General features: G+C 34.7%; 3 protein-coding genes across 5 annotated transcripts; 1 reads left to right on the top strand and 2 right to left on the bottom strand.

Moving 5' to 3' along the window:
* Positions 1-4722: 4722 nt before the first annotated feature.
* LOC141706380 (kinesin-like protein KIN-14J) lies at positions 4723-10231 on the bottom strand. Of its 3 annotated transcripts, XM_074509150.1 has the most exons (8): positions 10073-10231; positions 9712-9950; positions 9515-9613; positions 8544-8701; positions 8341-8451; positions 8080-8176; positions 5580-5672; positions 4723-5007 (listed from the first exon to the last, which is right to left on the bottom strand). In XM_074509150.1, exons 4-7 carry the CDS (start codon positions 8697-8699, stop codon positions 5665-5667), a joined length of 372 nt encoding a protein of 123 aa, XP_074365251.1. In that variant the 5' UTR covers positions 8700-8701; positions 9515-9613; positions 9712-9950; positions 10073-10231; the 3' UTR covers positions 4723-5007; positions 5580-5664. The 3 variants fall into 3 exon arrangements, 1 of the variants encoding a protein (XP_074365251.1); XR_012568803.1 differs by lacking the exons at positions 4723-5007; positions 5580-5672 and having other exon boundaries at positions 7418-8176; positions 9712-9784; positions 9887-9950; XR_012568804.1 differs by lacking the exons at positions 4723-5007; positions 5580-5672 and having other exon boundaries at positions 7419-8176; positions 9712-9784; positions 9933-9950.
* Positions 10232-23846: 13615 nt separating this feature from the next.
* On the bottom strand, positions 23847-52079 carry LOC141703251 (uncharacterized). Its single transcript, XM_074506822.1, has 13 exons — positions 51943-52079; positions 51811-51858; positions 50783-50849; positions 50493-50582; positions 49125-49301; positions 44986-45198; positions 28384-28531; positions 28145-28295; positions 27919-28044; positions 27717-27797; positions 24582-24771; positions 24223-24493; positions 23847-24100 (listed from the first exon to the last, which is right to left on the bottom strand). Exons 1-13 carry the CDS (start codon positions 52077-52079, stop codon positions 23847-23849), a joined length of 1953 nt encoding a protein of 650 aa, XP_074362923.1.
* Positions 52080-64113: 12034 nt separating this feature from the next.
* Positions 64114-66093, top strand: LOC141703233 (uncharacterized). The gene is made up of 3 exons (XM_074506811.1): positions 64114-64212; positions 64686-64821; positions 65312-66093. The coding sequence occupies exons 1-3, from the start codon at positions 64114-64116 to the stop codon at positions 66091-66093; spliced, it is 1017 nt and encodes a 338-aa protein (XP_074362912.1).
* The last annotated feature ends 5996 nt before the right edge of the window (positions 66094-72089 follow it).

The raw sequence follows: 72089 nt of genomic DNA, 5'->3' as shown, positions 1-72089 counted from the left end.
TAAAGGCCGAAAAAAGGCTATGACGACTCTTTTTCGGGGTTGCAATTTTAGGCATTGCCATAGAGTTTTTTGCAACCCCTGTGACACCCTATTGCAATCCTTGTTTATCCGTTATAGAAACGTGCTATTGCAACTTTAATAGGGTTGCAATAGGTCTTGAAAAGTGTTACAGTAGGGTTTGGGCTACCAGTACAATATTTGTGGGCCATATGTGGGGCCCTTTATCATCTATGGCAACACACCTATTACAACACCTTTAATGTTGCAAAAAAGAATTTATCTGCATAATTTAGCACCCTATTGCAAAGTACTAATAGGCTATTGCAACACCTGAGATGTAAAAAAATGAATTATACTTTTCAAATACTTGATTTCCCATAATTTCGACGAGGAATCCATTCGATAGGGATCCTAGTCGAATTATGGTCCCAAAACCCTGGTCGAAGCTACTTTCGGTCAGGTTGGTTCGATCAGAATTCTGAGCGAATTTGGTCAAGAACAATTTAAATATGACCGAATTGCTCCTTTTTTGCCTTGCTCATGGAGTAATTCGACCAGGATCATTCGACCAGGAATCCTGACCAAATTTGGTCAAGATTTAACGTTGACTTTGGGCTTTCTGATCAAATTAAGGGTCTTTAATTCTTGATCGAAAGTTTATTCGACCGGTACCTTTCGATCACGATCTTGGCATTAGTTTAGGTCAGAATTTCTTGTTTTTAACAGAATCTTGACCGAATTATTGGCCTAAAATCCCTGATCATGGGTTATTTCGACTAGGATCATTCGATCAGAACTCCTAACCGAAATTAGGTCATGATTTTTTTGGTTTTTGACCATAATTTTTTAGGTCGAGATTTTTCATTAAATTTTTACATCTTCAATCACGATGCGTATATGGGCTTTGTTAAGGGGCTTTCCTTTTGGCCCATCTCTACCTGGGATTTCCTTTTGGCCCATTATTTAAATGGGCTTTTCTTTTGGCCCACTATTCCAGAATATTCTGGAAACTATAAATATATATTTATTATTATTATATTTTATTTATCCAGGAAATTTCTGGAACTTTGTTGATTTTGGGCTGGGCTTTTAACCTGTTATGACTCGCTGGTCTGCCCTTTTTACTGGCCCAATGACCAGTTGGGAGTCCTATATAAGAGTGGGGGGAGTGAAGTGATTTCTCACACTTCACTTTTTCATTTCTAAACTCTCCTTTCAAAATCTCCTTCCCCATCCTTAAAGCTTTTTCCGGGAAAGTCAGCCTTCTTCCTCCTTCCTCCACTTCAAACTCTACTCCAACCTCCATTAATGGCTGGAAAAGGTTCAGAAATGGCAACGAAGATTGCTCCAGCTTCTAAGATAGGTAACGACATTGAAATTCGCTTTTCTTATATGTCGTTGATAGATATGATTAATACTAAGGGGGATGAATACCCATTCGAAACTCATTTAGACTCCTTTGATTATTGTAATAAGTGGTATAATTCAAATGCTATTAACAAACTCAACGAAATCTATAACGTTCGTCCCCCCCCCTCTTAGAATAGTTCCTGCAGAAAGTGGTGACCGTACATGCCATTGAAAGCCCGATAATTTGTTTGTTTATACAGACGCCCTTACTGCGGAGCTTAGGTTTCCTTTCCATGAGTTTATTTACACTTTGTTAGCTTCCTCCCAATACCTGGAAAAATATTCTTTATTTCATGTTTTTGTGTCTTATGAGTGGTTTCCCTCTTTCAGTTGTTGTGTTTAGGAAAATTTTCCAGTGCTATAACAGTGCCCAAAACTCTTATGGTTGAGTTTATTTTATACAAAGGCCCAAGTGTAAACAAATTTTTTAACAGTGCTTCAATTCCTGATAATAACCAACACTGAAGAGACAGTTTTGTTGGGATTAATTGGGGGAATGGAGGCCGGGGCACACTTTTTAGATCCCCCTTGGGGAAGGTCAGTGATGGTAGCCCCAAATCAATTCACCAAACTCCCGAAGAGAATGCCATATATAATGATCTTATAAATAATAATGGCGAAACTCCCAGCTGGACTCTCTTAGAGGAGTTTTCTTTGATCCAAGTGGGCTTTCCTTAGTCTCGTTGTAGGGTATTTTTTCTTCCCTTCTTATTTTTATTTTCTTCATGCATTATTGACACCAATTATTTTTGTTTTTCCCTTGTATTTGTAGCCGCCAAGGAAATCAATAATAAGAACTTTCCTGTCATTGAGAAAACAACAAGAATGAAAAAGGCCCGGCTTACGGGGTTGGATCCCTGTGGTAAGCCAACAGAGCCTAGCTTTCTGAAGAAGCATAAAGAGCCCATAGTGGAGGCGTCTTCTGGGGGAACTGAAACCCCAGATGCTCCTGCTACTATAGCTACTAGTGTTTTCTAGTCTCTCTGGGGATTCCATCGAGGGGATTCCGTGGTTGGTTCCAGGAAGCACGCATGAGATTGGTCTTATCACTATGTGACCCCTAAGGACTTCACTGATATTGTGGCTGGTCTAGACTTGGAGAGGGTAAAGCTTATGGGTGCCCAATCTCTAGCCTCGGTAAGGGACTTCCCGTTTTAACCATTTTTTATATATATTTTTAACATTCCTTTGTTCCTATGGCTACTTTATCCCCTTTCCTTACGTCCTTTTATTTTTCTTCTTCCTTTCAGTCTAATGCTTATTTCCAAGCAGCTGTGAGACAAGCTGAGTCTTGGAGGAAAGCCTCAGATAACGCGGCTAACGCCCTCAGAAGGAAACAGAGGAAGTATATTGCGCTGGAGTAGAAGATGAAGCACAAGGCATAAGAGTTAGGGGATGCCAATGCTGAGCTAGTTACTCTGAATGCTGAGAATGATAGAATCATTGATGCTTACTTGGACACGGATGAGTTTGCTCAGTCCATGAGAGGTTAGGAAGAACTTGGTGTTCCCTGGATTTTTCAGGACTGGATGGGACACAACCATCGGGACCGTGAACGAGACTTGTCCTGATGTTAACCCGATGGATTACATGTGCCCCGATGATGACACCTTACTACAGAGGTTCCGTACCTGCGTAGTCGTCTTAGATGATATCCCTCAGGACTAGCTTCTTCCTCCCCCTAAGTCCTTTTATCGACCTGCAGAGGATGTTGTCGGCCCTTCTTCTAGTGAGACCGCTACTATAGAGACTTCTGATGAGACAGAAGGAGGCGATGACATGGATGCCGATGGCACCTCTGCTCCTAAGAGTTTTTATTGGCCCTGCGTGGCTTTGTTATTTATGATTAGAACTTGTAATAGTCTCTTTATTTATCGAAACTACATTTTTATATCCGAATTTATGCACTTAGTTTTATTTATTATAACTTTGTGTGTTGTAGGAACTCAATACCACATATTGGAAATTTTATAAATTCCATAATCTCTTGGGATTGATCCCTTACACAAGTCTTGCTAAAACTAAAACTTGAAAATAATAGTCTTATAAAACATAAAATTCTAAGCAATCAAAGCTTTAAGGTGCTTTTCAACCTATTTGCCACTTTGACAAATGAAGATCTTTCCAATCAGACTAATACAAAATAGACTTTCGGGTTTTGAGTGTGCCAAGTTCTTCAGACTTCAAAACGGTCCATAGTTTCTTGCTTCTAGAATCCTCTTCCTTGAACACTTTTAATCTTGTATGGTCCTTCCTAATTTGGGCGAGTTTCCCTTCTACCCCACACCGGAAGCTTCCACCTTCCTTAGAACCAAGTCACCTTTTTTAAAAAACCTTTCTTTCACCCTTAATTTATAGTAGAAAGAAGCCTTTTTTGATGTTCCCCAATCCTTGCATGTGCTTTTTCCTGTACTTCATCTATCAACTTCAAGGTTAAACTTTGTCCCTCTTCATTCTCTTCAGCATTATACGCTTGGATTCTTGGAGATGAATGTGATATCTCCACTGAAACGACCGCTTCTGCCCCATATGCTAACATAAACGGTGTTGCTCCCGTAGTAACTCTACATGTGGTCCTGTAGACCCAAGTATTGGAAGTATTCCATCTACCCAACTACTCCTGGACTTCTCAATCATCTTCTTTAGTCCATCTAGAATAATTCGGTTTTCAACCTCTGCTTGCCCATTGGCTTGGAGATGTGCTCCAGAAGTGAACCGCAACTGAATCTCATTCTCCTTATAATACTTCTTAAACTCATCATTATTGAATTGTGCTCCATTATCATTCACCAAGATTCGGGGGATCCCATATCTGCACATGACATCACTACGCCATAGATTGGATTCCGCAACCCCAAGAAACCGTTACTAAAGGCCAAAAAAGCGTTGCTAAAGGCCGAAAAAAGGCTATGGTGACTCTTTTTCGGGGTTGCAATTTTAGGCATTGCCATAGAGTTTTTTGCAACCCCGGTGACACCCTATTGCAATCCTTGTTTATCCGTTACAGAAACGTGCTATTACAACTTTAATAGGGTTGCAATAGGTCTTGAAAAGTGTTACAGTAGGGTTTGGGCTACCCGTACAATATTTGTGGGCCATATGTGGGGCCCTTTATCATTTATGGCAACACACCTATTACAACACCTTTAATGTTGCAAAAAAGAATTTATCTGCATAATTTAGCACCCTATTGCAAAGTACTAATAGGCTATTGCAACACCTGAGCTGTAAAAAAATGAATTATACTTTTTAAATACTTGATTTCCCATAAATTCAACAACATTCATAACCAATTCAATTCATCCAACGAGTCTTAACTACACATCCAACCATTATATTCTGTCCAAGCAATAATTACAATCCATCACACCAAAATATAACTTAAGAAATACAAGTACTCTTGCTAAAAACTAAACGTGCAAGATAACGCAAAAGGATACAAGTCTTTGAAAATAACATAGAAGAGAGATAACAAATGGTCCAAGTGCTACGACCACTGATAAGAGGAGTACCATCAGCTCCTCCTGTGTCACCTGAAATTGTCCCACAAATCTGAGTCATGTCAATGTTCAACCCGGGGTTTGTTTCAAGTAATTTCTACAGGACCTGTGTTATATTAAGCAAACATCTTCTAAGACATAAAAATAGACTATCGTAATTAAAGCTTATGCTCTGCCCTTGTTTTTTATGGGCTCTTACCAGAGGTTTTAAACGTGTGATCAAGGATAAGAAGTACACACAGGACCATCACGTCAAACATGGTCATCTTTCTAACATACATTTCAGGTTTGGTACATGTTTAGTCTCTTTTTGAACGTTGAATAATAAAGTTTAGAGAACCTGAGAATATAGAGCATACTCAACTGTCAACACCTAAGGTATCTCAGCAGAGATTAGAATGGAGTTGGTAAGGTTTTTAAGGTGTTGATAATCACAAGTCTCATCCTGGTTTTGCACAACTCATGTGCTTATGTTGTTCATTACCAAGGTAACATCTAACTTCTACTAGCTAGAGCTTACTCCTCTTAGTTGTAGATACCAAAAAGATTGACGTAATATATCTTAGCTCATAAATATCAGTAATATTTGGTTAGTAGGCTTGTCAACAACCACAGTAAGTGATTTATTGCTAAAGAGTGCATAAAAACTTCACAATTAGTTGAAGTTACATGTGCCTCTTCATTAGTACCGCTTGTAAGGGCTTCAAGAACTCTAATTCTTGACTGATATCTTTCCTCACGAGCCCTGAACAGGTTATTTTGCTGCCGTGCAGAATTCAATATAGTAATTAGACTCGAGCATTGAATATGAATTACAAATTTACAACTGACAGGCTCTGTTACATTACAATTCTTAAGTGGTCCATAATACAAACTTAATAACATTACAGTTCTTATGTGCTCTGCTTGAGTGGACATACGACGCTCTATCTCTTGGATGACTTTCCTTAATAGGCATGCCACTCGCTCATGAAACAAAACTGATATTAGAAAAAACACGAATGAGATATAAAACTAATTTTTGAAGACTTCTGATTTAAACACCTAAAAGAACAAAATAAAAACCAGCAAGTCACAAATCACAATGGTTTTCTGCAACGATATATAGTCTTCAGTAAAACCATTATCATTTCAAATATTAATAAACAAGCTTAGGTATTGACAAAGTCACAACAAAAAAATACAGGTGTTATTTGTTAACCATGACTTCCATGTACTGCATAATTTTATGTTCATACAGAAAATTTTATTCAATTTATTAGTTTTCCTGAATGGATTGTTTGTCGAGGGAGGCTCCCAACATTCACCAGACTCGCTCGCTTTGGGCTTCAGGTTTCTCCTTTTTGTAATTTTTGTGTAGGAGGAATTGAAACTAGTGACCACCTTTTTGTTCACTGTACTTAAAGTAGATCAATTCTCTCCAGGTTGGCCTTCTCTCTTAGGCTCCCTATCACTGTCATTTCCTGGAATGATTTGATCATGGACTCAAACATAATTTCTCATAAGGGGCGTAGTACTTTGGGGCTTCTTGCTTTGCAGGTGTTCTGCTATCATATTTGGCGAGAGAGGAATGCTAGACTGCATGACAAAGGGGTCCGAGACCCGTCTTTGGTTTTTAAGGGAATTATGCTAGATATTGAAACTCTATTGCTATCTTCAAAGTGGTTCAAGAACCTAGATTGTATAGGGATTTTTTGTAGTTGGTTTTTGTAGGCCCTTGTGCTTTCTATTCTCAATCTTTTATGCTAAGATTGATCATAGATAGTCTTCTCTAGGTCTACTAGAGCAAGGGTTAATCCCTCTTTCTTGTTAATATATATTTAATTTAGCAAAAAAAAAATTTACTTTCTGAGTTTTGTGTTTATATATATACTAGAGTTTAAGCCAATATATTTTGAACGATCCATCACAACACTCTCATTTTTCAAATTATTATTATTACTATTCTTAATCTCCGATCATTATTATATTCCTTATATTTACGAGAATCTAATAGGACGACGTTATTGGTCTTGTAGGCAGTTTACATAGCGGACGGCTGCAAAAATGATTTATGTTAACATATCAAAGGAGGACGAATAACGATCAATTTTATCGGTTAATAAATTTCACAAAAGGAAGAATTTTGCGAAACATGCCATAAAAGGGAGAACTTAGCGAAACATTAATATGTTCGAACAAATATAATTGATAGAAAGCAAACTAACTAAGAAAAGGGAGTGAAGCGAGGATGTGTAAGAGAATGCTTTGTACGCTTCTGGTTACATTATACACAGCGGGTAGATGATATATTTGCGGCTTGCCATCTTAAGAATTATAACACTTTTCGTTTCATCGATACCCATCGATATCAAAGACTTGTTGAGGAAACCCATCCATCTTCTCTATTTTAGCACACACATGAAAAGGCAGTTGTCATCATGATAGAGATTTCAATATTTGAAAACTTTAATTCACTATAGATGTATCTCTTTTCTTTACGTATTTAACCTTGCAATCCATCAAAGTTATCAAAATCTGAAATGGTCAAGTTCTTGCATGAAGACTTCTATGGAAATTTTGTAAATTTCTATTCATTTGCCAATATTGTATACATGTACTAGATTTTTCTATGGTGAAAGGTAAATATTTTTAAATACTTGATTTTTTTTGGATTCTTAAATTCTTAAATTTCCAATGTACAATTTGTATATGCATCTGTCACTTACGATGTTGTCGTGCAATACGTTGTCCGTCTATATGGGTGTGGTTTAGTTTGGTACCTACCAACCCTTTTTAATGGTACTGACTTTACAATTTAATTAATATTTAATAAATTGTAAATTTTATATTATTTCTAGTTTTAATATAAATAATAAATACTAAAATTAAATTAATATATAATTATAACCATATTGTTTTAGATAAAAATTTAGGATATGTTTATTGCTAGTGTTCGTGAGCTTCGAGGCTCGATTTGACTGCAGTTGTGCTTCATGACTCGATCTGCCTTAACAAGACACCTACGTACCTTTTTGTATGCCTTAACAAATTAGTTTTTCAACATAACCACAGCTGGATTGGTAGAAACAACTACACAAACACATACACATGTTTTTGTGTGAGAGAGAGAGAGTACGTGACATGATGGGATTAAGATCAGCATGTTGATATTGTGAGTTCGATACACCTTTCCGTTTTTGCTCTTCCAATATTGTAGGTATATAATTTTCTCCGCATGGAGAAAAGTCACTGAGTCCATACGGATCTACTATAGGCTTCGATCCCTGGATGTTTGGGGAACCATAAGTAAGAAAAAATTGGGACATAAATTAACGATAACAAAGATAGAGAGGGAGAATAACAAAATAAAACATTAGCCTATAGGCATCACGTTTAAATTTGTAATATAGGAAATAATACCAAGTTAATATAATGCAGATAATTTTACCTTTTGAAGATCATGCACTTGAAATCTAGGAAACGCCATCTGGTCAATAGCAACAAGAAACCTTCCAACATTTTCTACGCCCAATTTTGAAGGATGATCAGAACCTCTTAACTAACGACAAAATAAAAGTAGGGAGAGAACAATGAGAACCTCAATTATAAGAACAATACATGCAAAAAGGTAAAGTGAAATCATCTAACTACCTCGCTAACTGAACCAGGTCTCAATTTATTCAATAACCTACATAAAACACTACCATCAAACAACAATGCTCTCAATTCGTCATCAGAAGAATGTACGGGCAATTTCACATTAGAAAGTGTTGTATTAATCCACTCTATCAATGCTGCTCTCTGCATTTCTGCAAAATCAATTTGGAAAAAGACATCTAACTTATAAAAACAGAAAATCAGAGAACAATATAAGGCAAATCAGTATTCCATATTTCATTCTCACCGTATTTAGGTGATGTAGATTCCAATACATTATTCTGATTCATTTTATGAATTCGCAGCTAGGATTCAATCATGCTATTACAGTACACATGCAGATAAATGATATTTTCAAGTAGAACAGCTATTGTATTATGCCTGAACAATTATAGGGACGAAAACGACAGTGTTGCTCGTGCTTCAGCTTGCTATAATACAGATAAATATCATGACAGCCAAGACTTTGGTATCTGCAGGGAAGTTCCAGTGATTCAGCTACTACCACCAATGCCAGACACCTACATTATCTAACACCCCGTATGTTTCAACATTTACAGCAAAGTTGGTATCTACAGGGACGTTCCCATGATTCACCTACTTTCAGCTCATTTATTATAACACTTCATTTGTTTTTCCTTTAGTATCAGATAATATAGTTTCTAGTTTCTGATATAGCTATTCAAGATCAACAATAATTTGAGACTATTCTCCTTTCTGCTCAGAATAAAAGTACGATTTATATGACAAATGAATATCTAACTCAAAAAATATCACCAGGAGGAAAATTCGATATATTCAAAAATTCGATAAAGAACTAGAGCACCCTTTTAATATTTGTAACACAACTCGAACCTAAATACAGTAGACATGTTTATGTCATGATAAGAAGAAATGTAGTAAAACATTAATAATAAAAGTAGCAGTGGTTTATGTGAGGATGAAACTAATCATACCAACTCAACTTCATTTGTACTCAAAGAGGATATTGCTGCTGCAAAATGTACGTCAGCAGAGAAAGAATTGTGGATCTTAATGATGAGACTATCTGAAACTTCCATTTCCTGCATAAATTATGAACAGACCAGGTCACTCAAGAGTATCAACACAACTACAAAATACGAAAAACAGTTAATAATAGTAGTAGTTTTTATAAGCTTACCCTCATCAGTGAACTCGACAAATTCAAAGCGAAGAGGGGAATTTGGATCACCACAGATAAGATAATCGACAACCTTGTATATAAAAAAAACATTTTGGGGATTTAATTAGGAATAATCCCCAAAATCAAATGCTTTAAGTCTTGAAAAATATAATCGAAATTTTTTGGCTATTACTCGATCAATTGGGTATTAGTTATTACTCAATCAATTACGAACTCACCACTACCATCTTGAAAATCTGTAAAAAAAGAAAAATAACAAAGTGAAGGAGAGGGAGAGAACGAAATACACAGAGCGAGATAGATAGATAGAGGGAGAGAGATACACAATAATTACACACATATCAAGTGAGGATTGTACCTTAAAATCAAAATCAAACTGAAAGTTCAAACCCCAATTGAACCCTTGAATCCCAACTCACCTCGGACCATAATTTAGATGGAGAGACAAAGGTAGAAGACCTAATTTGGATAGAAAGAGAGAAGAAGATAAGAGTCATAGTGGGGTGTACTGATTCCCCCTTTTTTTTTGGCTCTCAATGAAAATTTCATTTGCCGCCTTATACAAGACTTAGTCGCCCAGCCCCAAACCCAAAATTCAACCACAAGGTCTAATATATTTAATTTTGCATAATTTAAATGATATTTTCAATATTTTAGTCTATAATATTTTTTAAATTTCACACATTATCTTTATTATAATTAATTTATTATAATATATTTTCATAAATTAAAATATGTTACATCCTTTGATTTTTTAATTAAAAAATTATTTTTGGAGAATTTATTCAATATTTTAAAATAATTATTGAAATTTATTTAATTAGTTTTAAACAAGTAAAAGAAATTTAATATTTATTAAATATTAAAAAAATAGTTATTTTGCGTATATTTAATTTCTACAAAAGTCCATAAATTAATTTATTAAAATCACTTTTAAAAAAATAATAATTCTGAGTTACATTAAAGAATATATTTCAAATATTATATCATTTCTATGTTAATTATTAATTAGTTAAATTAAAAAATCATCTGTAATCGTCTATGTCATTTTGGTAACACATTTTGACTATACCGCAACATCAAAAAATAGGGGTTGCGATAGAGATGGGTTTAGAAGGCTATTATTACACTTTTGTTTGCAACCCTAGTGTGAACGGTTACGGAATCCAATCTATGGCGTAATGCATTTTCCCACAAAAATTGAGCAACTTGCTTAGTTGTAATCTAGGCCAAAGCCTTAGCTTCAATCCACTTAGTAAAGTAATCATTTGCTACAATCAAGAACTTTCTTTGAGCAGTAGCCATCAGAAAAGACCTTAGAATATCCATTCCCCACATAGCAAAAAGAATTGGAGAATTGATGGAAGTTAACATCTGGGGGGGTTGTCGAACGACCGGCGCATGTTTCTGACATCGATCACACTTCTTCACAATCTTTGGAATCAGCCATCATTTCTGGCCAATAGAGGCCTAAACTAGTTATCTTATGTGATAGATCTCTGCTCCCCAAGTGTTGCCCACAAATACCTTCGTATACTTCTTCGAGAGCTAAACACACCTCATCAGGTCTGAGACATCTTAAGTAAGGAACCACATAAGATCTTTTGTACGAAATTCCATCAATCAAGGAATATCTCAATGCTCACACAACCAACTTTCGTGCTTTAGTTGCATCATTCAGGGCTTTTATTGCCGTTCATGGCTTGTACTTGATGTCGAATTCTCCCAATTCTATGGCCCATTTAATTTGTCTCACACTAGCTTTCGGAATGTGCATAATGTTTCTCAAAGGCTGATTTGTTAGTACATCGATCTTATGAGCTTGGAAGTAAGGACACAACTTACTTGAAGCCATCACCAAGGCTAAATCAAATTTTTCAATAGTCAAATAATTCAACTCTGCTCCATGCAGAATCTTACGGATATAGTATATGGGTTTCCGGATTTTAAGTTCTTCTTTAACCAACACGGCGCTCAAGGCATTTTCTGAGATGACAAAATATAAGTACAAAGTTTCATTCAAGACAGGTTTAGCCAAGAACGGGGCTTGAACTATGTAGTTCTTTAATCCTTCAAAAGGCTCTTGAATTTCCTCGGTCCATATGAAATCTTTTACTTTCTTCAAGGCTTTGATGAATGGAAAGCAGTTGTCTCTAGATTTGGAGATAAATCGTCCCAAGGCAGCAACCCTTCCAGTGAGTTTTTGAACATCTTTAATAGACCGCGGAGGATCCATGTCCAAGATGGTCTTTATCTTGCCAGGATTTGGTTCAATCCCCTCTTGGAGACCATCAATCCCAAAAATTTTCTAGATCCCATATTGAAAGCACACTTTGCAAGGTTTAACATCATTTGTGATATCTCAGAACCTCAAAAGCTTCCCTCAAATGGGTTATGTGATCATTCTTCACAAGACTCTTGACTAACATGTCATCTACATATACTTCCATAGTTTTTCCAATAAGATCTTTAAAAATTTTATTTACCAACCTTTAATAGGTAGCTCATGCATTCTTGAGACCAAACGCCATATCAAGATAACAAAAATTATCAAAGTCAGTGATGAGTGATACCTTTAGGATGTCATCCTTATACATCTTGATCTGATTGTATCCATTGAATTCATCCATAAAGCTTATAATTTCATGACCAGCGGTCGCATCTATCAATACATCTATCCTTGATAACGGGAAATAATCCTTCGGGCATGCATCATTCAGATCAGTGAAATCCGCACACATTGTCCATTTTCCATTAGCCTTCTTCATCATTACAGGATTTGCTAACCACTCTGGAAATTGTATCTCTTCAATGAAACCAGCCTCCACGAGCTTCTCCACTTCTTGCTTGATTGTTTCCTGTCTGTCCGGGAAAAAAATTCTTTTCTTTTGCTTCATGATCTTTCGATTTGGATCCACATTCAGTTTGTGAGTGATTAGTTCCGGTTCTATGCTAGGCATATAAGCTGCTGACCATGCGAATACATGACTATTTTCTTGTAAAATCATCACCAGCTTCCCTCTAAGGGGCTTCTCTAGTGACGCTCCAATTAAAATCAGTTTCTGAGAATCCTCGGGAGCCAAACGGAACAGAATCAAGTCTTCTGATGGCTTCCCTCTTTTCTCGTCATTCTCACACATATCCAGGTCTTTGATAGGAAAAACTTGCCCCCCAAAACAACTCATTGCCATCTTTTGATTTACTGTTTCATCCCCAATCCCGTTCTGGGTGGGAAACTTCATCACTGAATGGTAAGAAGAGGGTACTTCCTTGAAAGCATGTATTCCCATTCTACCCATGATTGCATTGTCTGCGTTGATCCAACTTTTACCATTACAAAGTCCAACATCTGTGTTTCTTGTCTTGGTTCCTGACCTATAGTCGGAGGCCACTTAATTATTCCCTCAACAGGGCACTCGACTCCAGCAAAATTATATATTGGCATATTAGTTAGGGTTAATTGAGAATCATTGTAACCCATCATTATAAAGGTATCATGGAGTAAGATCTTCACCGAGGCTTCATTGTCTACAAGGACTCTCTTCACCGGGCTGTTCCATATTATTGGTGTTATAACCGGAGGATCGTTATGAGGAAATTTGACACCCTCTAAATCAATATCATCGAATGTCATTGTTACTCCTGTCCTAGCCCTCTTCGGGGCTTCTCCGACAATATGCATAACTTCTCTAGTATATGCCTTCCTCGAGTTTTTAGATGAACTAGCAGTAGTCGGTCCTCCAAAGATTGTATTTATCACTGGCCCCTCGGGGTCGTGGTACTCCAAAGATTGCGTTTATCATCGGTCCCCTGGGTTGGGGATTTCGCCCCTGATCATCCTGATCCATTTTGAGATCCTCAAAGTTCCTTCTTCCATTATTTTTCCTATCCCCTCCATCTCTAGTATACTTGCTCGGCCTTCTTTTTCAAATGAAAAATTCAATTTCATCTTTTAGTTGTCTACACTCATCAGTGTCATGGTCAGCATCCTTGTGAAATCTACAATATTTGCTCTTATCTAGCTTGGTAGGATCAGCCTTCAGGGGCTGAGGCCAACGAACATCCCTATCCCTTTTGATTTCCATTAAGATCTGACTTCTAGGAGCATTCAGTTTAGCATATTCAGTGAACCTTTATCCAGCGCACTCTTTTTCGGGGTTAAATCAGCGTTTGGCTTATTTCTAGGATACTTGTCCTTGGAATTATATTCTAGATCAGTCTTTCGCTTCATGCCACCAGCGGGCTTGTTATTAACTACCATCTTCTGCATGCTTTCCTCCACTTTGATATACTTCTCGGCCCTATCTTGGAGCTGCAACATGCTTTCAGGGGGGCGCTTGGTTAATGACATCTTGAAGAACTCGTCCCTAGTTCCTTGCTGCATTGTTATTATAGCTACCTACACAATGCTCATGAGAGATGCCGAACTCTTGTCATGCACTCTTCCACTGATGAATTTCTTAATGAAAGCTTGACTTAAGACTCTAAATGATCCAATTAAATTCGGAGGAAAACGGCTATACCACCTTGGAGCCATTCCCGACAGGGTTTGAGGAAAGGCCTGACACTTAATTGTGTCTTTCACGGGCTGTAGCAACAGTGAATTAGATAATGTTCTGACATGATTTGAGGTATCCCCAATGCCATCATAAGCTTTCATGGTGGGAATCTTAAACTTTCTTGATATGTTGGAATTCATTATCTCTTCATTGAATGGTGGAGTTGGATCATCAGGATCTCATAGGGGCATGAGATTACTTGAATCAGCCTTAGAGCAACATCCCTTCTTGGTATTAGACCATCCAGGTCTATAATTTGAGGAGGATCCGTCCTCCTCGGAGGTAGTAGGGGTCTTGGGGTCAAGTGCGCCTCCGGGCCGCGCTTCATCCTTTAAATCTCAGCTTCGTGAGCCCTGATTTTCACTTATACTTCTTGGGAATTCATTCATCGTGTGCTCCTAGGGCGTTGGTTAGCATTAGACATTGATTATTTGCCAGCATGCCTCCTTCTCAGAGCCACAACATCATCCGAAGATTTAGAATCTCTTTCAATGTAAGGTCCAGAGAATTCTTGGTCTTCCGGAATAGAATCCAAACCTCGTAGTTGTGGGTCGTCTGCTCTTGTGCTTCACTCCAATTAGCATGCCCACTTCCTCCAAACCCGGGGTATAGGGGCATCCCGTAAATGGGGTTAGTTGTTACAGTAGTTGAATACTCATACCCAACGATTTGAGGATTCACTGGTGTATGAACCTGCTGAAATTGAGAACTCGTCCCTTGAGGAGCTGGAGGATTCATCCCATGTGGCTCATGATTAGTTGCCCCTATCAGGATTCCTCCTTGGGTGGAGGCGTAGCAAGAGTGTGGGGGTATTTCCACCATTAACGAAATCATTTGGTTGTCCCAGCTCGTGTTCCTACGGGGGCGTCATTTCCGCTCCGTTTGTTCACCATGGTTGCTGTTATGCTTTCTCACAAACAGCGCTAAATGTTATGGATAAAAACTTAGGGTGTATTTATTGCAAGGGTTCGTGAGCTTCGAATCTCGATTTGATTGCTCTTGTGCTTCATGACTCTATCTGCCTTAACAAGATGCCTACGTACCTTGATGTATGCCAATGATTAAGTCAAAAACATAGTTCTGATTTGTGGGGTGAGGCCCTTATATAGGCATGAGATGCCTTGAAATTAGATTAGGATTAGGAGACTTGGTGGAAAAATCTCAAATAATACCAAAATCTAACTTGTTATCAATGCTCTTTACTGCCATTTCACATTTGTGAGGACACTGTAGATTATAATTACAAATCAAAATAGACATTACCGGCTAAAACAATTTAATAACATGCAACATTATCATAGAAATGAATCAAGTATACATTGTAATTGTATACCTTTTGTCCCGGTGGACCACGAGGAGGAATAATAACAACAAAATATGAACCCTCTTTTTCCTCATAATTCATCAATTCATCATCAAATCTTTTGCAACTTTCCTTCTGTTGTTTTGTTCTTGTTCTTTCACCCCAGGATATTTTGCTTTTTCAGACATTGGTGAATGTAGATTTTCCCCAGCAACCAAAGCTTTCAACTCAGCAATTTGCAACTCAAGATTATGAAACTGCTCTTTTGTAATGTGCTTTCTTGGCAGTTTTGGTAAATCAAAGTACAATGTTGGAGGTATGAAGTTTCCAACTCTTCGAACCCTTCCCGCATGCTCTTGAGTTTCCAATACAGTGGTGAGTACATCATTAGTTCCATCCGACTTGAATTCACCATTTTTTTGCTTTTCGAGTAAGGAATCCTGTTAAAACTATTAGAGTAATTACGTATAATTTGGAAAATTATAGAAGAAAAAAATTATAATAAGTCTTACAATTTGTTGAATTATTCCTGCCAGTTCTGGGTCAAGAGTCCCATCCTTTGTTATACGGGCATTTTTCCACATAATTGCCCTATCTGGCCTTTCATCAGGCTCCAACCTCCCTGAGCGTATCTACAAAAAAATTAAGACACATTCATAAAAATAAAAATGTGAATACTACAAGAAAAATGATCTGAATCTTACTTCTTCTTTTTCTTCCAATCCGACGTATCGTTTTCTTGACAGTCGGTGTGGATATTTTCGTTGTCCCACTCTTTCACTCTATTTTTTATTCTCTTCCTGTATACAAATAAATCTTGTTAATTACTGTAATTTTTACAAGTAAATCTACTCCAAAAAAACAAAAAAAATCGTCTCCACGCTTTCTTGCCGACAAAAGCATATTACTTTGGTGGCTTCTGTAGCTTCTTCTTTTTTCCAACATAAGGCATCACATGTTCCGCTGTCAATTTACCCTTAAAATTTCTCCATTTTGCGCCTTTCAACTGTAGAAACCTCTTCCGACTTTCAGGAATCAGTTCGTAAGTATCTTGAAGCACAAGTTTAGCAAGTTCAGACAGTACAAATATTTTTATATAAAAACCATGAGATTAATGTCAATTGCGATTGTAACTGACGTACCTCAAGATCATTCCATATTTCCTCTGTGAACTCAGGGTCAACCTTTGGCCAAGTCGAAATGTTAATTGGCACCATTCTCCTTGCCAGCATACCTATGTAGAACTGTAGTTTGTGTCATTCATCTCCAACTGGAACTGCAACTCAATTAAAACACCTCGGGCTGCTCCAGATGTCCTGCTTTTGGTAGATTGTGTACTACTTTCAGTGGGTTGTGGAGCTGTCTGCTGGGGAACAATGCTGTCCGCTGGAGCAACCGGCCAGGATCTGGTACACATGGTGCATCTTCCGGTACTGGGGAGTCATTTATGTGCTTCTCATCCAATTATTCTTTACACTGTTTTTTAGATTTTTTTTCCTTTCTTTACCAGATTTCCGGTATTAACCAAATAGAGTAAGAATAAGAGATAAGATTACCAATGAATACGCAGAATGTATACAATCAATATAAATTGAATAATGCTATTAACAATGAAAAATACGATAATGCTGTAGGCAAACAAAAAGATTCAGTTTTATATTTATTCCCATAAAACTACTTAACAATCTACAATCAAAATTCATAAAAACTTATCGATAATCTCAAGTCAACATCAATAATTATATCAGATATTTAATTAGATAATCACAAAAATTTATATTTATTACCATAAAACTACTTAAAACCACTTAGCAAAAAAAAACTCCAAGTATTTATATCATATATTTCTACATAAAAAGTTGACAAATATACTCCAAGTTTTTTCGATAACATCCATAATTCTACAATACATCACTTAAATATATATAAATTTGAGAAGCCTATTTTTAAACAAAACTGTAAATCAAGTGAATGTGATTTTTAAGCCTTGGATCGCTTCTTCAGCCAGATTTCCTCGCCATCCTTGCTTTTATTGCCAACTATGCGGATGTTAGAGCAGAATGGAGGGTTTTCTAGAATTGTATCTCCAAGATCATCATCATTGTATATCTCGTGATAGTCTCTGGTTGTTGAGGTCAATACGACTGACCAGTTAGAATCAACAGGATCTTCGACATAGAAAACTTGTTTCACTTGATCAACAGACACATATTTGTCATTCTTGTGGCCTTGTCGACTAAGGTCCACAAGTGTGAATCCAAGTTCATCAGCCTTGATGCCTCGGTCACATTCTTCCCATTTGCACAAGAACAATGGGACTTTAAATAAGTTGTAATCCATTTCCCATATTTCTTCAATCCTCCCATAAAATGTCATATCACTCTCTACGTGATTTAAATCCTTAGCACTACAAACTTGGACAGTCTTAACAACTAAAGAGACTCCACTATTTTGAACCACCCCAGCATCGTCTCGCTCATTTGTGAAGTATCGGATCCCGTCAACTAGATAGCCATCAAAAGTCAAAATAGTCACGATGGTTTTCCTGGTAGCCAGTTATAGTTTCAGAAATACCTTCGACTTTGTCATTCAATTCAGTTATATCTTTGTTCCCAAACCAATCATCAAATAGCCTATTATGCTCCCCAATCATCCACTGAATAGTGTTTTTTTCCTTCATAATTTTTTTTAAGCAACTCCTTATGCATCCTTTGAAAATGCATAATTTTTTTGGTTACAAACTAAAATAATGCTTATTACAAAATTAATCAAGAAAAGGAAAAGAAAAGTGACTTACTTAATATATGGAAACACTTCACTGTTTTTTAAGAAGACGTGTAAATGCACCTCATCTTGTTCTTCCTCTTCAACATATTATACTGTTGCAACCGATAATGGACCAAAAAGTTTGCCTTGGTCCTTCGAAAGACCGGCAGTTGTGAAACTATTTCTAGAAAACTCTGTGCAAAATTCTACAGATTCTTGTTTCAAGTATGCTTCGGCTATACAACCTTCTGGAAAATAACGGTTTCACATGTAAATTTCAACACTTTATTAAAACGCTCAAATGGATACATCCATCTATAGGAAAATGGTCCATATAAACGCAATTCCCTGACCAGGTGGACTATTAGATGTATCATTATATCAAAAAAAGGCAAAAATATATTTTTGAGCTCACATAAGGTTAATACCACACCGGGTTGCAGTTTATATACGTCAACAGTCTTGTTGCACAAAGTGTTAAAAAAGAAGCAGAGTCTTATTATGCTAACTCTAACATTCTTCGGAAGTACATAACGAATTACAACCGGGAGAAATTGTTGAAGAAATACATGGAAATCATGGGACTTCATCCCAAATATCTTTAAATCCTCCATGAATACACAATTTTTGATGTTTAACGAATGTCCATATGGCAACTTCATTGATGGGATGGATTTCAACACTTTTCTTTTTTCAGCTTTTGTTAGAGTAAAACTGGAAGGAGGCATATAAGTTCTTTTTTCTCCTACTTCTGGAGCTAAATCAGTTATAACCCCCATGTCCGTCATATCAAGCTGAGATGCCTCACTATCTTGAACTTTAAATTTAGTAACGTCCCAATTAGACTATCGCACACATTTTTCTCAACATGCATAATATTGAGGCAGTGACGAACGTGATGGAATTTCAAGTATTCCAACTCAAAAAATACCGACTTCTTCTTCCAAGCATAGTCCATCTTCTTTGACTTCTTTACTTCCTTTCCACAAGAAAGTTTAATGTTTTCTTGTTGTGCTAACACCTCTTATCCGTAAAGGGGTTGCATTGGCAGTCCAAACTCTTGTTCACCATTAAAGGCTGCCTTCTTCCTCTTGTATGGATGATTCCTAGGCAAATACCGACGATGACCTTGGTAACATATTTTCCTACTATAAGGTAAATAGTTACCAACGATATCATCACTTCACACTAGATAACCCAAATAACCCTTGTTGACAGAGCCATACAAATTACTATATGCCGGGAAATCATTAATCGTCCATAACAAAGTTGCCCTTAAAGTGAAAAATGCTTTTGTGAAGGCATCATATACATTCGGTTCACCTTCTTCCTAAAGCGTTTTCAAATCATCAACTAACGGTTGTAAGAACACATCAAGGTTGTTACCTGGTTCATGTGGACCGGAGACCAATATAGTTAACTTCATAAATTTCTTCTTCATACATAACAACGGAGGAAGATTATATATTACCAATACTACCGGCTAACAAGAATACCGAGTTGGTCATCCCATTATTATTTGGGTTAATACCATCAGCTGACAAAGCTAGTCGAAGATTTCTTGGCTCACTTCCGAAGGTAGGCCACCTGTAATCGATATTCCGCCAAGAAGGAGAGTAGGCAAGGTGGCGCATCTGGCTATCATGAATTCTTTGGTTGGAATGCCATGTCAAGAACTCAGCTGTCAAAGAAGATTTAAACATCTAATTAAATCTTGGGATGATCAGAAATTACCACATAACTTTTGCTGGGATTTTAGACCTTTCTCTACTATCCTTACCCACTTTCCAGCGAGATAGCTTGCATTTTGGACACTCCGAATCAGTCTCATTTATACCCCTGTATAGAAAACATTCATTGGGACACGCGTGGAATTTTTTTTACTCGAGGCCTAAATTCGAAAGAGTTTTCTTTGCTTCATATGTGTTAACAAGTAATGCATTATCCGGAGGTAGGAATGAGCCAACTGTAGAGAGAAGATCGCTAAATGCGCTATGACTAACACCAAATCCCGCTTTCCAGTTATGCAATTTTAACACCAAATCTAGTTTTATGGAGTCGCTGCACTCAAATATAGGTTGTTGAGCATCGGTCACAAACCTCTTAAATTTATGCGAGTCTTTATATTAGTTATCACCCCCTGATTTACCCTCTGGATTACAATATACTGCTTCACAAACCACAGCAGCGTATGAAGCACCAGCAATTGCCGCTTCTGATACAGCAGCCACTTCTAATGCAGCTTCAAAGGCTGATTTAAATGCATCTGCATTCTGCTCCTCTTCATGAGGGGGTCGTGTGCTACCAACAGACGACCTACTAGTCCTGGATCTGTGCCAAATCCAATCAATATACCCAAGATTGAAACTATTCTCGTAGAGATGACCCCTTACTACTTTGACCGGAAATTTCATGAAATTAACACATTTACAGCAGGGGCAAGGTATTTTTTAGGATTTTTAGAATTTTTTCGGCAATAATCAAAAAAATTTCAAGGCCGACTTCATATTCCGACGAATTCCTCTCTTTTGAAATCCAGTCTTTCTCCATATTCGCAGGATAACCTATTTCCTACCTAATTTTCATATCAAATATTTAAAAAACAAGCAACATATAATTAGTAATATATATGTGTTACTATGTATAATTATCGGCAAAGCAGAGCACGACACTGATTGATTAAAATGATTTAACGAAATGAAACACAGAATAAAGCAGAGCACGACACTAGACAATAAACATACCAAATTAATATAATTTGTAATGAGAAGAATCAACAGCTACCCGACACCGATGCTCGTAAATTATTAGCTTCCATGGCCCAAGAAAACTCTATTCACATGCTAAGTATCATTTCTGAAACAGGAATTAGAACTTTAAGTGTAAAAGTTCTGTATGTACTTATGTAATAAATGGATGATGAGAGGAAAGTCACCTTTCAATTGCTCTAACTTTTCTTAACCACTCCCTCTATTAATTCTTTGTACTAAAAAAATGTTATTTTAGCTACTTTGTTGTTTTATTACAACTATAAACAACTTATTTTTCTTAGACTTTTAAGTGGAACTTAAATAACCCGTCTTAATTTCCAAGAGTAGGTGAAGCTAAATTTTTGCTTATAATTCGTTATTTGTAGGCTCCAACCTCATCACCTTATAATTTCTTGATCTGACCTACCTACAGCTATCTTGTTAATTATTCGGTCTCTCCAGCTAGAAGATATTCATATTCCCTATGTCTGTTTCATCCGATCATAACGCAACAGTCTGCCGTTTCATTCATTTTCAGAATATAAATTGTATAAATCTAAGCTAGAATCATATAACAGAACCTACAAGTTCTGCTTGTTTGAACATAAAGTCATTAGAGGTTGATAAATTCATTAAAGTACATATATACATGTCATGAAGTACATTCCCAAACAAACCACTTCTGCTTTTCTAACTCCCCCCATTCAACCCCCTTCTCCTCTACCAGGTAATTATTTTCTTTATAAGCACCATATGTATGTGTTACTGAAGTGTTGTTTTATAATTTTTTTATTCCAAGTATGAACAAAAATCAAAGTTAATTATCTTGAAATCAAAAATCAAGACGGGGCATGCATTTTAATATTTACATTATACTACAAATAGATGAAAGATATTTACTATATAATATAAATTCTACACAGAATCATCTTCTTGTCATTTTATATATCTTTACATAAAAATTATATGTAAACTATATGCTGTAATGGCATATATAGAACAAAAAGCGGATTTCGTCTATCATCCAAGTATTTAACTCAAAATAACATGCATTTCCTAGAGAAAACAGAGAAAAGTCAAGCAACTCATTTAAACAAAAATCCTATAATTTAAACAAAATAAAATAAAATTAGGGTTTTCTATATGACAAGAAAACTCATTTCCATACAATATGTAACAAGAAACTCAAACAAGCAGATGCAAATGCTTAAACTAATTAAAAATTAAAAAATTAGGGTTTCAAATTGAAACCCCCAATTCTGAAATTAGGGTTTAAAACTTACTTAATAAAAATTTTAACCTCCAACTTAACTTCAATCTCCGACTTAAACTCCAAACTTAAACTCCGAGTTGAACTCTAACTTCGACTTCAACTTCGACTTCAACTTAATGCAATGAAACCCCCAAATCTAGGAGAAAATGAGAGCAACCTTGATGAGAGAAACCTAGATGAGAGCAACCCCCAAATCTATGAGAAAATGAGAGAACAGAGAGGGAAATAAGAGCATACACAGGGAAATGAGAGCACAATGAGCAACATGTTCTTGGTGAAATGAGAGTTTTTTGATGAGAGATGAGAGAATACGTTTTTTGTTTTTTGTTTTTTGTTTTTTGTTTTTGATTTTAATTTTAATTTTTTTTAATAAAAAAGAGGGGGAAGATGTGTGTGAAAAAAGGGGGAGAATTTTATCAAGTCAAAAAACAACAGGAAAACACATGGAGGGAATGAATTATTCGGTTAAGGGGGAAACGGGGGAAGATGGGTTGATTAATTTTTTTTAAAACAGACATATAATATCGCTTGGGCTAAAATATTGATGTTTATAATAACAAAAGACATCGGTTTCCCAAAATCAATGTACAAAAGACCTTTTACATAGGCTCCAGAAGCAACCAATATCAAAGAGGCAGTGTCTATTCTACTTTTTCTAGTAGTGGATATAATATAAAACAAAAAAGAAGAAATATGGTATTTAGGTGAATTACACATAAGACTATTTCACTTTTATAATTATGTAGAACTTAACTTCCTCACTTAAAACTACAAGTTTTAAGATAACTAAATATATGTGTTTGGTTTATTGATATGCATCTAGAGGTTATGTTGTTAATTTTTGTATGTAATTAATATTTTTATATTAAATAGCTACTTAACTTGTAATAATCACTGTGGAGTTTGGTAACACCTTTTTAACTGGAAAAGGTATGGAACTTGAAGTTAGTTTACGCGGTATGAAATACAGCAAACCTAACATAGAGTAAATCTAAAAGTATAACTCATTTTTAATATAAGGAATTTTAAGTTACTTAGTTGAAAGAAATGAGGCATAGAGCTAGTTAAATTTTACATAAAAATATAGGTACATATTTCTACCAATATAAATATAAGAATCATAATGCAATGGAAAGTGCTTATGTTTCAAAAAGTTTATCTATATATTTGCTCAATTTGTAGGGAAAATATTGATAAGCATTAGAATATTAATAAGAACAGGTGGATTCAAGATTTTAGGAAGTAAGAGTACTAGCCCGTTTGACATGCCACGCTGCTGCAAGTTTAAAACACCGAGTACCGGCCTAATATCATCTTACCCATGATAATTGAGTTTTAGCAACAATTACATTTTCCATTATGTATTTGTAATTAAGTAAATATAGTACACCAATTGTAGTCTTTAAGCTAATGAGAGCTCCTTTAGTTGCACATGTCTAGATTTGGCCATGTAGTTTTCAAAGCAATGAGATCGAGCTGCTTTAGTTCGACCAAACATGGACCAAGCCAAGCCGTTGACCAGTGTATATCTCACCGCGTTCTTCATCATAAAAGATAGAAGTGATGTCTTTTAGTGCATCTTCAAGAGTGCTCTTGATTTCAGTACCTTTGATTGGCTTGCTTAAGTTGCACCTTCTACCACTGCACTTGCATTCTTTTATCACCCTGGTGTTACGAGCATTGATCTTGGCAAGGCATTTACGGGTCAAGATACTGCTGATCTTTATTGAACCAGCTGCACAAAGACACATGAAATGCAATATATATAATTCATATGTTAAGAATTAATCCACAGTGTGTGCGCGTGCGAACGTGGTCTATTAATATTTAGCATCAGGTATTAAAAAGGATGTTTACCATTTTGTCCCAACCATAGGTCATCTAAATGAGCCTTGCAGAAAAACATAATAAGATCCTGGCGAGCTGTGACATAAATGTTCTTAAAGTTTCTACCAGGAGACCCGAGAATGTGATCCTTAAATAAAGTCACAACCTCCCCACGTAAGTTCATGACAGTTACTGTTTCATTCCTTAATGTCAGGAATAATCGGGTGTTGTGAAGAAAAATGAACTTTGATGGCGCCATGGATTTAGTTCTATTCACCTCTATCAGCTCAGAGGTCAGAACCTGTAAACAAAAATTTCAACTATTACAAGTTACAAAGGGAAATAAAGAAGAGAACATGCATATTATTATAAAGGAAATAAGTACATACATCAAGAATTTGAAGATTCTCATTCTCCTGCTTGACCAACACCTTTTCATGGAACAGTTCAATAAAATTCACTCTTGTGTGATGTAGGGGATAACTGAAGGATTTAAGAACACATCCATCCTCTATTGAATGAAACTTAAGAGGGGCATGTCTTCCGGCATTGGTATAAATCAACATCATTAATCCCCGGCTATTTGTCAAGAAGATGTGTCAAAATATTATTGATGGCACTTACCCCACAATATTATTTAAAAAAGTGTAAACATTTATATTCTAAGAAATATCTCTTGAAAATAGGTGTTAGACAACTGCAAGGTGTTGTTATAAAGTTCATCCAAGGTGTTGTTAAACAAGCTGTTTGATAAGGTGAGAATATTTAGGGCAGGGCAGTACATTTAAACCAAGTTAATATCTTCGACCTGAACAATTTATTAATTTTATTGAGTTTATTACTATATTTTTATATAAATTAATGGTATCTATCACTTGTGTACTGTCTAGAAAAAGATCAAGGACTTTGAGTTACAGGTTCAAGGTCATGCATTTTAAAGGGCTTGAACAGCAGAGTGGCTGTCTTAGACACAAGCCATCCAAAGCTAGTCAATTAGGCTCTACATATATACTCAAAGCTAGATAGATAAACAATGTCAGTGAAAAAGACCTAGCTACCTAACCTCTCCTTTTATTTTTTTAGCCCACTTACTCACATAAACATGACAATTCACATAATCTATGGTTTTCAGTGAAAAAAACCTAGATAACCTCTTTTTCTAGTTTTTCTCACACATACAAACTTAGAAATGAAGATTTACATAATCAAATTGATTTGAGATCAGATTAATTTTCGATTATCATATAATTATATCAAGTTCATATTATATTTAATTTGGTTAAGTTCACGTTTAATTTGGAAACAAAATTATCACAAAAAATTCGGATTAAGTTAATTTTATACAAAAACATCATCTTAAATATAAAAATTTATGATGAATATATAATTTATTAACTTAAATATTGTGTAATTAATATGAAATATAAGTTATGACTTTTTGAAATTATAACAACTAAACTAAAATTCAATTTTATTCAATTTTTAAATTTCAGATATAGATACATATTCGATTTCATACTTTGAGTTATATTCTGTTCAAACAATTTATTATTTGGTTTTGATCGATTGCTGATTACAACTAGATATAATATTATTTTAGATTATTTTCTGTTAAATTTTTGATTTAGATAATTTTTAGATTGTGGATCAGATTGAATTTTGGATCAGTATCGTATAATCTATATTGAATATAAATTCAGATCTCAGTTTTATGAATTTCCATCACGTTCTTCGAATCTGGATACAATTTGTTAGGCCTATATATACACGCCAACATGATTTTCCGTGCGAATTGAGGTGTGGCCTGTATTCAAGTTTTTCGGTCATGCGAGATTTCTTGTTTATGTTTTATCCTCGAAGGGAATTCGCACTATCCTAGCACAACGTGTAGGTGGAGCAAATTTCTCTTGAATAACAACAGTGTCCCTTGTATGATAACCCTATCTTATATTTTAGAGATATATAAGTAACCTTTATTTCTTATTGGGGTATAACATTGCTTTTATTGATTATACAAGTTGTTGCTTTCATGATTAAATTCTTTAATTAATTTTAATTGCATATTCCTAACTTGTTATTTGAATTTAATTTATTTCCATGTAGTTGTGTGTGACATTTTTTCAGTTTTACCAAGGTATACACTAGTATACTTGGATATAAGGGATATATATTTGAAGTACGGAGACGTTGTATTTTTGACTCATTTTAATAAAAAATGTGAAATGATATATATTTAGGGGTTACTTATGGGTTACTTAGTGACACCCCTTAATTAAATCAGAACAAATAACTTACTAAAAATCACTAAAATTAAAATCAATCACCAAAAAATTAAACATATATAATGACCATCCACCACCACTATCAATACTATCAATGATATGAACGTCGATCTCACCTACCCATCCGTTAGCATGCTACCGTCACCACCCTTTTCACCATTATCAAACCACCATAACTAGCAACCACCGCCACGAAAATTACCAAATTTAATTAAGCTATACGACATCACAAGTTGTTGATTCACTAAAATAAATGTCAATCACAACTTCTTTTATTCAAATTATAAAATTTTATATGCAAATCACTAAATTTTGAATACAAATCACCAAATTTTTGAAACAAAATCGATAATGGCATTCAAATATGAATATAAGTAGTTCTGTTAAGAGGCTATTTTATCATACTATAGTGATGAAACCGGATCATAAAATAACAATAATAGTATATTTATGTCCTTGATGAATATAAGACATATATGGTGTATATATAAAATAATGATGACGTATTAGGAACTCTTGAAAAATGTCGATTTTGAATGACGTTTTGCTGCAGTTTGTGGTGTTGGGCGATGATTGTGAAGAAAGAACATAAATAAGTTTACACATATATATTATATATATGATGAGATGAAATGAAGGTTATAGGTGATGTAAAAATAAATGTTTAGATTTGATGTTGATGTGCATAATACTAATTCTAGACATGACAAATGTGCATTGAGAATATATATACCTAAGTTACACAAAAATTTTACTTAAAAATCATTTAACATTAATGAAATAGTTTAAAATGGTTATGTAGTATAATCACATTTATCCAAAATTATTCTACGATGGTTATATTTTAAAATTATTCTTGTAGTGTAGTTAGGCTCGAAAAATTTAACGAACATTTTTGTTGTTCGAGCTCGAGCTCTTAACGAGCTGAGCCGGACCGAACTTTTAAGGAGTCGAGTTCAAACTAATAAAATAATATAATTGTTGGAATGTTGTTTTATTAGTAAATATTTTATTGTAACCCTACCTAGGGCACAAATAGTAATTTTAATTTTTTTTTGAAGTATTTATTTGACTTTTTAATATTAGATAATGATATAATGTAAATAATACATGATGTTGTAGTTATTAAAAAAATGATACAATGATTGTATTATAGTTAATTTAAATAAATTTAAATAAATATTCTAAGGGATTATCATGTATCTTTAATAATATAGTTAGTTACTCATAAAAAAACCTTACCTGGTCTTTATGCCTTGCACATCTGTACCAGAAATGGAGTACAACATGCTGTAGTTTCTCAGTTCAAAGACCTTGTAGATTCTGATCTCGATAAGGGAAATCAAAAAAAAATTCATATCAGAATTAAGGATCATTCTATGTTTAGAATTATAGTCTTAATTTTCCTTTTTTAAGAATAAACAAAAATAAGTTGTATTCTTGCCTATGTAGGGCACAAAAAGTGACTGCTTTAGCATTTAAATTATCAATCTGGAGAGAACTGCACCATTTCAGTAACTCTGATTCAAAAACAAGGAAGCCAGCATCTGGGTGACCATTTTGAATGTATCTGACACCATTTGATGGGATTGCATGAGTAAAGAAATTACTGAGGAAGTAAAAAACTAAAAATACATGGAAACTTCTGAGAGTACAAGTAATATACGCACTCAATTCTTGTGGTCCTGCATTTCAAGGAGATGTAATTATCTGATTTGAAAGCTGAGGCAGTGATGACCGAATCATTGAACTTATTGTAAAATATTCTCCCAATATATTCTTCTGAACTCAAATTCAGAATACATATCCTTTTATTGGTTTCTGAAGCCATGCCATGCATAAAAAGTTTAAAATGAACAGGTCTTTTTTAACATGTATCTCATGATGATCATCTAAGAAAAAAGATTACCTCGGCTAAATGCAACACAAACACCAGACATCAAAAGAGCAAAGACAACGCCATGAGCAGATACTATATCATTAACCTCTTTTTGCCATTCAGGAGACGGTAGCTCCGTTGCAGACTGCCCTTGTGGATCATGGGTATCATACTCCTCCTGATTGAAAATTACATCAACTAACAAGGTCAACTAACATCGGACATAAAGTCCATATCATCTGAGGCTCATATTTAAATACATACACATAAATTGTCACCTTCATTAAGAATATATAGCTACAGTAAGAGCATCTACAATAGAGGCACCTTGAGAGGTGCCAATCATGTTCAACACATCATAAATAATAATTAAAAAAATCTATTTCATATATGTCGTATTTGGGACACTTTTAAGTCGAATCGATGTCGTATTTGGCACACTTTTAAGTCGAATCGTTGACCTGCACCCTATATAAGATTTCGTAGATGGTCCCCAAAAGAGTGCCTAATGTTGTTGCAAATTCACTTGGCACTTGATGGACAACTTTTTCACTCAAATTAGGAAATCACTCAAGATAGTCAAGCCACATAGGAGTGATGGTCACTAATGGTGCTCTATCCGTAGATTCTTAGTCATAAATTCATTGTTGATTAACAAAACGTGATAGGATACTTGACAACAATTATTCCACGGTACTAGGTTTGCCAAGTAATTAGTACATATATATAGATATATAGATATAGATATATATGTATGTGTGTGGGGGGCATTTTGGTCTCACAAACTGTCGTCACCAATGCCACATCATCTTTTTGGATCCCAAGTGCGGACGTCAGCGTTGACACATCAGCATAGTGGGTCCTAGATGTTGACCTCAGCTGTGCAACGTGAACATAATCTTCCCCAGCTATATATCATATGTGACTGTTAGAATAATCTTAAACTTAGTTGTTATTAATTATTTGTTTTGTTTAGTTATTTGTTTGTATGAAGTTTGTTTTACCTCTGTAGCTTTAGGTGTTTAAATTCAAGCAAGTTGTATGTATTTTTGTTTTCTTATCAGTAGTGAAATCAAAGGTAATACAATGTAGTCCTAAAGAGCATTTTGGTCTAGTACATATCAACTTTCCTTCATGTTTATTCTGCAGTAATCATTCTAGTATTTATTTTCAACATGATGGAATAAATACTCCTAGGACATGATGGAAAATAATACTAGAATGATTACTTCAGAATAAACATGATGGAAAGTTGATATGTACAAGACCAAACTGCTCTCTAGGACTACATTGTATTACCTTTGATTTCACTACTGATAAGAAAATAAAAATACATACAACTTGCTTGAATTTAAACACCTAAAGCTACAGAGGTGGCACTTAAAAACAAGGAACTACTCCTACTTCTACTCCATCAGCCTTGTTCAATAAAGCTACAGAGGTGGCACTTAAAAACAAGGAACTACTCCTACTTCTACTCCATCAGCCTTGTTCAATAGTGTTGCACATTGCAACACTACAACTGAGCTGCAACACAAGATTTGTGTCTATTGTAACATCATTTTTATAGTATTGCACTTACTTAAACAATTTGGGCAATTATAACAGAAAGTTATCATTGCATTATAAAAATATAGCATATGGCCATGTATGGCGTAGTCTATAATCATAAACCATCGTGCAAGTTACAACTAGAAATCCATGTACCGATTCATGCGTTGCAACTAAAATTCATGAGGCCCGATTTTTGATCAATAGCAAAATTCATAGTAGGATGAAATTAATTTTGATTTTATGATCAACTATCGCTTCCTTAAATCCTTGATATTCTCCTTAAACAGGTATGCACCCATAAATATTCTAGTTCAAATTGAATGGATTTGTGACTAATATCAAAACTTTGGGAGACAATCGAGGAAAAATACGTGGTGAAGACCTCCTTCATTCAGTACCAGCATAAATGGAGAAGAAATTTAGAAATATTTTAGAAACATTGTAAGTCTTAGTCAATTACTACAAAATGGGAACATGGGTGTTAAATGTCAGCTATTTGTAGGTATATGATAGAGTAGGAAGGTTACTTATGAAGGTAAAAAAGACGATAAACTAGTAGACCTTATAAGATTTTGCTTGAAACTAGCAAAATGTTCATATGATCATACGGTTTATACTAAATGTCAAGGGAGATGTTGATCTGATGATTACGGGTAACAATGTAAGTAACATTAACAAATTCAAGAGGCATATGAACTAGAATTTTGAAACGGATTACCTTGGAATATTATCGTACTAATTGGGTTTTAAAATGGACATATAAAAGATATTTATAGAGTTAAAGCAAGCAACATAAATAAAAAATTCTTCTCGATAAGGCTTTACTTAGTGAATGCAATATTATCAAATATCCAATGAAAATTAATATTCGACTGAGCAAACGTGGGGGAAGGCGGTAAAGTTTATTATTTTTAAGAGCTTGATAGTCTTAGGTATTTTGTTCATCCCAAATATAATATAGCGTTCCATGTTAGTATCGTTAGTAGGTACATAGAGCGTCCCACGACTCTTCACATGAATCTACTAAAGTGAGTTTTAAGATACATGAAGGGAAATGTCGATTGTGGTTTGTGCTACGCAAAGGGGACCGGAAATTACTTACTTTTAAGATACTAAGATAGTGACTTAACATGTAACACTGAGGATTAAAAGAGCCTTCGTGAAATGGCATTTTTTTTGAAAGATAGTCTGATCACTTGGGTATCTCAGAAATGTTAATGTGTGTCTTTGAGTTTGTGCGAAGCTGAGTTTATGGCCGCTACAGGTGTTGTCTGTCATAAGGTGTAGCTTAGTAATTTACTTGGTTGGATTACAAATAAGAAGCATCATCCAGTGGTAATTAATATAGAAAATAAATCGTTGATATACTTGACCAAAAATCATGTTTTCCATTGGAGGAGTAAGCATATCGATATTCAATATATCTTTATGTGATATTGTATGGAACATGGAAAAATTATAATGAGACATATTAGTTTAGGATACAGCGTGCAGATATTCTAAGCAAAGCCACGTGGCTACTGTAAAGTTGAGAGAATGAGAGATTTGCTTAACATTAAAAATCTGCAGTCTAGAGTTTAGATTACGGGGTGGTATGTTGAAAATATAATTTAAGCTTAGGTTCAATTAATAATTGTTATTGTTAAAATATTCACTAGAGCACATGAGAATAAGTCTTAGCATAGTTAAGTTTTTTAGGACTTAGTTTTAGTAAGTGGTATCATTATATGAGTCTAATGCTTATTTCTAGCTAGCTACTATTTCCATTATAGAGTAATTTGTATTCAGTTTTTCGTTAAAGAAGTAACACAATATTTTGCATTACTATATCTTCTCTCATGTATATACAATTTTCCTATTAACTTTATTTCGTGGATTGAAGCTTGCATTACAACACCCTTTTACTCCGTGAAAATCAATGGCGCTCTCTCCGGGTTTTTCAAGGGTGCTAAGGGCCTTCGTCAAGGTGACCCCTTATCTCCATATCTTTTTACTCTAGGAATGAACGTTTTAACCTTGCTTCTCCAATCCAATAATCCATTGTTTCGATTTCACTGGAAATGCAAAGGTTTATAACTTAACCATCTTCTTTTTGCGGACGATGTTCTGTTCTTTTCTTACAGGGACAAAAATTCTTTAAACCACCTGATGCATTGTTTAGAGAAATTTTCACGTGCTAGTGGTCTTAGCCCTAATGCTCACAAAAGCTCAGTTTTCTTTAGCAATTGCAAGGAAGATGTTGTTTGTTGGTTTGATGATGCCTTTAGAATTCCTCATCGTTGTCTACTGGTCTCGTTCTTGGGTGTTACTCTTATTTCTTCGAAACTTTGCATTGATGATTGCCTTCCCATTATCGACAAATTAACTACTAGAATGAATCTCTGGACTACATTGTTTCTCTCTCTAGCAGGACGTGTTCAGTTGATCAGAGCTATTCTTTATTCTATAGAAGCGTATTGGACTAACCACTTCATTCTTTCGAGAGCTATGCATAAGCACATCCTGCAGTTGATGACAAGGTTTTTATGGAAAGGGGACCACTCAAAAGTTAGAGGAGCCAAGGTCTGTTGGAGTGACATCTGCCTCCCCAAGGATGAGGGAGGTTTAGGGCTCCGTAACCCTGAGGAGTGGAATTATTCCCATTTACTCCTACACTTGTGTAGAGTAGTAAACAAGTATTACTCTCTTTAGGTGTCTTGGGTGTACTCAACTCATCTCAAATCAACAAATTTTGGGTCATGGAGATTCCGACTGATTGCTCATGGATTTGGAGGAAGGTGCTGAAACACATGCCTACTACTCTTCAGTTTCTTCGGTTTAACCTAGGGGATGGAAGAGCCACCTCTTTATGTTTTGACCCATGGTGGCATCGTTTGGCCAAAATAAAACACGATTCGATTTACCTACAAGTTAACTTAAGGAAAAAAGCCACGGTCAATGATCTCATTCATACTGGAAGGTGGTGCCTTCCTAGTCTTAACGCTCGACTGAGACATCTTAGTGCCAACTTGGTACAATGGCTTGCTCACTTGGATAACCCGGACTTCAACCTTTCGAAAGTTGATACTTTAAGTTGGCAGTTGAGGCCCCTAAAGCACCTCAGGATCCGGCACATCTGGGACTCGATCAGAACTTGAGCTACAAAAGAACAGTGGAGCTCCTCCCTTTGGCACCGTCTTAGTGTCCCACGCTATGTTCATCATGAATGGATTGTTTGTCGAGGGAGGCTCCCAAAATTCACCAGACTCGCTCGCTTTGGGCTTCAGGTTTCTCCTTTTTGTAATCTTTGTGTAGGAGGGATTGAAACTAGTGATCACCTTTTTGTTCACTGTATTTACAGTAGATCAATTCTCTCGAGGTTGACCTTCTCTCTTAGGCTCCCTATCACTGGCATTTCCTGGAATGATTTGGCGAGAGAGGAATGCTAGACTGCATGACAAAGGGGTCCGAGACCCGTCTTTGGTTCTTAAGGGAATTATGCTAGATATTGAAACTCTATTGCTATCTTCAAAGTAGTTCAAGAACCTAGATTGTATAGGGATTTTTTGTAGTTGGTTTTTGTATGCCCTTGTGCTTTCTATTCTCAATCTTTTATGCTAAGGTTGATCATAGATAGTCTTCTCTAGGTCTACTAGAGCAAGGGTTAATCCCTCTTTCTTGTTAATATATGTTTAATTTAGCAAAAAAAAATTACTTTCTGAGTTTTGTGTTTATATATATACCAGAGTTTAAGCCAATATATTTTGAATGATCCATCACAACCCTCTCATTTTTCAAATTATTATTATTACTATTCTTAATCTCCGATCATTATTATATTCCTTATATTTACGAGAATCTAATAGGACTTATATACTTCAGTTTGTTTATTAGACAAAAACTAATAATTCTATAAGACAAAGACGTTATTGGTCTTGTAGGCAGTTTACATAGCGGATGGCTGCAAAAATGATTTATGTTAACATATCAAAGGAAGACGAACACTGATCAATTTTATCGGTTAATAAATTCCACAAATGGAAGAATTTTGCGAAACATGCCATAAAATGGAGAACTTAGCGAAACATTAATATGTTCGAACAAAAATAATTGATAGAAAGCAAACTAACTAAGAAAAGGGAGTGAAGCGAGGATGTGTAAGAGAATGCTTTGTACGCTTCTGGTTACATTATACACAGCGGTTATATGATATATTTGCGGCTTGCCATCTTAAGAATTATAACACTTTTCGTTTCATCGATACCCATCGATATCAAAGACTTGTTGAGGAAACCCATCCATCTTCTCTATTTTAGCACACGCATGAAAAGGCAGTTGTCATCATGATAGAGATTTCAATATTTGAAAACTTTAATTCACTATAGATGTATCTCTTTTCTTTACGTATTTAACCTTGCAATCCATCAAAGTTATCAAAATCTGAAATGGTCAAGTTCTTGCATGAAGACTTCTATGGAAATTTGTAAATTTCTATTCATTTGCCAATATTGTATACATGTGCTAGATTTTTCTATGGTGAAAGGTAAATATTTTTAAATTCTTGATTTTTTCTGGATTCTTAAATTCTTAAATTTCCAATGTACAATTTGTATATGCATCTGTCACTTACGATGTTGTCGTGCAATACGTTGTCCGTCTATATGGGTGTGGTTTAGTTTGGTACCTACCAACCCTTTTTAATTGTACTGAGTATACAATTTAATTAATATTTAATAAATTTTAAATTTTATATTATTTCTAGTTTTAATATAAATAATAAATACTAAAATTAAATTAATATATAATTATAACCATATTGTTTTAGATAAAAATTTAGGATGTATTTATTGCTAGTGTTCGTGAGCTTCGAGGCTCGATTTGACTGCAATTGTGCTTCATGACTCGATCTGCCTTAACAAGATACCTACATACCTTTTTGTATGCCAAGGATCAAGTAACAACGTAGTTCTAATTTATGGGGTGAGACCCCTTATATAGGCATGAGATGCCTTGAAATTAGATTAGGGTTAGGAGACTCGGTGAACAAGTCTCAAATTTAGAGTGGACTTTGGAGTCCTATGATGCATCAAATTAAATCCTTATCCTATGAGATTTCTTGAAGGCATATCTCCAAGAAGTTGTGTCCTTATTTAGGCTTTAGTTATCAGCTGATTTTTCCCATATTAATTAATTATTAAATTAATTAATATTCAGGGTATTTGGGCATTCATAAATGGGCCTTGTAAGCAGCCCAAGTCAGGTGTAATTAATTATGTATTAATGACATAATCGAGGTTTATTTTATCCCCTATCATTTGCCCTCCAACTTCTGGGAAATCGTATTGGATTTTACTGAATTTAAGTTCATTTAATTTTGAAGAATTTTCTAGAAATTTTCCTTAATTTCCTGAAAATATTTATAATTTTCAAGAATTTTCTATTTCCTTTTTTCTTTCTTTTTTTAATATAAAATTTCGACGAGGAATCCATTCGATCGGGATCCTAGTCGAATTATGGTCCCAAAAGCCCTGGTCGAAGCTACTTTTGGTCAGGTTGTTTCGATCAGAATCCTGACCGAATTCGGTCAGGAACAATTCAAATATGACCGAATTATGCTCCCTTTTTGCCTTGCTCATGGAGTAATTCGACCAGGATCATTCGACCAGGAATCCTAACCGAATTTGGTCAGGATTTAACGTTGACTTTGGTCTTTCTGATCAAATTAAGGGTCTTTAATTCTTGATCGAAAGTTTATTCGACCGGTACCTTTCGATCAGGATCCTGACATTAGTTTAGATCAGAATTTCTTGTTTTTAACATAATCTTGACTGAATTATTGGCCTAAAATTCCTGATCGTAGGTTATTTCGACTAGGATCATTCGATCAGAACTCCTGACCGAAATTAGGTCATGATTTTTTTGATTTTTGACCATAATTTTTTAGGTCGAGATTTTTGATTAAATTTTTACATCTTCAATCAGGATGCGCCTATGGGCTTTGTTGGTGGGCTTTCCTTTTGGCCCATCTCTACCTGGGATTTCCTTTTGGCCCATTATTTATCTGGGCTTTTCTTTTGGCCCACTATTCTAAAATATTCTGGAAACTATAAATATATATTTATTATTATTATATTTGATTTATCCAGGAAATTTCTGGAACTTTCTTGATTTTGGGCTGTGCTTTTAACCTGTTATGACCGGCTGGTCTGCCCTTTTTACTGGCCCAATGACCTGTTTGGAGTCCTATATAAGAGTGGGGGGAGTGAAGTGGTTTTTCACACTTTACTTTTTTATTTCTAAACTCTCCTTTCAAAATCTCCTTCCCCATCCTTAAAGCTTTTTCCGGGGAAATCAGCCTTTTCCGGCCACCTTCTTCCTCCTTCCTCTACTTCAAGCTCTACTCTAACCTCCATTAATGGCTGGAAAAGGTTCAGAAAGGGCAACGAAGATTGCTCCAGCTTCTAAGATAGGTAACGACATTGAAATTCGCTCTTCTTATATGTCATTGATAGATATGATTAATACTTGGGGGGATGAATATCCATTCGAAACTCATTTAGACTTATTTGATTATTGTAATAAGTGGTATAATTCAAATGCTATTAACAAACTCAACGAAATCAATAACGTTCGTCCCCCTCTTAGAATAGTTCCTACAGAAAGTGGTGACCGTACATGCCATTGAAAGCCCGATACTTTGTTTGTTTATACAGACGCCCTTACTGCGGAGCTTAGGTTTCCTTTCCACGAGTTTATTTACACTTTGTTAGCTGATTTACAAATTAATCCTTGTCAGCTTCCTCCCAATGCCTGGAAAAATATTCTTTATTTCATGGTTTTGTGTCTTAGGAGTGGTTTCCCTCTTTCAGTAGCTGTGTTTAGGAAAATTTTCCAGTGCTATAACAATGCCCAAAACTCTTGTGGTTGAGTTTATATTATGCAAAGGCCCAAGTGTAAATAAATTTTTAATAGTGTTTCAATTCCTGATAATAAACAACACTGAAGAGACAGTTTTGTCGGGATTAAGTGGGAGAATGGAGACCGGGGCACACTTTTTAGATCCCCCTCGGGGAAGGTCAGTGATGGTAGCCCCAAATCCATTCACCTAACTCCCGAAGAGAATGCTATATACAATGATCTTATAAATAATAATGGCGAAACTCCCAGCTGGACTCTCTTGGAGGAGTTTTCTTTGATCCAAGTGGGCTTGCCTCAGTCTCGTTGTACGATATTTTTTCTTCCCTTCTTATTTTTATTTTCTTCATGCATTATCGACACCAATTATTTTTGTTTTTCCCTTGTTTTTGCAGCCGCCAAGGAAATCAATAATAAGAACTTTCATGTCATTGAGAAAACAACAAGAATGAAAAAGGCCCGACTTACGGGGTTGGATCCCTATGGTAAGCCAACGGAGCCTAGCTTTCTGAAGAAGCATAAAGAGCCCATAGTGGAGGCGTCTTCTAGGGGGAACTGAAACCCCAGATGCTCCTGCTACTATAGCTACTAGTGTTTTCCAGTCTCTCCGAGGATTCCATCGAGGGGATTCCGTGGTTGGTTCCATGAAGCACGTATTAGATTGGTCTTATCACTATGTGACCCCTAAGGACTTCACTGATATTGTGGCTAGTCCAAACTTAGAGAGGGTAAAGCTTATGGGTGCCCAATCTCTAGCCTCGGTAAGGGTCTTCCCCTTTTAACCATTTTTTATATATATATTTAACATTCCTTTGTTCCTATTGCTACTTTATCCCCTTTCCTTACGTCCTTTTATTTTTCTTCTTCCTTTCAGTCTAATGCTTATTTCCAAGCAACTGTGAGACAAGCCGACACTTGGAAGAAAGCCTCGGATAACGCGACTAACGCCCTCAGAAGTAAACAGAGGAAGTATATTGCGCCGGAGAAGAAGATAAAGCGCAAGGCATAAGAGTTAGGGGATGCCAATGCTGAGCTAGTTACTCTGAAGGCTGAGAAGGACAGAATCATTGATGCTTAGTTGGACACGGATGAGTTTGCTCAGTCCATGAGAGGTTAGGAAGAACATGGTATTCCCTGGATTTTTCAGGATTGGATGGGACACGGCCCTCGGGACCGTGAATGAGACTTGTCCTGATGTTAACCCGACGGATTACATGTGCCCCGATGATGACACCTTACTACAGAGGTTCCGTACCTGCATAGTCGTCTTAGATGATATCCCTCAGGACTAGCTTCTTCCTCCCCTGAGTCCTTTTCTCGACCCGTAGAGGACGATGTCGGCCCTTCTTCTAGTGAGACCTCTACTGTAGAGACTTCTGATGAGAGAGAAGGAGGCGATGACATGGATGCCGATGGCACCTCTGCTCCTAATAGTTTTTATTGGCCCTGCGTGGATTTGTTATTTATGATCAGAACTTGTAATAGTCTCTTTATTTATCGAACACTACATTTTTATATCCGAATTTATGCACTTAATTTTATTTATTATAACTTTATGTGTTGTAGGAACTCAATACCACATATTGGAAATTTTATAAATTCCATAGTCTCTTGGGATTCATCCCTTATACAAGTCTTGCTAAAACTAAAACATGAAAATAATAGTCTTATAAAACATAAAATCCTAAGCAATCAAACCTTTAAGGTGCTTTTCAACCTATTTGCCACTTTGACAAATGAAGATCTTTCCAATCAGACTAATACAAAATAGACTTTCGGGTTTTGAGTGTGCCAAGTTCTTCGGACTTCAAAACGGTCCATAGTTTCTTGCTTCTAGGATCCTCTTCCTTGAACACTTTTGATCTTGTATGGTCCTTCCCAATTTGGGAGAGTTTTCCCTTCTACCCCACACCGGAAGCTTCCACCTTCCTTAGAACCAAGTCACCTTGTTTAAAAAACCTTTCTTTCACCCTTAATTTATAGTAGAAAGAAGCCTTTTTTGGTGTTCCCCAATCCTTGCATGTGCTTTATCCCGCACTTCCTCTATCAACTCCAGGGCTAAACTTTGTCCCTCTTCATTCTCTTCAGCATTATACGCTTGGATTCTTGGAGATGAATGTGATATCTCCACTTAAACGACCGCTTTTGCCCCATATGCTAACATAAACGGTGTTGCTCCTGTAGTAACTCTACATGTGGTCCTGTAGACCCAAAGTATTGGAAGTATTCCATCCACCCAACTACTCCTGGACTTTTTAATCCTCTTCTTAATCCATCTAGAATAATTAGGTTTGCAACCTCTGCTTGCCCATTGGCTTGGAGATGTGCTCCAGACGTGAACCGTAACTCAATCTCATTCTCCTTATAATACTTCTTAAACTCATCATTATTGAATTGTGCTCCATTATCAGTCACCAATATTCGGGGGATCCCATATCTGCACATGACATTTTCCCACAGGAATTGAGCAACTTGCTTAGTTGTAATCTTGGCCAAAGGCTTAGCTTCAATCCACTTAGTAAAGTAATCATTTGCTACAATCAAGAAGTTTCTTTGAGCAGTAGCCATCGGAAATGACCCGAGAATATCCATTCCCCATATAGCAAAAAGAATTGGAGAATTGATGGAAGTTAACATTTGGGGGGGCTGTCGAACAACCGGCGCATGTTTCTGACAGCGATCACACTTCTTCACAATCTTTGGAATCAGCCATCATTTCTGGCCAATAAAGGCCTAAACGGGTTATCTTATGTGCTAGATCTCTGCTCCCCAAGTGTTGCCCACAAATACCTTCGTGTACTTCTTCGAGAGCTAAACACACCTTATCAGGTGTGAGACATCTTAAGTAAGGAACCCCATAAGATCTTTTGTATGAAATTCCATCAATCAAGGAATATCTCAATGCTCGCAGAACCAACTTTCATGCTTTAGTTAAATCATTCGGGGCTTTTATTGCCGTTCACGGCTTGTACTTGATGTCGAATTCTCCCAATTCTATGGCCCATTTAATCTGTCTCACACTAGCTTTGGGAATGTGAATAATGTTTCTCAAAGGCTGATTTGTTAGTACCTCGATCTAATGAGCTTGGAAGTAAGGACGCAACTTCCTTGAAGCCATCACCAAGGCTAAATCAAATTTTTCAATAGTCAAATAATTCAACTCTGCTCCATGCGGAATCTTACGGACATAGTATATGGGTTTCTGGATTTTTAGTTCTTCTTTATCCAACACGGCGCTCAAGGCATTTTCTGAGACGACAAAATATAAGTACAAAGTTTCATACAAGACTGGTTTAGCTAAGAACGGGGCTTGAACTATGTAGTTCTTTAATCCTTTAAATGGCTCTTGAATTTCCTCGGTCCATATGAAATCTTTTACTTTCTTCAAGGCTTTGAAGAATGGCAAGCAGTTGTCTCTAGATTTGGAGATAAATCGTCCTAAGGCAGCAACCCTTCCAGTGAGTTTTTGAACATCTTTAATAGACCGTGAAGGATCCATGTCCGAGATGGTCTTTATCTTGTCAGGATTTGGTTCAATCCCCTCTTGGAGACCATCAATCCCAAAATTTTTCTAGATCCCACATTGAAAGCACACTTTGCAAGGTTTAACATCATTAGTGATATCTCAGAACCTCAAAAGCTTCCCCCAAATGGGTTATGTGATCATTCTTCACAAGACTCTTGACTAACATGTCATCTACATATAATTTCATAGTTTTTCCAATAAGATCTTTAAAAATTTTATATACCAACCTTTAATAGGTAGCTCATGCATTCTTGAGACCAAACGCCATATCAAGATAACAAAAATTATCAAAGTCAGTGATGAATGATACCTTTGGGATATCATCCTTATACATCTTGATCTGATTGTATCCATTGAATTCATCCATAAAGCTTATAATTTCATGACCAGCGGTCGCATCTATCAATATATCTATCCTTGGCAACGGGAAACAATACTTCGGGCATGCATCATTCAGATCAGTGAAATCCACAAACATTCTCCAATTTCTATTAGCCTTCTTCACCATTACATGATTTTCTAACCACTCTGGAAATTGTATCTCTTCAATGAAACCAGCCTCCACGAGCTTCTTCACTTCTTGCTTGATTGCTTCCTGCCTGTTCGGAGAAACAATTCTTTTCTTTTGCTTCATGATCTTTCGATTTGGGTCCACATTCAATTTGTGAGTGATTAGTTCCGGTTCTATGTCAGGCATATCAGCTGCTGACCATGTGAATACATCACTATTTTCTTGTAAAATCCTCACCAGCTTTCCTCTAAGGGGCTTCTCAAGTGGCGCTCCAATTAAAGTCACTCTCTGAGAATCCTCGGGAGCCAAAGGGAACAAAATCAAGTCTTGCGATGGCTTCCCTCTTTTCTCGTCATTCTCACACATATCCAGGTCTCTGATAGGAAAAACTTTCCCCCCAAAACAAATCCTTGCCATCTTTTGATCTGCTCTTTCTTCCCCAATCCCGTTCTGGGTGGGAAACTTCATCACTGAATGGTAAGAAGAGGGTACTTCCTTGAAAGCATGTATTCCTGTTCTTCCCATGATTGCATTGTATGTGTTGATCCAACTTTTACCATTACAAAGTCCAACATCTGTGTTTCTTGTCTTGGTTCCTGACCTATAGTCGGAGCCAACTTAATTATTCCCTCAACAGGGCACTCGACTCCAGCAAAATTATATATTGGCATATTAGTTAGGGTAAATTGAGAATCATTGTAACCCATCATTATAAAGGTATCATGGAGTAAGATGTTCACCGATGCTCCATTGTCTACAAGGACTCTCTTCACCGGGCTGTTCCATATTATCGGTGTTATGACCGGAGGATCGTTATGAGGAAATTTGACACCCTCTAAATCAATATCATCGAATGTCATTGTTACTCTTATCCTAGCCCTCTTCGGGGTTTCTCCGATAATATGCATAACTTCTCTAGTATATGCCTTCCTCGAGTTTTTAGATGAACTAGCAGTAGTCGGTTCTCCAAAGATTGTATTTATCACTGGCCCTCGGGGTCGTGGTCCTCCAAATATTGCGTTTATCATCGGTCCCCTGGGTTGGGGATTTCGCCCCTGATCATCCTGATCCGTTTGAGATCCTCGAAGTTCCTTCTTCCATTATTATTCCAATCCCCTCCATCTCTAGTATACTTGCTCGGCCTTCTTTTTCAAATAAAAAATTCAATTTCATCTTTTAGTTGTCTACACTCATCGGTGTCATGGCCAACATCCTTGTGAAATCTATAATATTTGCTCTTATCTAGCTTGGTAGGATCAGCCTTCAGGGGCTGAGGCCAACGAACATCCCTATCCCTTTCGATTTCCATTAAGATCTGACTTCTAGGAGTATTCAGTTTAGCATATTCAGTGAACCTTTGTCCAGGTCCACTCTTTTTCGAGGTTAAATCAGCGTTTGGCTTTTTTCTAGGATACTTGTCCTTGGCATTATATTCTAGATCAATCTTTCGCTTCATGCCACCAGCGGGCTTGTTATTAACTACCGTCTTCCTCATGCTTTCCTCCACTTTGATATACTTCCCGGCCCTATCTTGGAGCTGCAACATGCTTTCAGGGGGTGCTTGGTTAATCACATCTTGAAGAACTCGTCCCTAGTTCCTTGCTGCAGTGTTATTATAGCTACCTACACAATGCTCATGAGAGATGCCGAACTCTTGTCATGCACTCTTCCACTGATGAATTGCTTAATGAAAGCTTGACTTAAGTCTCTAAAGGATCCAACTGAATTCGGAGAAAAACGGCTATACCACCTTGGAGCCATTCCCGACAGGGTTTGAGGAAAGGCCTGACACTTAATTGTGTCGTTCACGGGCTATAGCAACAGTGCATTAGATAATGTTCAGACATGATTTGAGGGATCCCCAGTGCCATCATAAGCTTTCATGGTGGGCATCTTAAACTTCCTTGATACGTTGGAATTCATTATTGAATGGTGGAGTTGGATCATCAGGATCTCCTAGGGGCATGAGATCACTTGAATCAGCCCTTAGAGCAACATCCCTTCTTGGTATTAGACCATCCAGGTCTATGATTTGAGGATGATCCGTCCTCCTCGGAGGTAGTAGGGTTCTTGGGGTCAAGTGCGCCTCCAGGTCCCGCTTCATCCTTTAGATCTCAGCTTCGTGAGCCCTGATCTTCTCTTATACTTCTTGGGAATTCATTCATCGTGTGCTCCTAGGGCGTTGGTTAGCATCAGACATTGATTCTTTACCAGCATGCCTCCTTCTCAGAGCCACATCATCATCCGAAGATTCAGAATCTCTTTCAATGTAAGGTCCAGAGAATTCTTGGTCTTCCGGAATAGAAGCCAAACCTCGTAATTGTGGGGCGTCTGCTCTTGTGCTTCACTCCAATTAGCATGCCCACTTCCTCCAAACCCGGGGTATCCCGTAAACGGGGTTAGTTGTTACAGTAGTTGAATACTCATACCCAACGATTTGAGGATTAACTGGTGCACGAACCTGCTGAAATTGGGAACGCGTCCCTTGAGGAGCTAGAGGATTCGTCCCTTGTGGCTCAGGCTTAGTTGCCCCTATCAGGGTTCCTCCTTGGGTGGAGGCGTAGCAAGAGTGTGGGGTATTTCCACCATTGACGAAATCGTTTGAGTTGTCCCAGCCGGTGTTCCTTCGGGGGCGTCGTTTTCGCTCCGTTTGTTCACCATGGTTGTTGTTATGCTTTCTCACAAACAGCGCTAAATGTTATGGATAAAAACTTAGGGTGTATTTATTGCAAGGGTTCGTGAGCTTCGAATCTCGATTTGACTTCTCTTGTGCTTCATAACTCTATCTGCCTTAACAAGATGCCTACGTACCTTGATGTATGCCAGGGATTAAGTCAAAAACGTAGTTCTGATTTATAGGGTGAGGTCGTTATATATGTATGAGATGCCTTGAAATTATATTAGGATTAGGAGACTTGGTGGACAAATCTCAAATTTAGAGTGGACTTTGGAGTCCTATAATGCAGAAAATTGAATCATATCTTATGAAATTTCTTGGAGGCGAATTTTAAAGGAGTTGTGTCCTTATTTGGACTTTACTTATTAGCTGATTTTCCCATATTAAATAATTACGAAATTAATTAATATTCAGGCCTTTTGGGCCTTCATAAATGGGCCTTGTAAGCAACCAAGTCAAGTGTAATTAATGCAGTATTAATGACACAATCGAGGTTTATTTTATCCCCTTATCACTTATTATGATTTTTTAATCTTAATATGTATAATTTTTTGTTATGTTTAAATTGTAAATAATTAATGACTTTTAACCATTAACATTATTAGTATGTTTATAAATATTTGCTGTTGACGAAATTCAAAGTACTATATAAGTAATAATATAAATATTTGTTATTGACAGGATCTGAACCTAATAACTTGAGTAATGTATTTTCTTTTAATATTTTGATCTAACTGTCCATATCATTTGACTAAAAGATCAAACGAAAAACAATATACAAATTTATCACAGATCAAGCTTATTATGGTTTAGTATACATTTAAGTATGGATTTAGTTACACCCTTATTTCGATGGACCAGTGATGAAATTTCAATGCATAATTTAATTTCACATTTATTTTGTTTCACTTTTAGATTATTATCTTATTTACAGTTTTATTTTATTTTTTTAATAAAAGAATATAATTGTTGATATTCTACCGAGTTAATAAGTTATGTTTTTTTATAATTTTATATAGTATTAATTTGATATTTGGTATTATATAATGATGTTAATTTAATTGTTTCATATGTTGTAAAAAATAGATTGAATTATAATTAATTAACTTAAAATATTATAAGTAAATTTTCTCAGATTGAGTAAATATTAATTATTATTATTAATAATTATTATTATAATTACATACAAAATATATTAAGAAATTGCAAAGTCACCTATAATTTCTCCAAATATATGTCACATCATAAAAATTTGATATATACATGAGCAAAATCACAAACACAAGAAGTCATACTCAATTTATTGGGGTCTTCACCACTATACAAAAGAGGAGATTAACTACAGACACCCGGACATGTACTGAGGCCTCCATAACAATTAATAAAACTAAAACCATAAAAAACGCAAAAAAAGAAATGGAGATAGACCAATTCAATTAAAAAATAGAGGATTTTTTGAAATGACGAAACCTGCAAGAAAATGCTCCGAAATCTCTCTCGAGCATCACTCAAATGAAAGCATCGATCACCTCTAGATCCGATCTCTCTCCGCTGAAGAACTTTAACACTGTTCAACAGCCTGTAATCACTCTCAACTGATTTCCTGTTAGCATTCACTCTGTGCTCATTTCTGGCCCTTCTATTCCTTGCACCAATTCTTCTTGTTTCCATATAGTAAACCACCTAGATTTTGAAAACCAGGAGAATTAAAACGCCCAAATAATTTTCTCACTAACAAGGGAACAAGAGGAATGTAAATTATATGTATTCAATATAATATATATTGTTTGTAGATAATAGGTAATGCAACTATTTTCTTTCTTATTGGTTGGAATGAGTACAAAAGATTGCTTATTTTTGTATTTATCACTCTACAGCGGCTACAAAAGTATTTAGTACTCTTGAAGGGGTGTTTTGAGGACGTAACGTTTAGAGAATTAAGATATTAGTATCCGTTTGATTTAGATTTAGTTTAGGAAATTAGGACATGTTTGGATTTGAATTTCTTTGAATAAAAATTTAATTAGTTAATATAGACTATGCTGACATTCAGGTTTTTTTGATTAAAATATTAGTCTTTTTGAGAAAAAACTACAATGCTCTACCATTTTATTTGACTTCATTTGTAAATTTAATTTAATATAATTAATTTGAGTTTTTAGCTCCAATGTTACGAAATTTGTTTGATTAGCTTGATATCGAGGAAGTATAAATTTTAAATTTCTTGAATTCAAATGGATCTAAATATGCTAGCGGGCATATTAGAATAATGTAAAAAAAATCTTAGATACTATATCATAGTAATTAGCTATATAAAATGATCCTAATCATCTATAAATTCAAATAATCCATGAGATTGTATATATATTAGCATCTTTCAGTACTACTCAAAAAACACCTTAGACATTGGTTAAAACCCGATATCTATGTAAAAATAGACCAATGTCTTCGCACTATTATTAAATGTATTTTTACATAGACATCACGCTTTAGGGTGACAACTGGTGTCTTATTCAATTTTGTTGTAGTATAATTGAATAATGCTAAGTTCAGTATTACAATATTAGGATAACTAGGGCTATTTGAACATATAACACACAAGCTACGTAGAGAAATTAACATCGATGAACAACAGATGTCTGTTTGTATATTTAACATCGGTTTTTTTATAGAACAGTGGTTAAAGTATCTAGTCATCACGACTAAGAAATACTAATTATGGTTGTTATGTCTCGTAGGTTTAGTTAATTGCATGTAAAAATAGTTATGAAGATGCTACCTAATAGACCGAGAACCATCATTAGTATAATAATCTCATTACTTTAGTTAATTTTACCTTAAAAAATACTTTCGAAAATGCAAGCTATATATGAGAAACATAGAATAATAATTAGTAGCATAATACCAGACTAATATAAGAGTAACAATAAAGGGCGTTAAGTTAGTTCGGAAAAATGAAATATAATTTCGAAAGAAAAATATGCAGAAAGGAAATGAATGACCATGAATTATTTTACATATTTAGTTTGTATCCGGAAATGAAATGCAATGATAGTTCTATGATTGTTTTTGGATTTGATTTTTTTTGAAATTATCAAATCTTTTATTATTTATAGTCATACTTTTCACAAAATATTTTATTTACAATTTAAAAGATTTATTATTTAATGACATCATAGAGTTTTGACATAAATTAAAATACAAATATATCAAAATTAATTTTATTCTATAACAATTAAATTATAAAGTGTTTTAATTTTTGAAAATATAATTGACATAAACTTTATATGTAAAATTTAAATGATAATTACATATACAAAAAGTATGAGGAAAACAGAAACTAAATATGAGGGTGGTGTGGGTAATGAGTCGAAATTAATATATCGATTGTAAATGGCTAAGGTTGACTGGTTAAATTCGACCAGTTTAGTTCGACCGATCTTTTTCGACCGATAATTTACAACCATTGCCGGTCGAATTTAGGACCATAATATTTTTTCCTTGAAATTTTAAATTTCCACTTAAAATTTAACACTTCTGCTTATTGTTTTTAAATTTGACCAGGAAATGGTCTTGTAAAAGTAGCATAAATTCGAAAACAACTTGATCGATATACAGAAATTAAGCATTCCATTCCAACAGAACCAACAATTGGAGTCTGAAGTAACCTTTTACAATAGGTCTCTGAACAAGAACAATCTTGTAATAAGCCTCTATCCAGATGAGAGATTGAAGAAAGCGATGTTTGCCCCACTTTTTGGGGTTTCAACTAGCTTCCATGATCTCATTTGTAAAGGAGAGCCCATTAAAGTAAATAAGGTAAATATAAAGGTGCGGAGCCTAAAGAATTGGGTAGGGGTCAAATTTGCTCTAAACAAGAGTCAGTTGAAGATGAGCAAATGATTATCTATCCTCACTTTGACGAACTCCTCGATTTTCTTACACCCTTTATTCTCGATTCTTCCCCTTCTTCTTCGTTGTCGTCATATCATCATCATCTCCATCCTTTCCATATTTTTGGTTATTTTGTATGAATTTCGACGACTAAATAAATTAAAGATTTCAATTTCTTATCTTGTATAGTATGTGTATATATTGAATTATCAAAGAGATTATATATATATATATATATATATATATATTTAATTTTATGGATACAACACACTAAGAAAATAATACACTTGACTAGTTGTACTAGCCAAGATAAATGTTTAATTAGATCTTAATAGTGAACTTATAACAACGGTAATAATATGAGTTAACCAGTATACTGGATCGGACACTATAAAACTAATCATTCTACAATTACACATATTTTCAACCTCGATATATAAGTCTGATGACTTCTTGCAATTGATAATAATAATCGTCAATAATATAATCACGTGAACTTCATTCACCATAACTCTTGAACTAGCACTTGAAGTAGATTTAGTATGAAATTTGTAGCCATTCACCTTACATATTTGGTAGAAAATTGTCATTTTCGCTGGTCCCGAAAATAAGGTTCTAAAATGCAAACTAATTACAGGATCATTTTCAACCTTAAGCTTAATTTATGTCTTGAACTCGGCTTTTAAAAATCTCTTCGATTTTTCTGTGTTGTGTTTGATTTGTTTTCTTTGAAATGAGTTTCATAGTATTCTTGAATGTAATTAAGGTTGAACTTCCGATACTTCCGATCTGTAACAAATATATTCTTCAGGAACTAATTGTTCATCACCCGTCAAATATTTTTTAGCGTACTTTCCCATTGTACTAACACGATATGTGAATACTTTTATTTGTTGTTCATTATAAGGGTTACAGCACAACCTCGTTAAGGCACACTTGAGTATGAACCATTAGATTTAGGATCAATGTACAATAATAAATATTCAACTACTCTTTCAATCGAACATTTGACCCTCGTCTGATTATGAAACTTATGCTTTATATACCATATCATTCGCTCAATAAAATATATCAAATGATAATTAATGGGCCTGATAACCTACATTCTTCGACTAAATTAGTACCAAGTGTAACCCAAGGTGAAGCGTTCATAAGTAATTTATGATAGATAAAATCTTAATTGTAAACCAATATATAATATTTTAAAAGCTCAGGAACCCCTTGATAATATAATACGACATATTTATATAAATTGGACTGAAACGGAGTTTGCATGTCTTAACCGTACTAACAGCTTCTTCATAAGTGGATTTTTAGAATCCTTAAAGATATTTAAAACTAAATTAAAACTAACTTCGAAAGTCCATAATAATTATAAATAATATAATTTTCATCATGCCCAGTTCAAGGCCTTGTAATCGGGTTCAAGGCCTTGAAAAATTCTGTAACTCCACTTCAAATCTCCAACTCCAACTCAAGCCCTTGTAATATGGTTCATGGCTTTGAAATTTATTGCAAGATTACTCATCATTTTCCCTCATTTGGGAAAACTCGACCTCGAGTTTTTCTCAAACTTCGGATACATTGGCTCATCAAAAGAATGAAAAAGTGACAAGTCTACAAAATTAAAAGTATTTGAGATATTCGTGCTTTTGAGAATATTAATAACATACGCATTATCACTAATCCTTATCGCTACTGTAAAAGGACCATACTTCCTTGGCTGTAACATATTGTACGCTCCTACCGAAAACCACTCCCTTTTGCAAAAACACCTTAACCAAGTCACCCTCATACAAAATCTGATGGCGCTTATGTTTGTCCGCTGCGTTCTTGTATTTCTGATTCGTTTCCTCTAACTTCTTTCTAAACTCCTTGTGAACTTCCACAACCTATTTTGCCATATTAGATGTTGTTACATTGCTAGACACTCCTTTTGGCAATTAAATTAAGTCCAAAGTGTGTCGAGGAGGCTTTTTGTAGATAATAGAAAAGAGTGACCTTCCTCTATCACTATGAACGACATTATTATAGGTGAACTCTGCTTGAGATAATGCCACATCCCACTGTTTTGGCTTGTCCCCACAAATATAATGAATTAAATTTCCCAGAGTGTGATTGACAACCGCTCTAACCATCTGTTTGTGGACGAACATCACTACTATATTGTAATGAGGAATCAAACAACTTTCATAATGATCGCCAAAAACATCCGAGAAATTTACCGACCCTATCAGATGTAATAATTTTAGGCACACCATGAAGTCGAACCACTTCTTTGAAAAACAGTTAATTAGGCACTGCCATTGCATCAGAAGTCTTTCTACAAGGTATAAAATGAACCATCTTTGAAAACCTGTCAATGATAACAAACACAGAATACACTCTCTTCGTGTCCGAGGAAAAACCAAACAAAATCCATAGAAAAATCCTTCCATATATTTTAAGAAACAGGTAAAGGCATATAAAGTCCTGCATTTTGAGACTGCCCTTTGGAAGTTTGACAATTATAACAATTTTTCACATACCTTATAAGATCTCGAAGTAAATGCGGCCATAAGAAACTTTCACAAACCGCCGTGATAGTTTTATCCCTTCCAAGATGGCCAGCAAGCCCTCCCCAATAAGCCCTCCCCCATGCAAATCCCAAATTACCTTTTCTCGTAATGATGTCTGAGGAAGACAAAACTGATTGTCATGTATTAAAAACTCATCATGAACATAAAATTTTAAAACTTTTAAAACTTCAGTTACAACATAACAACCTAACAATATTTTAAAACTTCAGTTACAGTAATTTATTATCGCAACGTGACTAACAAACTTGCTCGATGACTTAGGGCATCAAGCACAATAATTTGAACCCCGGAATTATGTTGTAGACGGAAATGAAATTTATGCAAGAACTGGAAGCACCTCGCGTTCATATCTTTACTAATCCATTTTTGGATGCTCAAATATTTTAAAGCCTCACGATCATAACAAAGAATAACATCTTTACCCACAAGATAGTGCTCTCACACTTTCAAAGCTCACACAACTGAATAGAATTCTTTATCATATATACTACACTTTTGCCTCACGTCATTGAGCTTCTCAATAAAATAACATATAGGCTTGCATTCCTGAGATAAAACATCACCAATCCCCACACCACTAGTATCACAATTAACCTAGAACAGATTTTCAAAATTGAGTAAAGCTAAAACGGGTGCGGTACACAATTTTTTATTCAATATAGCGAAACTCTTACATGCCTCTTCACTATAGTTAAATTTTCCTTTTTTGTACATTTCGTAACAGGTGACACTATAGTGGTAAAATCTTTGATGAAGCGCCTATAAAAAGTTGTAAGCCCATAAAAACTACAAACCTCTGAAACCGTTGTAGGAGTAGGCCAATCCCAAATTACTTTTATTTTTGCATCATCTACCTGAATTCTATCAGCACCAACAATATACCCCAAAAGTAATAATTTGTTGGTTATGAAAATAAACTTTTTAATATTAACAATATCTTTCATCCTGATTCGAATCTGGTGGTACCCATTCTTCAAATCCAGCTTAGTAAACCATTTAGACCCATGTACTCTGTCCAACTTATCATCAAGCCTCAGAAATGGGAATTTATATCCCACCGTAATTTTATTTATGGAACGAGTATCCACACACATCCTCAAAGTTCCATATTTCTTTGATGTTAGCAAAGCATGTACATCATACAAACTAAAACTCTCTTGGATATATCCCTTGCGCAAAAACTCCTCCACCTTTTATTTCAAAATCTCATTCTCTTTGGGACTGATTCGATAGCGTTAGAGATCAAGTAAACTAGGTCCTGGAATCAAGTCAATACAATATATAATATCTCTCATAGGTGGTAATCTATCAGGAACTTCTGCGAGCATCACCTCTTTGAATTCATACATTAATAGCCTTAACAACTCTAGAATATGACCCACTTTATCACCGCAAGATATTTCTTATTTTAACACCAGAGAAAAAATCCGTCGTGTCACTTTTTTCCTCTTCCTCGAAATCATGAGTTATAGTAAGGAAGTTTTGTTGCTTTGACGAATTACCTTTTTGTTGCAAAAGAAGCAAAATAAATTTCACTCCCCTTTCACTAAAATATATTGATTACTTTTCCCATAATGTTGAGCATCTACATCATACTACTATGGTGTCCCAAATAGCAAATGACATACGTTCATATCCACTACATCACAAAATATTTTATCATTATATTTCCTAATGGAGAATGGAACTTTACATCTTGCAGTTACCTTGATAATGTCTGTTTCGACCTTTATCTAACCTATGGTGTGAGGGTTTTGATGCTTCTCTTTTGAAATTCACAACCTTTTGACTATATCTTTTCCTATAATATTCTTCATGCTACCTGGCATTATCAATCACAACTGCAAAAATATGCCCATTAATAGTGCACCTGGTACAAAATAACTAGTATCGTTAAGATTCCTCTTCATAGTTTGGGGCTAACATCATCATTCGTATAACCAAAGTTATTTACTCTTCCACATAATCCTCAAATTCACCATATTCACCATCCGGCCCATACTGATACCCTTCTTCATCTTCGTCTACTTCTCGTGCAATCATATTTACTGCCTTATGAGCCTGAAAGATTATATCTGTAGGACTTTCCATTCATTGGTTGAGCGTAAGGATTTACGATCTTATGAGCTTGGGTGTCCTTCTCTTTGGCTTCGGTCATGGACTTGTTATCTACTGAATTCTTCCCCACGAAGTTGATACTACTGCTAGCACAATCAAACCTTCCCATATTTTCCTCAAAAATTTTTGGCTTATACCCATGGTTACTATTTCTTGCATCCTTAAGTTCCTTTCTTCATTTTTCTTGTTACAAAAAGTTTTCCTTCAACTTCATATTCTTTGCTTCAGTTAGGGTCCTCACTGCTTGCACCCCAATTCTCTCCCAAATAAATGATTGTAATCCTTTTAGGTATCGAGCCACTTATTTTCCTTGCATTATATACAAATTATTTCGCTCCTCCAGTCTTATAAATTCATATGTATACTCTTACACAGTTCTAGAACCTTGCTGATACCTTTGATATTGTTGGAATAGAATCTTCTCAAGATCAGGGGGCAAGAATTCCCTAATTAACATCTTCTTCTTCCGACTCTATGTACGAATATGATTCTTAACCTCTCTTTCTCGGGTCCTTAACTTTTTTCATCAATTAATTATATTAAAAAATAGAATTCAATTCGTCAATATCCTTGCGGCAATATCAGATTGGGGTATAAATACATGAAAGTCTTATTTGTTTAATATATAGTGTATTGACCCGTTGTCAAAAGTTTGTTGAATGAATTTTATATAATTCTTCAATATTTCTCTTAGGTTCGGGCAATACCAAATTTAGGCATGAAGATAACAAGTAGCATTAACTTAATATAGTTTTCTTAATCAGTGATACACAATAAATTTGTAGGCATTTTACATTAAGATTTACATTGTTAGCCTTTTATAGGTATTTTACATTAAGATTAACGATATGCGTGGCTAGCATTGTTTATCATGCTTTAATTTTATATAATTATCGATGGTTGTTACTTCAATTGGGTGGATGCTAAGTTGATAATTTTCTTTATTTGCACAAAGTTCTAATGGAGCGAGATAGAAGGGACAATTGAAGAAGTACATTTAACGGAAACAAAATTTGAATAAACAAATCCAGGCTCCTGGGCCTTAAAATAATCATATTTTTCTCAAATTAGAATTACCGGCCCTAAGCATGTTTAATAGACAACAAATTCATGAGGCATGAGCATGACATTCAAGCGTTTGGATGTTAATAGACTTACCTTGTAGGACCTAAAAAAGTCCTTCCTGGCATGTTAACAATTTAGATATGGTAAAAGTATTGTATGATTGAGGGAGAGAGATATAGAAGTTTAGAGAGAACCTTGGTAATATATGAAGGGATTCAAGAAATTCCATAAGTGTTATTTTTTTTAAATCTATACTTTTGTAATTATGATTTTGGCTAACACTATATGTTTGTTTTCTTCATAAAGTAACTAATTTCATAGTTGAGGAATTAGGTAGTATTTATTGGTTAGATATGATTCTACTTATTGATTAAATATGATTATGTCATTGTATTGTGATTCGTGTGGTTATTATGTTCTTGAGGTGGGTGGGAAACTCTTTTTAATATATTTAGGAGGGGTAATGAATTGAAAATTAATTATAATTCTAGTTGATTATATTATGAAAAAGAAATTACTTGGATTTTAGCCATTTATAGTTATATATGGACTTAAAGCAATATTTTTAGGAAAAGTTAGACTTGATTTTCACTTATTGACTTATTGATACACATTGGTTAATACAACCCTATACTTAGTAAAAACATACAAAATTATTCTTTTCCTCTCTAAATTCTAGACCATAGGAAAATATAAATTGAACTAATAATATTTTTATTCAACAATCATTCTAATCTAAAAAATATTGGATTCTATACAAGTATAAATATATTTAAAATTTGATATTGAATTCAATTTTTTAATAATTAATCACACCAGCACTCGATAGTAGACGAACTCCTAATCTCCCGCAAGGGGACACTAGTTCAACCACTCGGGTACCACTTTGTTGGCATGTTGAATTCAAGTTATATACACCACTTATAAAAATAATCAATTTCTTGTAAAAAAATTGCAAAATAATTTTTAATAGATTATAAAACTTTACAAATATATTTTCTTTTGATCAACACAAGTTAGACCATGACTAAAGCTTCAGAAAAATGAAAGAATTGTTACAAGTGAGTAGTGTGTTTATATCACTAAGCTTCTTTAGTTCGACCACACATGGACCAAGCCACAATGTTGAGCAGCACTACAACAAATCTAGCCATTTACGACGGTTTTTTTGAACAGAAATCATCATAATTGAGCCATTTATGACGGAAAAAATCATCGTTTTTGGTCGATTAGTAAATTCGTTTTTCCGTCAAAAGATAAAATTACGTCGTAAGTTAGAAAGTAGGGGCCCAAATACTCAATAAAATAATAAATCTACTTATGACGGAATTTATCGTCGTAAGATACCACAATATGAGGAACAATAATGTCGTAAGTTATCTACTTACGACGGAAAAAACGTCGGATATTACTTTATGCGACCCACTTTTAATGAGATAAAACATAATTTTACGACGGAAAAATGCGTCGTAAGTTAGAAATTTCGGACAGAAAAAACTTCGTATTTTAGAAGATGGGGCCTACAAGCTGGAAAATGAAAATTCAAAAAAAAATAGTTTTAAATATGAAAACGGATACATTACGATATAATGTTTGAAGAACAACAGTCGTAAGTTTGTTTCTCCAGAATAACCAAATACTAATTTTTCAGTATCCAGCCATTTTCGGCTTCCAATTTGAATTCTAAACCTGCCAAAATCTTATGCAATCGAAAACTCAAAATAAACTCTAAAACTGTCAAAAGACAATCAACATTTATTAAAGCAAAATACGCAATTATCATTGTATTAAGTTTTAACAATAATTCTAAATAAAACATATTACATAATAACATTCTTTAAGTCTAGCTTAGAAGTAACTTATAATCGGGTAACATCAATGCCATGCTCTTAAATTAGGCGCCCAGGGAAATATCTGATTGACTACTATTGTCTAATTCAAATATAGCTTATAAACTTGTCATGCAATCGAAACATGAAATCAGTGACAATTGACCTGTTCACCGCAAGAACACACACTTAGAACACGAGAAATAATAAATGACAACATTCTATGGCTAGACACAAATCTAACACAGTAGTGACAAAAATATGTCATTTTTCTTCTATAAACTGCAGTTTATGCAAATACAGAAACAACCATAAAGTTAAGTTAAAAAACTAATAAATCTTGTATCATGATTAAATAAGTATGGAAATCATGTTCATGTATGAGAACCATTTATAATTCGGTCAATCTAGCAAATACTGCAATATGCAGAGAATTAAAATTCACACAAACACACAAACATATCTTTGGACCCTAAATGCTTACTACTGTAAACTTAAACCTTGAACTATTTAACTATATATTTTTGTCAAACTAGCCTTTTACCCGACTATTTGGAAATTAAATACACATTTTGAAAGCACTTCAGTTCTCACCAAGTTGGTACAAGCAAGGTACCATTATTGTAAACATGTGATTCAGAGCCAGTGAACTTATAATAAATCATTGACATAGAGTGTACAAAGAGAATATACTATAGGGTCCATAATTGACTCAACTTCTTCACTAAAAAAGAAGGACATATATTTAGCACATGAAACTTCAAACATAAACAAATTTAGGAAAATACCTGAAGAGCCAATATTCTATATTCAATAGTATCCCGAATAGTGAGCAGCGATACAGTGAGAGGATGATTATGTCCTATTTGGTGAGCTCTGTCAATAGTCTGATCTTCAGTAGTTGGATTCCTTTTATTTTATTTTTGGTTTAAAAGGAGAGAGTAATCAATGGTAAGATGACTTGTTTAAGTTTGTTCTCTAATGTATTTGTATTCTGAGGCAAAAAGGCAAAAAGAATGGGGCTTCAGTGATTGTCAAATGTCAACTAATCAATATGCTTTTCATAAGTTGCTTTATGTTAGCTAACAATATACCACTACAAGAAAAAAGGCTAAATTCGACCGAAAAATATCGGTCGAATTTAGCTTAATTTGACCGCGCGCGGTCAAATTTACCTAAATTCGACCAATTTTGAATCGGTTGTAATAAAGGGAGTCGAATTTAGGAGTTCAGTCATATTTAACTAAATTTGACTGGCCAATTACGACCGGATATTTATGACCGCTTAAATTCAACTGAAGAAATTCGACCGAGCGCAGAAAAATTTAACTTTTCACTAAAAATTTGAAAATCTCGCCCAAATAATTAAATCTTTTGAAAAAAATTAAAAATCCCGCCCAATTTTTCAAAAACAATTAAAAATACCGCCAAAATATTAAATTTGACTGTTTGGAATTAAAAATTTATTTCAACTATTTTTGGTTAGAACTTGAATTCAACCGAATTCCATCAATTTCAAATAACACCATATTTTTTTTAAAAAATAGCAGAATGTTGCTCTTCTATCTCCCCGTATCGCCAATGCTGATCTCCTATGGCCAGATAATTGGAAGCTAATGTTTTAAATCCATTAAAGGAAAGATAGGACATGTGAACGTGCTTGTCTATACGTCCAGGATGCAATAAGGCATGATCTAACTTATCCTTGTTGTTAGTCGTAAAGATTATGATCCTTTCATCTCCATAGCTCGACCATTGCCCATCTATAAATTTCAATAGTCCTATTAGTGTAAATTGCACAAACCCCAATTTTAACAGTCAAGACTATATCATTAGACACCCTTCTGTATGATTTATCTCTATATAAATGAAATGCTCACTCTATGAACTGTGCCAATAAGATTTTGAAAAGCAGTGCTCTAAGTATAGTTCAGAATTTAAGTAAATGAAACACGACACTTGTGTTACTACAAGATTTAGGAAATTAAGTATAAAATACAACGAAAAAGTAATAATTACCTACACATCGCGTGGATGGCGTTCAGGTGGAACTGGTTTGGTGTGCCTATCGATATCTTCAATTACCAGTATGGACCTATTTGAAGTTGCCAGTAACAATTTCCTAAACCCAGAGTCATGCTTAACATTCATAAGCTGCAAGTCATAAATATCAAACTTCAAATAATTTGCAATAGCAACTATCAAACTCGATTTTCCAGTCCCTAAAGGCCCGTATAATAAGTACCCTCTTTTCCAAGCCCTTCCTACGTACACTCTTATAATACTCTTTCCTCTGCACAAACAAATCCAAATCATCCATGAAGAACTCAATATTCACCATTTAAAAATTAATATTATATAAATATAGATGTGTTTTTGTTTTAGTTTTCATGGTGATTGAATTTGATCGGTGAGGCAGGAGTGCTATTGGGTGGCGGACGGGTACGGGGTAGGTTTGGTCGTGAATGAAAGCCAAAAGGGGGTGGGGTGTGTTAAAATTATAAGAAAGAGAACAGGATTGTAGCTCCATATTCTGGTAAACAACGGCTGTAGATTGATTACAAAATAGCAATCCAAGTGATATGCTCCTGTCAAATAAAATATTGCTATGTGTCCAACATACAAACCTCAATATCTGTTTTTAAAAACAATTATAAATTCGACCAAAATTAGTAAATTTTATCATAAATTCAACAATTAAGAGTGTACGGTGTAATTTAAAAATATTTTTCGTGAATTGTTATTTCGATTTTTTTTAAAAATATTTTTCATCGATCCAACCGTATGGATGTCAATATATATATATATATATATATATATATATATATATATATATATATTAGTGATATAATCAAAGTTTCAGAACAAGATAATTTTATTTGGTTTGCCATTTTAAAAGACAAATATTAGTTTGACTATTACAACTACATAGTGTTTAGTTTTAAATTGGTGTTTCACTTTTTTTAAAAATATTTTTTATCGATCCAACCATATGGATGTCAATAGATATTTATATATATATTAGTGATATAACCAAAATTTCAGATCAAAATATTTTTATTTGGTTTTCCATTTTAAAAGTCAAACATCAGTTCTACTAGTAAACTACCTAGTGGTTAATCCTCAATTGGTGTTTCGATTTTTTTAAAAATATTTTTTATCGAACCAACCGTATGGATGTTAATATATATATATATATATATATATATATATATATATATTAGTGATATAACCAAAGTTTCAAATCAAAATAAGTTTATTTGGTTTGCCATTTTAAAAGACAAACATCAGTTTAACTAGTACAACTACATAGTGTTTTGTTTTGAATTGGTGTTTCGCTTTTTTAAAAAATATTTTTCATCGATCCAACCATATGGATGTGAATAGATATATATATATATATATAGATATTAGTGATATAACCAATATTTCAGATCAAAATATTTTTATTTGTTTTGCCATTTTAAAAGTGAAAGTAATGTTTTGCCATTTTAAAAGTCAAATATCAGTTTGACTAGTAAACTACCTAGTGTTTATCCTTAATTGGTGTTTCAATTTTTTTAAAAATATTTTTTTATCAATCCAACCGTATAGATGTCAATAAATATATATATTAATGATATAACCAAAGTTTCAGATCAAAATAATTTTATTTGGTTTGCCATTTTAAAAGACAAACATCAGTTTAACTAGTACAACTACATAGTGTTTTGTTTTGAATTCGTGTTTCACTTTTTAAAAAAATATTTTTCATCGATCCAACCATATGAATGTGAATATATATGTATATATATATTAGTGATATAACCAAAATTTCACATCAAAATAAAAGTCAAACATCAGTTTGACTAGCAAACTACCTAGTGGTTAATCGTGAATTGGTGTTTCGATTTTTTTAAATATATATTTTATCGATCCAAGCGTATGAATGTCAATAAATATATATATTAATGATACAACCAAAATTTGAAACCAAAATAATTTTATTTGGTTTGCCATTTTAAAAGACAAACATCAGTTTAACTAGTACAACTACATAGTGTTTTGTTTTGAATAGGTGTTTCACTTTTTTTAAAAATATTTTTCATCGATCCAACCATATGTATGTCAATATATATATATATATATTAGTGATATAACCAAAATTTCAGATCAAAATAAAAGTCAAACATCAGTTTGACTAGTAAACTACCTAGTGGTTAATCCTGAATTGGTGTTTCGATTTATTTAAAAATATATTTTATCGATCCAACCGTATGAATGTCAATAAATATATATATTAGTGATATAACCAAAATTTTAAATTAAAATAATTTTATTTGGTTTGCCATTTTAGAAGACAAACAACAGTTAAACTAGTACAACTACATAGTGTTTTGTTTTGAATTGGTGTCTCGCTTTTTTAAAAAATATTTTTCATCGATCCAACCATATGGATGTGAATAGATATTTATATATATATATATATATTAGTGATATATCCAAAATTTCAGATCAAAATAAAAGTCAAACGTCAGTTTGACTAGTAAACTACCTAGTGGTTAATCCTGAATTGGGTGTTTCGATTTTTTTTAAATATATATTTTATCGATCCAACCGTCTGAATGTCAATAAATATATATATTAGTGATATTAGAAAAATTTCAGATCAAAATATTTTTGTTTGGTTTGCCATTTTAAAAGTCAAACATCAGTTTGACTAGTATAACTAACTAGTGTTTAGTCATGAGTTGGTTTTTTGATTTTTTTAAAAATATTTTTCATCGATCCAGCCATATGGATGTCACTATATATATACACTAGATCAAAATAATTTTATTTTGTTTGTCATTTTAACTTTCAAACATCAGTTTGACTAGTACAACTAACTAGTTTTTAGTCCTGAATTGGTGATTCATTTTGTTTAGAAATTTTTTTCATCGATCCAACCGTATGGTGGCCAATAAATTTGTATAATAGTGATGTAACCAAAGTTTTTCATCAAAATAATTTTATTTGGTTTGTAATTTTAAAAGTCAAGCATTAGTTTGACTAGTACAACGAAGTAACATTAATTTTATTTTTTTTAACAAATAAGGAAATATGAAAATTCTTATAGCGCATAAATTATTTTTTTAAGAACTAATTTTTTTTTTGGAAAACTTTAATTCTCTCCCATATTCATAATTTCAAAATATTCATTAACATTTGAATAAAGTTTTTATTAAAAAATAAAATTCTGAAAAATCCTAAATACAACCGAATTCCATTGAAATATAACTTCGAAAAGGGCGGGAAATTTTCCTCACTTTCTTTTGAAAATTTTAAGAGTATCGGTAAATTTCCCGCCATTTTAAATATAAAATTTGACCGAAATCGGTTGAATTTAGGAGTGCCAAATAAATTACTTTGTGGGAAAATTCCCTCCACTTTTTTACTGGGGCTAAATTCGACCGAATAAAAAATTGGTCGAATCTAAGGGCTAAATTCGACCGTTTTAATTTTGACCATTTTAATTTCGACCATTTTCGGTTAAAATTGGTTGTAAATATGACCGTTTAAATACGACCATTTGAATTCGACCGAAGCCGGTCGAATTTAGCCGTGTCCAAAGGATTCGACCCCGTGCGGTCGAATTTAAATCAGTTGTATTTAACCTTGTTTTCTTGTAGTGTACATCATTCTTTATGGATCACTTAATGGATATTTTCCATTAGAAAGAGAAAAAATATATGTTCAACATCCTTCAATTGCAAAAAAACTTATATCCATTTCTTTCTTAGCCATCTTCTTCTTTCTATTAATTAACTTTTATACTATTCAATTAAAGAGCCCCTATGTGGAGGCTCCCAAGTTTGCAGGCACACAAAATAATTATGACTTCCCAGTGCCAACAGTACCGCCTGGTGCACAGAGACATTCATGAACTTGGTGCTCTGCTACAACATAAAGAGTTTAAGTATATTGCCTATTTAAGTAATCATTATATTGCTGCAGCTAGGGGGATCATATTGTTTAATGTGTTTGTGCGGGGAAGTTTCAGGCTGCTAGAGCTGGTAAAGGATAGTGTAATATGCAGATGACAGAAGATATACAGTATAAGGGTGAAGATTAGTCATGATAGTAGGGTTTGAGGTGGCTACTTTATATTTTAATTTTTAATTTTTAATTCTTTTCATGTGTTATGTACATTGTCATTAGAATGCCCATGTTTATACCTCAAGACATTTCTTTGCCCTTCTTTTTTCCAAAGTCTCATTTTTTTTCTGTAATAGCATTGGTCGTAACAAATTAGATATATAATGCTGAACTACTAAACAGTAAAGAACAAAGTCGGGGATGTGTCTCGTCTTATGTTGTTAGGGGAGTAGGTGATGACATGATGTTGCAAAAAATGAAATGTTATAGGGTTCATTCCTTTTGATACACGTTTTTAAGGACATTGGGCTAGTTTTAGAGCAAGTACTGAACTTTTTTAAGGAAGCAGTAAAATAATCTTGTTAGAAAGTCAGGCTTTGGGTAGCAGAATTAGTGAAAGATTGTTATCTAGCATAAGATGTTATTGAGGACCGGTAAAGAAAGAGTAGATCCTTTGGAAAATTAGACTGCAGACTAAAGAAATCGTTACATCCGGATGCCTGATGATTAGCTCCATCTGAAGGATGATTTTTTAATCTCTCTTTCAAAGATAATTGTTTTTGGAAAAGAATAGATATGTATGTTCTGTGCATAAATTTTAGAATGGCAGAGAAAGTAGATATATTTACCGTGATTTGATCACAATTTTACAAGCACTGAACAAATGATTCGATCACAAGTAATGGACGAATATCTATCTCAAAATTCGATCTCTATTATTCAGACTTCAAATACCAAAACCAAAAAACTATGACTTGAATTCTTTTTCTAGTTTTCTACCACCTACTATAATGCTCCTAAAACATGAACCTAAAGGTACCTCAAGTGTAAAACAAATAAAATTTATGTAGTGATAGAGGCTTTTATATATATCTTCACTTTTCCCTAAAACGTTGGTAAGCTGTATTAAATTTGTAAGCAGAATGCACCCATAATGAAATTGCAATTGTAATCAAACTTCCAGATTTAATAGACAACACTCAGCACATAATATACACAATTGCAATCACACAAACAGCTCAATCCAAATTCAAATCAATCATTAAATTGAAATTCTTACTTTTTAACGGACTCACCGTTAGTTTTGGCGGAGATAGAGTCAGAAGGTTTCTCATGCTCCTCTTCCTACGCGTCGTTGTCCTTGTTCTCGCCCATCCTGCATATACACGCACATATACATATATATAAGCTCGCGAATTAAAATTGATATCAAAATCAGAGAATACTAGGATGAAATTGAAGAGAAATATATAAAAAATAGTTGTGAGTATAGAATAATCGAACCTTGTGCTCAGATCTGAGAGAATTGAGAGAGCTAGGGTTTTGCGTCGTCGTCTACAGAGAAAATGCTAGAGATATAATACAGAGAGAGAGACGAAGTGGGGAGAGATTGATACCCGGTGTTAAAAATAAAATATAATTTTGACTTAAAATAATAAAATTTTATAGTCTATTCTAGATTATTCTTGATTTTGTTTAAAATTTAGAACTATCCATAGAGTATTCTAGTAGTGTGTCTTTTGATCTCTAGCATTTAAGAAAGAGTATTTTGAACTCTAGCAATTAAGTAAGTGTCTAGATTTTTCCATGGACTCCTATATAAAGTCTTGTACCAAATCATTTGTGATAAAGTCATTTTAAAGCATTATAGTTTATATAAAATACCTCTTCTCCTAGATATTTTGAGTTGTGTGAGTTTGGCTGAGATCCTTTCATCCAACAAAGTGGTATCAAGAGCCAAAGGTTCTATTTGTCTTCAAAGAAGACTTGTGTTTCTTAAAGAAGATGGAGATCATGGCAAATGGAATGTCTCAATGGCAAATGCCAAAATTCACCAAAGACAATTACGAGAATTGGTGCATTCGTATGAAGGCGATCCTTGGAGCAAATTATGTGTTGGAACTTGTGGATAAAGGATTAATGGTGCCCGAAGATGAAGCTAATTTGAATCAAGTTCAAAAAGATCAACTACAAGCCCAAAGAAAGAAGGAACAAAAGGCGATTATGATCATCCATCAATGTTTGGATGATTCTGTTGGGGTTAAACCCAATAGGTAGTATGGTCTTGGTGATAGAAAACATAATTGAATTGGGTAATAATTGTATGGGTAGACAATTATTATCATAATTGATTTGGGTAATAATTGTATGTGTTGATAATTATTATTATTATGGGAATGGGTAATAATTGTATGGGTAGACAATTATTATTGTAATCAGATTAGGTATGTCTTGTTGGCTAAGTTTGTGATGGCTATATATACATAGTCATGTTATTGTTTTGATGTATGCTTGAGTATTGTTTGACTTAAGTATCACTTGAGTGAATACCGTTTGGTGAGATTGATTGTATTATTGATAATTATTTGGATTAATAATACAAGTTGGGATGTGGGTTTTTCCGCGTCATATATTGAGTGTGTGTTTTGCATTGTTTGTTTGGTTCTATACTTGTGTGTGTTCCCCGTAACAATTGGTATCAAGAGCCAAGGTTCATGATGGAGAAGGTTGGGGGATTTGAAATTGAATTGTTTAATGGAAGAAACAATTTTACCTTATGGAAAAGTACGGTAAAAGATCTGTTAATTCAACGAGGGTTATATGCGACTCTCGGAGGGAAAAAGCCTACTAAAGTTGATGATACAAAGTGGGGAGACATGAAGTTACGTACAGCATCAACGATCCGGTTTGCCCTCGCACCGGAAATCAAGTATGATGTTCTTGAAGAGGACAATCCCAAGAATTTGTGGGAGAAGTTAAGGAAGACTTATTACTCAAAGTCTTTGGCCAACAAGTTGTTTCTCAAGAAAGATTTGTTTGGGCTCAAGATGGAAGAAGACGGGGATTTAAGAGATCATCTGAATCATTTTAATGGCTTAATCAACCAGCTAAATAATTTGGATTAAAAATTAAAGGATGAGGACAAAGCTGTTCTACTACTAGTGTCTCTACCGAAGAAGTATAATACTGTGATGACTTCTTTATTGGTTTGGAAAATGAAGTTAGATTTGGATGAGACTATTGTTGTTCTTCTGGAGTCCGAAAGATTGATGAAACAAGTATCGAGTGACACATGCGATGGAAGTGCATTTGTGGTACGTGCGCGTGACACGAAAAAAAGTGTACTAAGAAACATAACCCTAATATCAGGTGTTTTTATTGTGAGGAATTGGGTCATATACAATTTTTGTGTCCAAAGGCAAGAGAAGAATTGAGAGAGTTGAAGAAAAATCATGGGGGTAGTGTTTCGCTTGTAGAAGCTGATGAAGATGTTCTTTTGGTTCAAGAATAGAAGGGATCAAAAGAAGAATGGGTGCTTGACTCGGGATGTTCTCATCACATATGTGGTAGGAGGGAGTGGTTCTCGTCCTATAAAAAGTGTGAGGGAAAGATTGTAACTTTACCGAATGGTAAAACGGTAAAGGTTGCTGGCATTGGTGAGGTAACAATGAAACGTCACAACGGTCGTGTTCAGAAGTTAACTCAAGTAAGATATATACCGGAGTTAAATCGAAATCTGATTTCGTTGGGTAAATTAGTTGATTTGGGATATACTATTATGATGAAGAACAGTATGTTGAAAGTCACTAAAGGAGATTTAGAGATACTCAAAGGTCGAAAAGATAAGAGAAATCTTTTTGTACTAGAAGGAGGGGTTATTGTTCGAGGGGAGGTATTGGGTGATCGACGTCAATGGCTTGATGGTGACCGTTAATTCGGTTGTGCATGAAATCATATTGGGTTGAAGGGGAGGATTGTTGGGGTTAAACCCAATAGGTAGTATGGTCTTGGTGATAGAAAACATAATTGAATTGGGTAAAATTGTATGGGTAGACAATTATTATCATAATTGAGTTGGGTAATAATTGTATGTGTTGACAATTATTATTATAATGGGAATGAGTAATAATTGTATGGGTAGACAATTATTATTGTAATCAGATTAGGTATGTCTTGTTGGCTAAGTTTGTGATGGCTATATATACATAGTCATGTTATTGTTTTGATGTATGCTTGAGTATTGTTTGACTTAAGTATCACTTGAGTGAATACTGTTTGGTGAGATTGATTGTATTATTGATAATTGTTTTGATTAATAATACAAGTTGGGACGTGGGTTTTTCCGCGTCATATATTGAGTTTGTATTTTGCATTGTTTGTTTGGTTCTATACTTGTGTGTGTTCCCCTAACAGATTCAATGCTACAAAAGGTGGCTTCCGCAACAACATCAAAGAAAGTTTGGGATCTTCTAAATTCTCCTTTTAGTGGAGATGCAAAAGTGAAGAGAGTTTGTTTACAAACACTTCATGATGAGTTTGAGGCTTTGCGAATGAAAGAATCTGAATCAATCTCGGATTATTTTTCAAGGCTCTTGACCATTGTCTACCAAATGAAAAGCAATGGAGAAGAGGTAAGTGATGTTCGTGTTATTGAAAAAATTCTTTGCTCACTTGTCTCTAAATTTGATTATAAAGTCGTGGCAATTGAGGAGGCTAAAGATATAGATGAAATGACTATTGATGAGCTTATGGGATCACTACAAGCCCGTGAAGAAAAAATATTTAAAAGGAATGAACCAAATGAACAAGCCTTGCAAGTAAAATTATCTTTCAAAATTAATGATGGAAGATACACAATTCAAAGTGGTCGTGGCCAAGGACGTAGACGAGGCTTCTTCCATGGACAAGGAAGAGGACGTGTCCAACAAAGAGAGGAAAATCAAAAGGATGAAAGAGTGAGCGAGAAAAGAAATTCAAGAGGTCGTGGAAGAGGAAGATTTATTTCAAGGTATGACAAATTAAATGTCAAGTGTTATAATTGTCAAAAATTTGGTCATTATGCTTCTGAATGCCACACTTCAAGAAATCAAGTTGAGGAGAAAGATAATCTTGTAAAAGACAAATGCAATGAACCCACTTTACTTTTAGCACAAAAAAGGAGAAGAAGATTATGGAGACAGTCTATGGTATCTTGATAGTAGGGCAAGCTATCATATGTGTGTAAATAAAAACTTGTTCGTGGATCTCGATCAAAATGTAAATGGCAAAGTCACTTTTGGAGACTCTTCGGGAGTGCCCATCAAAGGAAGAGGTAACATCTTAATTCGCTTGAAAAATGGAGATCATGATTTTAATTCAAGTGTTTATTATGTAACTAGTATGAAAAAAATATCTTAAGTTTTGGCCAACTAATGTAGAAAGGCTACACCATCACCATGAAAGATGGATTTCTTAACTTAAGAGACTCTTGTGATAATTTAATTGCTAAGGTGCCTATGACCAAGAATCGTATGTTTATTCTCAAAATTAAAAATGATGCTCAAAAATGTTTATAGCCTTGTGTTGGATATTCTTCTTGGCTCTGGCATCTTAGGCTTGGGCACTTAAATTTTGAAAGATTAAATTCACTATCTAAGAAGCACATGGTGAATGGTTTGCCTCACATCAATCATCCAAATCAAATTTGCGAAGGATGCCTATTCGGAAAGCAATCAAGAAGGAGTTTTCCAAGGGAATCTATGACAAGAACAAATGAGTCGCTTGAACTTATTCACTCAGATGTATGTGGGCCTTTTAATCCTCCATCTTTTAGCAAAAATCGTTATTTTTTATTAATTATTGATGATTTTAGCCGCAAGACATGGGTGTACTTTCTCAAAGAGAAGTCTCAAGTTTTTGAATACTTTAAAAAATTCAAAGTGCAAGTTGAAAAGGAAAGCAAATATTATATATAAAAGCAATTCATTCGGATCGAGGAGGCGAATTCAATTCAAATGAGTTCTTAAAATTTTGTGAAGATCATGGAATAAGAAGACCCACAACGGTGCCAAGATCACCTCAACAAAATGGAGTCTCTAAAAGAAAAAATAGAAGCATTCTTAATATGGCTCGAAACATGCTAAAAATAAAAAATATGCCTAAGGAGTTTTGGGCCGAAGCAGTAGATTATGTCGTTTACTTGTCAAATCAATGTCCAACAAGAAGTGTCAAAGACATGACTCCACAACAAGCATGGACATGAAAAAGACCATCTATTACTCACTTACGGGTTTTTGGAAGCGTAGCTTATGCAAATGTCGATGATAAGCTACCAACAAAGTTAGATTACAAAAGTGAGAAGTATGTCTTTGTTGGCTATGATGCAAGAGCAAACGGGCACAAACTTTATAACCCCATTAATGGAAAAATTGTTATTAGTAGAGATGTTGTGTTTGATGAAGAAGGCTCATGGGATTGGAGCAATGCACAAGAAGATTATAATTTCTTATCATTTATTGATGAAGAAGACATTAAAGAAAATTATGGGCAACATATCACTCCTCCCACATCACCACGAGCAACAAGTAGTGATGGAAAAACAACTCCCTCATCTTTTTCAAGTGATAGTGATGAGACACCACCAAGGAATTATAGAAATCTTCAAGAAATTTATAATAAAACGGATGAGGTTCCCGCCATTTCTGACTTAACTCTACTTTGTATTCCAGCGGAAACCGAACCAACAAACTTCAAAGAAGCCATGCAAGATGAAAGGTGGAAGAGAGCAATGGACGAGGAGATTGAGTTAACCAAATGAAAAGCAATGGAGAAGAGGTAAGTGATGTTCGTGTTATTGAAAAAATTCTTCGCCACTTATCTCTAAATTTGATTATAAAATCGTGGAAATTGAGGAGGCTAAAGATATAGACGAAATGACTATTGACGAGCTTATGGGATCACTACAAGCCCATAATGAAAAAATGTTTAAAAGTAATGAACCAACTGAACAAGCCTTGTAAGCAAAATTATCTTTCAAAATTAATGATGGAAGATACACAATTCAAAGTGGTCGTGGCCAAGGACGTAGACGAGGCTTCTTCCATGGACAAGGAAGAGGACGTGGCCAACAAAGAGAGGAAAATCAAAAGGATGAAAGAGTGTGCGAGACAAGAAATTCAAGAGGTCGTGGAAGAGGAAGATTTATTTCAAGGTATGACAAATTAAATGTCAAGTGTTATAATTGTCAAAAATTTGGTCATTATGCTTCTGAATGCCACACTTCAAGAAATCAAGTTGAGGAGAAAGATAATCTTGTAAAAGACAAATGCAATGAACCCACATTACGTTTAGCACAAAAAAGGAGAAGAAAATTATGGAGACAGTCTATGGTATCTTGATAGTAGGGAAAACTATCATATGTGTGGAAATAAAAACTTGTTCGTGGATCTTGATCAAAATGTAAATGGCAAAGTCACTTTTGGAGACTCTTCGGGAGTGCCCATCAAAGGAAGAGGTAACATCTTAATTCGCTTGAAAAATGGAGATCATGATTTTAATTCAAGTGTTTATTATGTAACTAGTATGAAAAAAAATATCTTAAGTTTGGGCCAACTAATGGAGAAAGGCTACACCATCACCATGAAAGATGGATTTCTTAACTTAAGAGACTCTTGTGATAATTTAATTGCTAAGGTGCCTATGACCAAGAATCATATGTTTATTCTCAAAATTAAAAATGATGCTAAAAAATGTTTAAAGCCTTGTGTTGGATATTCTTCTTGGCTCTGGCATCTTAGTCTTGGGCACTTAAATTTTGAAAGATTAAATTCACTATCTAAGAAGCACATGGTGAATGGTTTGCCTCACATCAATCATCTAAATCAAATTTACGAAGGATGCCTATTCGGAAAGCAATCAAGAAGGAGTTTTCCAAAGGAATCTATGATAAGAACAAATGAGCCGCTTGAACTTATTCACTCAGATGTATGTGGGCCTTTTAATCCTCCATCTTTTAGCAAAAATCGTTATTTTTTATTAATTATTGATGATTTTAGCCGTAAGACATGGGTGTACTTTCTCAAAGAGAAGTCTCAAGTTTTTGAATGCTTTAAAAAATTCAAAGTGCAAGTTGAAAAGGAGTGCAAATATTATATATAAAAGTAATTCATTCGGATCGAGGAGGAGAAGTCAAAGAGGTCGTGGCCAAGGACGTGGACGAGGCTTCTTACATGGACAAGGAAGAAGACGTGGCCAACAAAGAGAGGAAAATCAAAAGGATGAAAGAGTGTGCGAGACAAGAAATTCAAGGGGCCGTGGAAGAGGAAGATTTATTTCAAGGTAAGACAAATCAAATGTCAAGTGTTATAATTGTCAAAAATTTGGTCATTATGCTTCTGAATGCCACACTTCAAGAAATCAAGTAGAGGAGAAAGCTAATCTTGTAGAAGACAAATGCATTGAACCCACTTTACTTTTAGCACAAAAACTGACAAGAAAATTATGGAGACAGTCTATGGTATCTTGATAGTAGGGCAAGCTATCATATGTGTGGAAATAAAAACTTGTTCATGGATCTCGAAGAAAATGTAAATGGCAAAGTCACTTTTAGAGACTCTTCGGGAGTGCCCATCAAAGGAAGAGGTAACATCTTAATTCGCTTGAAAAATGGAGATCATGATTTTATTTCAAGTGTTTATTATATAACTAGTATGAAAGAAAATATCTTAAGTTTGGGCCAACTAATGGAGAAAGCCTACACCATAACCATGAAAGATGGATTTCTTAACTTAAGAGACTCTTGTGATAATTTAATTGCTAAGGTGCCTATGACCAAGAATTGTATGTTTATTCTCGAAATTAAAAATAATGCTAAAAAAAGTTTAAAGCCTTGTGGTGGATATTCTTCTTGGCTCTGGCATCTTACGCTTGGGCACTTAAATTTTGAAGATTAAATTCACTATCTAAGAAGCACATGGTGAATGGTTTGCCTCACATCAATCATCCAAATCAAATTTGTGAAGGATGCCTATTTGGAAAGCAATTAAGAAGGAGTTTTCTAATGGAATCTATGACAAGAACAAATGAGCCGCTTGAACTTATTCACTCAGATGTATGTGGGCCTTTTAATCCTCCATCTTTTAGAAAAAATTGTTATTTTTTATTATTTATTGATGATTTTAGCCGCAAGACATGGGTGTACTTTCTCAAAGAGAAGTCTCAAGTTTTTGAATGCTTTAAAAAATTCAAAGTGCAAGTTGAAAAGGAGAGCAAATATTATATATAAAAGCAATTCGTTCGGATCCAGGAGGCGAATTCAATTCAAATGAGTTCTTAAAACTTTGTGAAGATCATGGAATAAGAAGACCCGCAACGGTGCCAAGATCACCTCAACAAAATCGAGTCTCTGAAAGAAAGAATAGAAGCATTCTCAATATGGCTCGAAACATGCTAAAAAGCAAAAATATGCCTAAGGAGTTTTGGGCCGAAGCAGTCGATTATTCCGTTTACTTGTCAAATCGATGTCCAACAAGAAGTGTCAAAGACATGACTCCAAAACAAGCATGGAAAGGAAAAAGAACATCTATTACTCACTTACGGGTTTTTGGAAGCGTAGCTTATACACATGTCGATGATGAGCTACGAACAAAGTTAGATAACAAAAGTGAGAAGTATGTCTTTGTTGGCTATGATGCAAGAGCAAACGGGTACAAACTTTACAACCCCATTAATGGAAAAATTATTATTAGTAGAGATGTTGTGTTTGATGAAGAAGGCTCATGGGATTGGAGCAATGCACAAGAAGATTATAATTTCTTCTCATTTATTGATGAAGAAGACATTAAAGAAAATTATGGGCAACATATCACTCTTCCCACATTACCACGAGCAACAAGTATTGATGGAAAAACAACTCCCTCATCTTTTTCAAGTGATAGTGATGAGACACCACCAAGGAATTATAGAAATCTTCAAGAAATTTATAATAAAACGGATGAGGTTCCCGCCATTTCTGACTTAACTCTACTTTTTATTCTTGCAGAAACCAAACCAACAAGCTTCAAATAAGCCGTGCAAGATGAAAGGTGGAAGAAGGCAATGGATGAGGAGATTGAGTCAATCAAGAAGAATGAGACATGGGAGTTAGCAACACTTCCTAAAGGGAAAAAAGCTATTGGTGTGAAGTGGGTATATAAGGCTAAGAAAAATGCCCAAGGCATGGTTGAAAAATACAAGGCAAGATTGGTAGCTAAAGGCTACAATCAAAGACATTGAGTGGATTATGACGAAGTATTTGCACCTGTCACAAGAATGGAGACTATAAGGCTAATAGTCTCGTTGGCGGCCCAAAATGGATGGCAAATTCAACAAATGGATGTAAAATCCAACTTTTTGAATGGTGTTATTGAAGAAATTGTGTATGTGGAGTAACCATTGGGATACATCATGAAATGACAAGAAGGAAAAGTATTAAAGTTAAAGAAGGCCCTACACGGATTGAAACAAGCGCCAAAGGCTTGGAATAGTAGACTTGATAGATACTTTTAATCTCAAGGATTTTATAAGTGTCCTCATGAACATGCTCTATATGCCAAGGTTACAAAAACTGGAGAATTTCTTCTTGCGTGCTTGTATGTGGATGATTTAATATTTACGGGAAATAGTCCAAGTATGTTTGAGAATTTTAAGAAAGACATGGCAAGAGAATTTGAGATGATCGACATTGGGCCTATGTCTTACTATCTTGGCATTGAAGTTAAGAAAATGAATGATGGAATACAAATATGACAAGGAAGCTATACAAGGGAGATTGTGAAGAAGTTTAAGATGGAAAATTGTCAAGCCGTTAGCATCCCTATTGAGTGTGGATCCAAGTTGTAAAATTTTGAAAATGGTGAGAAAGTGGATCCCACTTACTTCAAAAGTCTTGTGGGAAGTTTGAAATACTTGACATTCACGAGGCCCGATATACTCTATAGTGTTGGACTTGTTAGTCGCTACATGGAGACTCCAACAACAACACACTTAAAGGCGGCCAAGAGGATTCTTCATTACCTTAAAGGTACGATGGATTATGGGTTATTTTATCATCGTTCTAATGAATTCAAATTTGTTGGTTATTGTGATAATGATTGGGCCGGTGATATTGATGAACGAAAGAGTACCAGCGGATATGTGTTCTTTATGGGTGATACATCTTTTTCATGGAGTTCAA

Source organism: Apium graveolens, chromosome 2 (genome assembly GCF_009905375.1).
Source record: "Apium graveolens cultivar Ventura chromosome 2, ASM990537v1, whole genome shotgun sequence".
Lineage (NCBI taxonomy): Eukaryota > Viridiplantae > Streptophyta > Magnoliopsida > Apiales > Apiaceae > Apium > Apium graveolens.
This window is presented reverse-complemented; position numbering and strand designations above follow the sequence as displayed.

Bases quoted from the DNA above. Each gene is read 5' to 3' on its own strand.
- LOC141706380 (XM_074509150.1), bottom strand. From the start codon at position 8,699: ATGCAGAGAGCAGCATTGATAGAGTGGATTAATACAACACTTTCTAAT. The intron at 8,452-8,543 runs GTAGTTAGATGA...TTTTGTCGTTAG, and splicing joins GACCTGGTTCAGTTAGCGAG to TTAAGAGGTTCTGATCATCC. The intron at 8,177-8,340 runs GTAAAATTATCT...CCAAACATCCAG, and splicing joins AAGTGCATGATCTTCAAAAG to GGATCGAAGCCTATAGTAGA.
- LOC141703251 (XM_074506822.1), bottom strand. From the start codon at position 52,079: ATGGAAAGTCCTACAGATATAATCTTTCAGGCTCATAAGGCAGTAAAT. The intron at 24,772-27,716 runs GTAAGGTTTTTT...CTTGACAAATAG, and splicing joins GTGCAAGGCATAAAGACCAG to CCGGGGATTAATGATGTTGA. The intron at 24,101-24,222 runs GTAAACATCCTT...GTCTTTGTGCAG, and splicing joins CCTATGGTTGGGACAAAATG to CTGGTTCAATAAAGATCAGC.
- LOC141703233 (XM_074506811.1), top strand. From the start codon at position 64,114: ATGAAGTTAGATTTGGATGAGACTATTGTTGTTCTTCTGGAGTCCGAA. The intron at 64,213-64,685 runs GTACGTGCGCGT...ATTATGATGAAG, and splicing joins GCGATGGAAGTGCATTTGTG to AACAGTATGTTGAAAGTCAC. The intron at 64,822-65,311 runs GTGACCGTTAAT...TTCCCCTAACAG, and splicing joins TCGACGTCAATGGCTTGATG to ATTCAATGCTACAAAAGGTG.